The sequence below is a fragment of the Orussus abietinus genome, unplaced genomic scaffold, assembly GCF_000612105.2.
Source record: "Orussus abietinus isolate OABI.00-Male unplaced genomic scaffold, Oabi_2.0 scaffold109, whole genome shotgun sequence".
NCBI lineage: Eukaryota > Metazoa > Arthropoda > Insecta > Hymenoptera > Orussidae > Orussus > Orussus abietinus.
The window spans coordinates 1-69,994 of NW_019395023.1; the positions used below are offsets into that span (position 1 = coordinate 1).

General features: G+C 41.9%; 7 protein-coding genes across 10 annotated transcripts; 5 read left to right on the top strand and 2 right to left on the bottom strand.

The window, feature by feature from the left end:
* Positions 1–1,454: 1,454 nt before the first annotated feature.
* Positions 1,455–3,950, top strand: LOC105694889 (acylglycerol kinase, mitochondrial). Its single transcript, XM_012416017.2, has 8 exons — positions 1,455–1,589; positions 1,731–1,850; positions 2,025–2,415; positions 2,765–2,880; positions 2,952–3,133; positions 3,260–3,406; positions 3,521–3,654; positions 3,728–3,950. The coding sequence occupies exons 1-8, from the start codon at positions 1,480–1,482 to the stop codon at positions 3,824–3,826; spliced, it is 1,299 nt and encodes a 432-aa protein (XP_012271440.1). The 5' UTR covers positions 1,455–1,479; the 3' UTR covers positions 3,827–3,950.
* Positions 3,842–7,307, bottom strand: LOC105694888 (protein lethal(2)denticleless). 3 transcript variants are annotated; one of them, XM_012416014.2, is made up of 8 exons: positions 7,258–7,307; positions 7,023–7,098; positions 6,421–6,665; positions 5,816–6,225; positions 5,488–5,693; positions 5,195–5,397; positions 4,808–5,021; positions 3,842–4,707 (listed from the first exon to the last, which is right to left on the bottom strand). In XM_012416014.2, exons 2-8 carry the CDS (start codon positions 7,063–7,065, stop codon positions 4,064–4,066), a joined length of 1,965 nt encoding a protein of 654 aa, XP_012271437.1. In that variant the 5' UTR covers positions 7,066–7,098; positions 7,258–7,307; the 3' UTR covers positions 3,842–4,063. The 3 variants fall into 3 exon arrangements, with proteins under 3 accessions (XP_012271437.1, XP_012271436.1, XP_012271438.1); XM_012416013.2 differs by lacking the exon at positions 7,258–7,307 and having other exon boundaries at positions 7,023–7,244; XM_012416015.2 differs by lacking the exons at positions 7,023–7,098; positions 7,258–7,307 and adding an exon at positions 6,843–6,919.
* A 265-nt stretch (positions 7,308–7,572) lies between these two features.
* Positions 7,573–8,994, top strand: LOC105694771 (splicing factor U2af 38 kDa subunit). Its single transcript, XM_012415722.2, has 5 exons — positions 7,573–7,798; positions 7,871–7,958; positions 8,026–8,092; positions 8,177–8,465; positions 8,544–8,994. Exons 1-5 carry the CDS (start codon positions 7,755–7,757, stop codon positions 8,779–8,781), a joined length of 726 nt encoding a protein of 241 aa, XP_012271145.1. The 5' UTR covers positions 7,573–7,754; the 3' UTR covers positions 8,782–8,994.
* Positions 8,995–11,925: 2,931 nt separating this feature from the next.
* Positions 11,926–13,131, top strand: LOC105694308 (protein aveugle). Of its 2 annotated transcripts, XM_012414841.2 has the most exons (4): positions 11,926–12,134; positions 12,353–12,428; positions 12,541–12,654; positions 12,734–13,131. In XM_012414841.2, exons 2-4 carry the CDS (start codon positions 12,390–12,392, stop codon positions 12,908–12,910), a joined length of 330 nt encoding a protein of 109 aa, XP_012270264.1. In that variant the 5' UTR covers positions 11,926–12,134; positions 12,353–12,389; the 3' UTR covers positions 12,911–13,131. The 2 variants fall into 2 exon arrangements, with proteins under 2 accessions (XP_012270264.1, XP_012270273.1); XM_012414850.1 differs by lacking the exon at positions 12,353–12,428.
* Positions 13,132–14,108: 977 nt separating this feature from the next.
* Positions 14,109–41,660, bottom strand: LOC105703504 (RYamide receptor). Its single transcript, XM_023433603.1, has 10 exons — positions 41,572–41,660; positions 28,530–28,653; positions 26,109–26,311; positions 25,241–25,389; positions 22,629–22,750; positions 18,154–18,368; positions 17,167–17,267; positions 16,625–16,715; positions 16,004–16,122; positions 14,109–15,107 (listed from the first exon to the last, which is right to left on the bottom strand). Exons 2-10 carry the CDS (start codon positions 28,636–28,638, stop codon positions 14,837–14,839), a joined length of 1,380 nt encoding a protein of 459 aa, XP_023289371.1. The 5' UTR covers positions 28,639–28,653; positions 41,572–41,660; the 3' UTR covers positions 14,109–14,836.
* Positions 41,661–56,234: 14,574 nt separating this feature from the next.
* Positions 56,235–62,303, top strand: LOC105694500 (keratin-associated protein 6-2). The gene is made up of 4 exons (XM_012415229.1): positions 56,235–56,356; positions 57,113–57,245; positions 60,449–60,629; positions 60,946–62,303. Exons 1-4 carry the CDS (start codon positions 56,339–56,341, stop codon positions 61,397–61,399), a joined length of 786 nt encoding a protein of 261 aa, XP_012270652.1. The 5' UTR covers positions 56,235–56,338; the 3' UTR covers positions 61,400–62,303.
* A 5,066-nt stretch (positions 62,304–67,369) lies between these two features.
* LOC111674191 (collagen alpha-2(IV) chain-like) lies at positions 67,370–67,837 on the top strand. The gene has a single exon (XM_023433601.1). It carries the CDS (start codon positions 67,459–67,461, stop codon positions 67,783–67,785), a length of 327 nt encoding a protein of 108 aa, XP_023289369.1. The 5' UTR covers positions 67,370–67,458; the 3' UTR covers positions 67,786–67,837.
* Positions 67,838–69,994: the final 2,157 nt, after the last annotated feature.

Sequence of the window (69,994 nt, forward strand, 5' to 3'; positions counted from 1 at the left end):
AGATAAATATATTAGATTTTTGTCACGCCAAGTAATGTATAATTGAATACATTTTTTCTGGGTCAATTATACGAGATCGATGCACCGCGAAATATTCTTGACTTTGGTTAGGTTAGCAAGTCATTAGCTCTTGTATCACCGTCTCTTTCTCGCTTTCCCAATGGTTTCGTTTGTGCCTTCGTGTTCCCTTTCGGCTTTAGGTGGGCCACTTCGGAGAATCTGGAGACTTCCTGGTGATTCTTCAATGTTCCGTTTTACCTGTACTTTTGTGCCCCTTTGCAGGTTTAGGTGGATCACCTGGAAGCAGCCATTTTTGGTAAAATCATCATGAGCAGTTAATCGAAATCGAGCTTGCTGCAATTGTCGGTAGAAGGTGGTAAAATATGTAAAACGATGTTTATTAATTTTTTCGCGATGCGAACTGCGTCCACGGTAGCTTCATGGGGAAGATTGTTCCGTTTAAATTGACAGGTGGCAAGTGCATTAGCCATCTGCATCCTCGACCGGAGGTCACCCTACCCGTGAACAATCTCCCAACTCATCTCTCGTTTCGCCGCGGCATCCGGTCCCTTATCCATCGCGCCGGTCGCGAACGCCCCCTACCTGAACCGAGCCTGTCCGTGCGGGTACCGGAAGTCGGGACCCGAGGGGATCGACGGCGGACGTCATTTGGAAGCGAAACTTCCTTTTCCGTTTTCTCCTACGCCGCGTAGTTTTCGAGTTACGCCCCTCCAAAGAACCGACCAATCAAAGCGCAGCATTCTTATTTCCGCTGTATCGCCGGAATCACTGGTCGTAGAAAAAAACGGTAAAGGAAGTTTCGCCGTGGCGAACTTCCATGCGGCAGTTAACGGTGGTGACTTACCTACGCTTATCGACACTGCTTGCCTTTGATAGTAAGGGATAAACACTCCGGGCACTCTCTTTGACCTTACCCTTCGCGTACCTTATTTATTTTATTCGCAAATGTTATTACATACAGGCAAATACATGGCATAAGTTCAACGTGGGTGCTCGAGAGTTGAGTTATGCTTTATGTACAATTTTTTTAAGCCACGGAAATTAATGAAAAAATAATGAATGTTTTCTAGGGAACACGTAAAACCTACATAGAAGGAGATACCCAACGCATAGCTCCCGTAGTCGGTATAACGTCAGGTGTAACGTACGTGTCGCGAATTCAAATTCTGAAGGAAGGGCAGGGAGGTACGGTTTTTTACGCAAATTTCTTTCCTCGCGTTTTACGGTTCATAGCAATCGCACAAAATACATTTCAGGTATGTAATATTTCATTACGGGTAATCCACGAATAATCCACTCGTGATTGGACGACATCACCGGCCCGATAATGGATCGACCAATCACCGTCCTTTATCGGGCCGGTAACGTCGTCCAATCACGGAGTCGGTCACGGCCGGGGATTGCGGCCCGGCCGGCGGATCGTCAGTTGCCCAGCAATAACCTACCAACGAGTGAACGATGGGGAAGATTATTCAATTCTTAAAAGTTATAAGAAATAATTGGAAGAAGTCTGTAATTGGTACGGTTGCTTTCAGTTACGGGGTATCTTATGGGAATGGACGTTATGAGTAAGCGAATACAATTTTCTAAACGAAATTTATTTATCATATGGTACTCTATAAATTACCAACGTATTCATTACAACATGTTACGCATTAAATATTACTGTGTGAAATGATTTTTTTTTTTACACGGTGTTCTTGTCATAGAATCGAGCAACTACTAACCCAGTATTGCGAGGAAGCTATCCGGTTTGGAGATGATTCCTTGCCTTCGACAGCAAATCCTCGACACGTGACTGTAATTTTAAACCCGGCAGCGAATGGAAGGTTATAATAGCATGGTTTAAAGATGATTTAAGTGGCATATCAGTATAAATTTAGAATTCACTTTAGAGAAACTTCTCCATTAATTTGGATGAAAAAAAATGAATGATTACATATTTCCCAATTTATCATATCGTTTAAATTATTTCATATAATTGTTTATTTGTTATGACCCAGGAAAGCAAAGAAAGAATTTGAAAAGTATTGCGAGCCTTTATTACATCTCGCTGGAATAGCAGTAACCATACTACAAACTGAATCGGAAGGGCAAGCACGATCATTAATTGAGAATTTAAATACAAATACAGATGCAATTGTTGTAGCAGGAGGAGACGGGACGTTACTGGATGTTGTTACTGGTATATTCAGAAAGTATGAAGGTGACGTTTCATCTGTAAAACATTGTCCGATAGGAATTCTTCCTTTGGGTCGAAAGAACAGAACTGCCGATTCCCTGTTTCATGGGGACGATGATAATACCAAAGTCCAAGAAATGATAGAAGCTACTATGTCAATAATCAAAGGACACACTCAGTTAGTTGATGCTGTCGAAATTCAACCTCTTGAAGTAAGTCTTTCATTCTTTCTGTTATTTTACCTTTCTGCGTTAAGAGAAATTACAAAAAAATGTAAGGTGAGGATATTGCATTGCAGTCTGTCATTTGACACCAGAATACCATAATAGGTTTTTTTTTTATTTTAACCACCCCAGAAATGTAACGTTCTTTATTAGATAAAGTGCATTGATAATAATGAAAGTAACATTATCAGATTATTATTAGGAAGTAAAGCTTTTATAAGACCGTTGAAACACTGGTCATTAAACTTGATCAAATCTAATTACATGGGTTCTCTCATAGAAAATATAATTTTTGGATGATAATTGTCAAATTTAAATCGGTTACTATATATCACAGAAAGATCTTGATAATCCCATGAAGCCAATTTATGCTGTTGGAGCTGTAGAATGGGGAGTGTGGCAAGATGCTACGGCTCGTATCGATAAATATTGGTACTGGGGAATGCTGAGAAGGTGACTGAAAGGTGGTCTTCAAATTAAGCATTATAATAAATTAAGTGATCTTCAACCATTTCTATTTTCAGTTATGTAACGTACGTGTTCAGTGGATTTAAAGAAAACTTAAATTGGGACTGCTCTGGTACGCTGTGTTACACGGAGCCATGCAAAGGATGCTCGCGTTGTTACCCCGATCAATTCTCTCAAACAGGACGGTTAGGGAGAAGGTGGTGGCATGCGTTTTTAAAAAAACCGGAAACAAATACTGGTACATCTTTTATGTCAACGAACTCGATTGACAGTAGCAAATGTTATGACCAGTATTTTCTTTGCTTCGAGTAATGTCCGTGATTGTTGACTTTAAAGGTTCCCGATTGATTAATCTTTGTTCCAGATCCTGTGATAGACTACAGTAAGATAACGAATGAAAAATGCGGCATACTCCACGACTTACAGATATCTGCTTCAGAAGTGCATTTTTTTACAAGGACAACTACCCGTTCAAAGCAAACGGATACTCCGGCGATAAAAGTGGAAATTGGTAGACATTTATGCTTAATTACATATTTAATACAGTTGATCATATAATCCTTCAAAATCGTAGTGAACGATCATTTAAAGCTAATGCGTGCATTTTTATTTTAAACAAAAAAAGGGCCCAAAGACGTGAGTTATCTGTCTTTCGTTGTCGAAGGATGGAGAAGAATCAAGGGAAACAAAACCCTGATTAGTGATACCTTTATGGCAAAAGACATTGAACTTCATCCTAAGAAAGATCCAAAGTACCCCGTAAGTGTGAATTCTCGTGGAACTGGGTTTTTTCTTAAGCAATTTTTCGCATTAACCAGACTTTTTTGTACAGGATAAGGAACAGTCTTTCTACATTGATAACGAAGAATTCGATTTAAAACCGATTAAAATCCGACTGCTACCACAGTCTGTGAAACTGTTTTCTAATTAACCCATGAACCAATATAATAAGCAATCTAGATTTTAGTCGTGCATAAAACAAAAGTTTTATATCTACGTCTTATTTTGTATTCGTAGTTTAACGAAAAAGAAAAAATAATTTAACTTAAACGTTACCAATTCCCGTTATATCTCAAAGTTAACTATTTACTGGATCGCGTCTGAATTGGTAAGCCAGGTACGTAGGTTCCCAAATTTCACTTATTATATATAATACATTGACCGTCTTCTAGGATGAGATTGCACTGGTGTTTCCTGGACACAGATTTTTTTCGTTGTCCTTTTCAGAGATCCTGAAAAAATTAAGCAACGAAACGGATGGGCTCTTCGCAATTTTACGTGGTTCACTGGACCTGGATCTTGACCTCGTCATCCTTCGTACTGGGGTTACGTGTACTTTGGGACTCGTAGATTTTTCTACTATCGACCTGACGGATTTCTGCTCATACCTTTCCATCCTCATTTTTGTCAACCAGTCAATGTTCTCTTTACTCTTTCGAGGTGAAATTTCAAGTAAATGAGGTGCCGTGCCGTCTATGACGAAATTGGGCAAATTCGACGTGGGTGAATAAGACGTCTGCTCGGAAGTTAATACTCTTGATGAACTTGGAGTTTGACTGTCGGACTCGTAACTTCCAAATGACCCAACTTTGCCATCAGTGACTGCACTGAATAATCGTCGGGCTCCCCGGTTCTCCAAGGTAGGACGTTTAGTTTTCTGTTCTTGATTTTCTTTAATAGGAGACAAAACGGACTTGACTTTCCTACAATCATCTAACATCATCTGGGAGTAATTCCTTTTCGAGGAGCTACTTGTGTTATCGGACTTGGAGTTAAATGCCATCACTGAGCTGGACGTATTAGGTGTGCCACCTAAGATAAAAAATCGATTGTTAAACGAACAAAGAGTAGATATTTTACAGTGTATACAGTTACATAATTAAAAACAGCAATTGTTTTGATATTCTGTTACCAGGAGTTGTGTCGGTGTCTGGTGTATGCTCTTGATAAATCCTGCGATGAGACACCGTTGGGGTTGTTTCTAGACCTAGCTGTTGTGCAACTGCATCGTGCATCCATACAGCCTTTGCTGCACCTTGTATTTGGTCTTCTGAGTCATCGTCGGTTTTATATTCGGGCCCGATTCTCCAGATTATGTGACATGAATCGTCTGAACAAGTTACGATCTACAATAAAAAATTCCTGTTATAAAAATTCATTTTCGAGATATAATAATAATGCATTTTATGTTGTAATTGATTTCAATTCAACTTCTGTTTATCCAAATATGATCTTTATTGATCCGATTGCAAAAGAAAATGCGTTTCGGTACTACCGCTGATTGGAAATGTCACCTCACCTTGACATCTCCGACACTACACCAAGCGATACAAGTTACTTCTTCCGTGTGTCCATATAGTTTGACCATTGGTCCACCGGGTCGATCGGTACGCCAGATGTAGGCATGTTCATCGCTCGACCCACTCGCAAGGTAGCGACCGTCAGGACTTAGACACGTTTTTACATAAAATGTAGAATTTTTATGTCCATAGAACTCTGCCACTGCTCACGATAAAGCAGAAAACATCATGCCATATAACCGTATAGATATGCGTCTTTGTGTACGACTCTTTATTACTTATTCGTTCTTACCTGGTATCGAACTATACGATGCTATATTATATGCATACACAATGTTATCCATACAATTAGCATATAGAATAAGTCTTGCTGGACAAATCAGTAGCGATGTGAAACCATTCCTTGTACTTCCACCACAATAGCTTATAGTGTGTTTTGCTACAGGTTCTCTCTTATATGCTGTGTAATTCTTTCTGATATCCCATACTTTTATCAAACTATGAAAATGGAAAAAAACGATAAAGTCAGTCGCAACCATGCTAATTCAGGCCTACTAATCGGAACATAACTTTATATATACTGTTTCCAGCTAATTGATTGTAACAAAAGAGTATCTTACCCATCTCCAGCAGCACAAGATACAAGCGTAAAATCATCTTGAAATGCAAGGCCTGTAATACTTTGTGCTCGAGAAGATTGAGTTAGACCTCTGCGCTGCTTCAATCCTCTGGCTGATCTCACACTGTGTGCATTTGCGATAGTATTATCTGGTTTAGGTTGATTGTTATGATTAGCCCTGATGTCCCATATCATAATTGCACCGTCTCTAGCACCTGTCGCGAAGACGGCTTTATCTTCATAACGAAACACGGCTGTTTTCACGCTTCGTGTGTGGCCATGAAAATGACCTATCTCTGTTATCGCAGAACCGGTAACGTCCCATAACCTTGCCGTGTGATCTCCTGAAGCTGTGACTAGTTTTGATTCCCCTGGCATCCAAGTGATATCAAATATGGCGTTACAGTGTGCCTAAGGAGTTCGATTCAATTTTAGACATTACATCCCACTTTTTCACCCTATGAGCGCATTAGGAATTTATATAAATTTCAATGATAAGCTCAAAGTGACATACTTAAAATAATCACTTTTGTCAAACCATCGAAAAGAAATCAACAAAGTAAACAAGAGAATAAAATATGGATGAGAATAAAATCAATCTTGTACTTGAGTTCCTTTCAAAGGGCAATGCATCTGTCTGTTAACAGCGGTGTTTTGAAGTGCAACTTTTCCATCTTCATTGGCTAACGCAAGTATGTGTTCCTGACCAGGAACACTGGAAAATCTACACACGAAGATGGGTGGCTCAGGATTGTAATCAGGAGCATTAGTATTTGGTGAAATTCCACAGTAAATATCATCTCGGTAACACTTCAGTCGATATAGAGCAAAGTCGTAATCACCAAATGATTCTGAAACATATGGCAAATACCTAAAAAAACTGTAATATATCGTGATGTTTCTTTCAAAAAAGAAGCATATGCTATTTCTAGCATTCTTCATCATGACATACAATGTACTACAGCATACCGCAGAAACGTAAAACTCTCTATAGTGCTAAACTATGTTATGATAAAAAAAGGCCATACCTAATTCCTTTTTATACATAGCCCCGAATAATGATCTTTTATAAAAGAACTCATGTTAGAATCAATAACATTCATAAATAATCGAATATCGCTCGGTGAAATACACAGCATGGACAACAATTCGGGACAAAGGACTGTTTTGCCAACAGAAAATTTTGAGAAATAAGTACTCTTACTCACTCAAGCCTTCTTGACGCCTTAGAAGAGAACGTACGACGCTCATAGTGTACTGACACAAAACAGAGTCAACTTGTACCTTCAATAATATCACAATGTTAAACAATATTTATATTCATAGCATGGCATTACGCGGGAAATCGTTCATTCCTGTCATTTTTCCCGCAAACGACTATTGTTGCAGGCAGATTTTCATTAGGATTCGAAAGCATTGGAAAGCATAGATGTACACACATACACAAATCAGACAATATAGGCACCCCGAACCTTTGACCTATGGTGAACCTATGGACTGCTAGCAACCAACTGCACATCAGTTGCGATGATCCGTCATGCATTGCGGGGTAAGCCCCATGTGGAATCATTTGAAAGGGATTCTCAGAGTTGGGAGCAGAGATGAGTTGAATCCAACTCATCTCTGGTTGAATTCCTGAGTTAGACCGCCATTGGGTAAGTGCATCAGCCGCCCGCATTCTCCACCGAGGGCAACACAGAACTATCACAAGACCCTGCCCGTGAACAATCTCCCAACTCATCTCTGCTGTCCACTAGGTCTAGTATGTACCAGTCTAGTACGGCACACCATGCCGGGCGACCATTTTGTAATTAGCTCTTCGGCGTTTGATCGCGTCGCGTACTTGTTTTTGTGGTGCGAATAGTTCAAAAAGGAGTATTAGTTTCGAATATAGTTTTCGAAATCACAAAGCGTCACAGAGCAAGGTTTTGTCGACGATCATGGCTGAATATTTAGCCTCGATCTTCGGCACAGAAAAAGACAAGTAAGATGGTTTTCACGTAAACCATGACCTAACCTGTGGCAGTGCCGTTTTAACTACTTTTATCGCTTTTAGGGTGAATTGTTCCTTTTACTTCAAAATTGGAGCGTGTCGCCACGGGGATCGATGCTCACGTATTCACAATAAACCCACCTTCAGCCAGGTAAATATTTTTCAGTTTCACCTTTGGAGAAAGGAAAAACAGTGAGCAATGAGTATTTAATTTTCAGACTTGTTTGTTACAAAATCTCTACGTGAACCCCCAGAACTCAGCCAAGAGTGCAGATGGTTCTCATCGTAAGTAGACACAATTACTAGTTAACGTTGCATCGAGGTTTCTTAAAACAAATTCTTTATAAAACGTTAATACCTATCTTTCAGTTGTTGCTAATGTTTCCGACGAGGAGATGCAGGAGCATTACGACAACTTCTTTGAAGATGTATTTGTCGAATGTGAAGATAAATATGGGGAAATTGAGGAAATGAACGTATGCGACAATCTGGGTGACCATTTGGTAGGGAATGTTTACATCAAATTTCGCAGAGAAGAGGATGCTGAAAAAGCTGTCAAGGATTTAAATAATCGGTGGTTCGGAGGAAGGCCCGTGTATGCAGAATTATCACCAGTCACTGATTTTAGAGAAGCTTGTTGTCGGCAATATGAAATGGGGTATGCACTTGATTTTATATAAAAAGAAATGTAAAGTCTTAAACTGCTTTAACTTAAATCAGTGGTTTTAATTTTCAGAGAATGTACTCGCTCTGGGTTCTGCAATTTTATGCACTTGAAGCCTATTTCACGAGAGCTCCGTCGATATCTGTACAGCCGCAAAAAGGGTGGTAAAGGACGATCTAGGTCTCGATCCAGGTCACGTGGTCGAGACCGCAAGCGCAGATCTCGATCCAGGGAAAGAAGATCTCGCTCCAAGGATCGTCGCAAGGGCAGAGAAGATAAAGGCAGGGATGGTCGTTCTGGGAGATATTGAAACATGACTACGAGGATGATAATCCTTCAAATATTTTCATTACAACTCTTATTTCATGGTCTAGTAAATTACCGAATTGGATCGAGTGTGTAAGTTTTGAATAACATAAATGTAAAATTAATAAACATAGTATATATTGGATATTAAAGTTCATATTCGATAGGTATATCTGTATTCAAATACCGTAATAGTAAACAAAAAGCATAACGTTCACCATGAAAATCTACCACATATTCCATCGTGACGTTTTTCCATACATTGTAAAATCGTTTAGTTTTATTAGGAATCTTTGTTTTGAAGTTTTTGCATCTAAGTTGTAGTTTTGTAAGGACAGGATAATAAAATAATAAATACTTTCCACGATCGACATTAAAAGTAAGTGAAGCGACGATGGTATTTCGACTGAAGGAAAAATTAACACGACAGCAATGATGCTGACAGGTTAGGTTAGATTCATGCAAGTTAGTTGAATCTAACTGAACGTTGCAATGAACAATCCTTAACATTTCAACATCTCACGTTCTCGCGATTCGTGTAGTCGCTGTCTATCAGAGATGAGTTGGGAGATTGCTCACGGGCAGGATCGTGCGACCGCATTCTGTGCTGCCCTCTGCTTTCGTACGTTAGCTTTCACCGTGTTTTGCCCCCAAGGGCAGCGCAACGAATTTCTCATAGGAGCTCGCGCACTCGCGATGGCGGTACCATTTGCCAGTCGCCCCGTTGGCGGCTCACGTACTCGTGATGGTAATACCATACGACAGTTGACGGTGGTGGCTTACCTACACTTATCGACATTGCTCGCTCTTGATGGTAAGGGAAGAACACTCGTGACGCTCCATTTGACTTTATCTAGTTATCTACTACTATTAAGTACATTGTTGCCACGAAGTCGACGTTATGCGNAGTGCCGCAGAGTGCTGGAGAGTGCTGTAGAGTCCCGTAGTGTCCCGCAGAGTCCCGTAGAGTCCCAAAGAGTGCACATAGAGTGCCCGTAGTGTTCTGTAGAGTGCCGTGGAGTGCCGTAGAGTCACGTTCACGTGACTCCCGTGACTCCCGTGATGTCGCGTGACTCCCGTGTTGCGTTGAAGTCGCGTGAAGTCGCGTGAAGTCGTGTGAAGTCGCGTGAAGTCGTCGCATGTAGTCGTGTGAAGTAGCGTGAAGTCGCATGAAGTCGCGTTGAAGTCGCGTGAAGTCGTGTTGAAGTCACGTGAAGTTGCGTTGAAGTCGCGCGAAGTCGCGTTAAAGTCGCGCGAAGTCGCGTTGAAGTCGCGTGGTCGCGTGAAGTCGCGTGAAATCGTGTGAAGTCGTCGCGTGAAGTCGTGTGAAGTAGCGTGAAGTCGCGTGAAGTCGCGTGAAGTCGTGTGAAGTCGTCGTGTGAAGTCGCGTGAAGTCGTGTTGAAGTCACGCGAAGTTGCGTTGAAGTCGCGCGAAGTCGCGTTAAAGTCGCGTTGAAGTCGCGTTGAAGTCGCGTGAAGTCGCGTGAAGTCGCGTGAAATCGCGTGAAGTCGCGTGAAGTCGTGTGAAATCGCGTGAAGTCGCGTGAAGTCGTCGCGTGAAGTCGTGTGAAATCGCGTGAAGTTGCGTGAAGTCGTCGCGTGAAGTCGTGTGAAGTAGCGTGAAGTCGCGTGAAGTCGTCGCATGAAGTCGTGTGAAGTAGCGTGAAGTCGCGTGAAGTCGTGTTGAAGTCACGTGAAGTTGCGAGGAAGTCGCGCGAAGTCGCGCGAAGTCGCGTGAAGTCGCGTTGAAGTCGCGTTGAAGTCGCGTTGAAGTCGCGTGGTCGCGTGAAGTAGTGTGAAATCGTGTGAAGTCGCGTGAAGTCGTCGCGTGAAGTCGTATGAAGTCGTGTGAAGTCGTGTGAAGTAGCGTGAAGTCGCGTGGTCGTCGCGTGAAGTCGCGTTGAAGTCGCGTTGAAGGCGCGTGAAGTCGCGTGACTTCAACAGGCACTCTACGGGTCTCTACGGGAATCTACGGGACTCTACAGGACTCTACGGGACGCTAGAGCACTCTACGAGACTCTACGGGACGCTACAGCACTCTACGAGACTCTACGGGACTCTACGGGACTCTACGGGACTCTACGGGACTCTACGGGACTCTACGGGACTCTACGGGACACTACGGGACTCTACGGGACTCTACGGGACGCTACGGAACTCTACGGAACTCTACGGGACTCTACGGGACTCTACGGGACTCTACGGGACTCTACGGGACGCTACGGAACTCTACGGGACTCTACGGGACTATGCGGGACTATACGGGACTATACGGGACTCTACGGGACACTACGGGACACTACGGGACACTACGGGACTCTACGGGACTCTACGGGACTATACGGGACTCTACGGGACACTACGGGACACTACGGGACTCTACGGGACTCTACGGCACTCGATAACGCTCAAAAACACTCGAAAAATGGTCGATAACGGTCGAAAACGCTCCGAAACGGTCGAAGAACGCTCGATAACGCTAGTAGGTAAATGTAAAAATCATACGCGAAATAGCTCGGCTTATATCCGCGGCTAGGGAGGATTTTTCGCTGCATTCGGCTCTCACGCATACTCGTTATGAGTGTAGCGCCGAACGCACTCATGTTCAACGCCATGCCCCGTTGCTTGACGCTTGGCTGGTTGGGACGCGCGAAGATTTCTAGGAACGATCGCACTCGTACAGATTCGCTGCATGCGAGTTCCGTACGTGACATCCACGCGTGCCCCAAAGCTCCGTGTCACGTCGACTTCGGAGCAACAATGTATTTAGAGTAAAGAGGGCGCCACGAGTTTTCTTCCCTTACCATCAAAAGCGTGCAGTTCGGTAAGCGTAGGTAAGCCACCACCGTCAACTGCCGCATGGTTTTACCGTCACGGGTACGTGAGCCGCCAACTATGACTGTTAGATGGCACCGCCATCGCGAGTGCGCGATCCCCTACCAGTAATTCTTTGCGCCGCCCTTGGGGGGCAAAAAACAGTGAAAGCTGACGTACGAAACCAGAGGGCAGCACAGGATGCGATCGCACGATCCTGCCCGTGAGCAATCTCCCAACTCATCTCTGCTGCTAGGCGTCTAATAGTCTTAGTATATGGACGCTAGGTGGTAGCTGCTTGGCAATATGAAAACAAACCCGCGAAATGGGCACTCTTTATTATTTCCTGGTATATGGATCAGTACTCAAGCTGTTTGTGCTGTTTTGTGCTGTTTTGCGCACTCTTGCAATTTGACCGTTTTTGCAACTTCAACTTTTAAAAGCCGTTAAGTTTCAAATTATTTAAACATCGATTCCCAATTAAACACTTCGAACTCATGCAACAAAAAATAATTCTAATAATTATGACAAATGAATAATCCGGTAAGTTGCGATATCAACTAGATACATATTCTTCGTGTTTGTTTGTACATAATGTTTATAAAATCCTATATGTCAGAAGAATGTGTGTACGTATATGCAAATTAGTGTAATGTGTCATGTTTATATTGTAAAATACGTTTATATTGACTACCTAATGTCTTCGTTGGATGAATGTTTTAATTTTTTATGTGATCTTACCTTAATTTTTATTACAACAGTGATCCTTGTAAACTCGCATGCGTCTCTATCAGCACGATGGTAGAAGAGGTCATTAGTCCCTTTAATAAACCAAAGGTATGGAATTAATCCATCAAGTATTTGTTTATAATCTTGTAATCATTCATTGAAGTTGTCCCATTAACTAATGAGTCAAAAAATTGTTATTATCTGTAATGTTCTTTTTTAGAGTAAAACAGCGAGGCCTAGACCAGTTTATTTGTGGAATGTACTCGATGTTCAGAAATGGCTGCGCCGACATTGCAGTGACTATTATCAATTATATCATGAGAAATTTTTATATGCAAGTATCTGCTTTTAAATTAATGTAAGGTATTTCATTAAAAGAATGATTGGAAATTTATGTAAGAATTACGTTTCAGCACGATATTACTGGAAGAGCACTTCTAAGAATAAATGAGAACATCCTTTTAAGACTCGGAATTGATAACGAAGAGCATCGAATGGATATATGGAGAGAAATTATGAAGTTACACTTGAAAACTGATATTTTAGAAATTAGAGATATCGAACGACGTAACAATACCAACTACGAATGATACAATATGGAATATCTCATTTTTGTATATTACCAAGTCATGGTTTAATTGCTTTTCCAAGCATTTTCAATTCATAACATGATACTACTACTAAGATAACAGATAATGCAATAATTTTATAAATTAATTTTTTAGACAGTAGTATAACGGTTAGATTACCCAAATGAATCACTTGTACAATAAAATGAAATAAATAAGCTTTTAATGTAAATACCACAGTATTAAATGAATTTGAATCACATGTTTTGTTTATTAAGTCAGTGTATTACATGGATCACAGAATTGTCGTATAGTAAATAAATTACTAAGGACATGGTTCAAAAGTGTGTAGGTCGCTACTTCACTGGTAATCAAATTCATTTCTTAATTCGTTTGTCCTTCAACTTATAGTTTATTACATTGTGTTTATCAGCCATTGCAGGTTTATAAATGCAAATGCTGAATATACTTGAATCTTACTTTAAAATTCAGAATTTCCTGTAAGTCAATTTATGTAATTTCGTACAGAATATTTTTGTTTCTAAATTTCAGTTTCTTTTATTACCATCATTTTTCGTAACTTCCCCATTCAGGTATTTATATTCATAGCGTTAGAGTATTTCTCTTTTTAATGTACTTAAAGCTTAAACAATGGACACTGTAGACCTCGACACTTGTACAGATATTGCACGCGTGTATTTATAAATTCGATAAAAGATTATCGATGCGATCATTTTTTCTAAGATACTTCATTTTTTTATTCAATCCTAATTTACATGTGCGCAGGATGTATTTAAGGATTGCATGCTCACATCTTTATCGAAAGTAATTTATCTTATATGTAAAATCCCATGCAACGAGGAAAGTATCATGTGTGCAATGTCGAAACATATTCTTTTGTCGTTTGGGCATTTCTATCGTGTTTTCACTAAACTAAAATGAAACTGTGAAACGATAGAACCAGTCTTTGTCTTGCAGTTCGTCAACCTATGGCATACATCGATTGAAGTGCTAAAAACACTTTTAACAAATATCTTCGGTTAAATAGCAATGGTCAGCTTCAAAAGCAAAATCCTGCATATTTGTTCATCTTTGGGCAACTCGAGTAGAGTTCGATTAAATACGTACAGTCGTATTAATAATTACAATCAACAAACGCGGCTTTGAGACACCCAAAGATGCCAAGAGTAAGGTCACTCCATAACGTTGACCACTTTTCGAGATTTCACTAATTTAATTTAAATTAATAACAAATTACAGAAATACATCCAGCTGAGAAACGTGTCAGCGTGATCGGACATGGACCTCAGCTACAATTTCTCATACAGCTATTATATACAACAATAAACGCCTCTCTTTTCCCAATAATGACTAGAACGAAAAACGTATCAATAAAGTTCACTTAACGTTAATCCTAGCGAACGTGCGATATACGAGCAGAATACGCGATTGTTTAAACTCCTCCAACTAAAAACAACATATTCGATCACTTTAGTGGAAGACAATGAGTAATCCACCGTGTACTACGAGCTTGTTACAGTTCCGATATTTTGCCAATGCAAATCATTGTCTTTTGTTAACACATCATAGTCATAATCCTTAAGCACAGAAACCACACAACCTCCGAAAAATTCCGAACGTAATGATCCACATACACTGTAAAAATGTTATGCATTGCGTTTCACCGACTACCGTAAACATAATCATACATTAATATTCTTACAGTGTGCAGGAACTTTATATGCTTTTATGCATGGGAGTGACACCATTCGCTCGGTCGACCATCTGATGCATATCCATATAAATGGGTTTTTCGAGGACCCAAAAGGAAGGCACAGGCGCCGAGGAGGATGTACATTTCCCAGGATCCTCATCTGAATAAATCAAGGATTTTCAGTTCAATTTGAATATCAGGATTTCGGATGTACACAATAAACGTTGGACGTACTAAAGACACAGTTCCTGTTCGGGTAGATCTCTCGTATGTTTATGTCTACCCGTGGAAAATACGTATAATTCGGCAGCTCTTTTCGAGACTTTAGTCGTGGAGCACTGTTTACTGTGTCCATTTCGTATACAACAGCCTGTTGTATTTACAGGGCGAAGTGCAACGTCGTTGTCGTTCAAAGGTGCCCTCGAAGTACCCCTTACGGACAAGCCTCTGTAGAAGGAAGCCGTTGCAGGCCAACCACCGGATGCAGGTCTTCGCCAATCGTATCTGAAAGGGTAAAATAGTCAATTTTCCTCAGTGCACATTCTTTTTTGAGTAGTGCTAACATAAAGAATTCAAAAGCCTCCATAGAAGCCCAGAAGGATACGGACGTTTGATGCTCGATAAATAGTACGTTAGGCAATGGATGGCGGCGCTGTAATCATCTCTCCGTCTCTCATAACCTTACGGCGATATATAGCGGATTGCATTCTTTCTTTATCTTACACAGTACTCGCCTTTCTATATGCATCTCTCTTCCTCCCGTATATCAAATACCGTTGGCTAACACATGCGATCTCTTTTCTACCCCCACTCCTGGTTTGTTATCCAACTTTTAGAGCATCAAGCGTTGACAGAATCCGGGCTTCTATGGAACTTCTGAATTCTTTGTCTAACGGCTACTTTTAACAATTAACATAACCATGCCTTATGAAAAATGATTATAGCAAGTGTTGTTCCAGGTAGCACAGCGACGTCTACATAAAGTGAAAATCTCGTTATATCCACTTATTATAACGTCCAGATGACGTAAAACTGATGACATTATGCCACAGACCAAAGATGTCAAAATTAATCATCAAGAGCGACTGAAGATATTCAATTATTATCGGCTGCGCCTGAAAACTTCACCCATGTCCTGAAAATCCTTTTTTTTTTTTCGTTGATGTAGAGTATACTATTTCTTAGCTTAATTTCGAGTACACGAAAATTGAATAGTCAAATATAGAGTTAAAAAGAGGCTTGAAATTGATATCATGTTTCAGACGTTTCATTGGCCTCATATGTAACGTCATTACGGTGTTATAACGTGGTCATATGACGTTACAGGCTGGTAATGACCAAAAGATGACGTCATTACGACACTGGGCTACCTGGGGTGTAAGAAGAACTCGAAGATGTACCTGATGGATGCTCTGGTGCTCATGGTCCTGTCCAAATCCAGACTGTCCGTTGGTGGACTTGCCGACCATTTCCGCGACCTGAATGGACATCTCTGCTGGAATTCCCTTTTGAACTTTTCCTGCAATCCGGGGAAGCATTCAAAGATCCTCCATAAAGCGTCCGGGTGTATCGGAGTGTCTCATGTTTAAATTACAGGAGTGAAGAGATCAAAGCGCAGTAAAATGGCGTTATCACTTTAACATTGTAGATACAGATGGAAAATTTATGGGGTCGCGATGGAGTTGTCGGGAGATCAATGGGTGTAGACAGAGGTGGGTGTAAAACCCAGAAGAAATGAGCCCTGTAACCTCTGCACCTCGTTAAACAAACTCGAAGTGACGGAGATAAAGTGCCCATAATGTTCCTGACTTCTTTTTTTTATCAACAGTACCTGCAACCTCTCGGAAGGAGTACTTCTACGAAGTTATCGGTGCCATTATCGGTATTTTATAAAGCCCTCACCCAGATTCCTGGGGACATGCTCGAAGCTGTACTCCTTCGTTCTTGTCGTTTTTTTCGACCCATATATAATCCTACTCTAGGTGAATCTCGTCGATAATTAACCACAGTTTGTCACTTACGTTGTAAATGCCGTATATAAAAGGATTGTAGCAGCTGTTAGACATGGCTAGCCAATCGCAGCAGAACCAGATAATGTTGATGTAACGATACCTAAAAGTAGAATTGCGTTACAGATGCACACCAAAAAACATATGCACGAAATGATAAGAATTCGAATTTGTATGAATAATTAGGGACAACTTAACCACCGTTACAAATGTTGTACTGGTCCCATTGTTCAAATCGAGTTTGCAAACAGCGCAATGCTTTATACTCTATATACATTGGTTCAACATTTATCCGTCCGTGTCTAATGTAAATTCGTTCTCAAAGTGAACACTAGTTCCCGGTGCCTTTTCGACATCCCCGTTTCATCTGGCATTAAAGTCACCCTAAGTACGCATCCTAATTACATTAATTAGTCCCCGAGGCTTCCAAAGGAATCCCTATCACTCGAGGCTTCATAAAAACGATGCCAGATGAAAGGGATTCCGAAAATGCGCAACGACCTTGTAATCAGTAACGTAAAACAAGTAGCTCGGAATTAATCCGCAGTACTTACTCGTTAATTTCAGGATACGTGTACTGGAGGACGTTGTACGTCTGAAGGGGCAACCAGCAAATGGCGAATAATGCCACTACGATGACGAGCATTTTTATAACCTGCACAGAAAAAGGTTTTCAAATGGACGAGTCAGGGACGACGCCATCGACGTTCCCTCAATTCAAGGAGCCCTTCCGCGTGCATTCTACCTTCCTGAAAGGGCGACATACTTTTATTCGGTTCCCGAGCAGTGGTTTCCTCTAGTGGGAGGGAATCCGATATCCGATTTTCACGGTAAAAATTAAAGGAGAAATAGGAACGGCCATTGAGCCGCCATCAGTGCCCATGGGGAATCCCAAGTACGCCTCGAGCGATCTTTCCACCCATAAATATTAGAATTTTAAATCTCCCAAGGGCTACATTCATTTAAAACTTGCACGTAGGGTGTAAGATACCCTAGTAGAATTACTATATATGTCTTGCCAGATTGTAAAATTCTGCGATTTGTAAAACGATCTAGATGATACTATTAGACTCAAGATTTCATTCTTCAAGACTTTTAAACTTCAATTTTTAATAAAAATTTGACGATTAGAACATTATAAGATGGTCATAGGGAAGGACGCTTTTTCTAAAATTACCGAAATTATTTAGCCGTAATGTAAAATTAAAGTAAAAAATGTAATTTCATGAATTTAACGAGGCGACGGTATGTTGGCAGTCGTTTTATAAAACTCCTAGTCGCTTTATAACATGACCAGTCGGATTGTTAAATAATGCTGAGTGAACGAAGACTTAACAACCTGACCGCATTTTCTTTTTCTTTTGTAAATGCCGTTTTGCAAAAAGTCAGATTTCACAATCTGGCTACGACACACACAAGTCACCCGTAAGCGTGTTTTTTTAGAATTCTCATGAGTCGTGAAAGTGGCGGATTATCCGACAGATTTTACGCAGGGTGCATGCCGAAAGTTGGGGTGAGCTTTTCCGCCCTAGGGTGTCTACCTTCTTTTTATTCTTCATCAGATTGGCATCCCTGGAGTCCTGGGCGTTTCCGGGTGCTCGACTACCCCAAAGTCTCAGGGCCATCCGTGCGTACACGCAGGATATGACCGAAAGGGGTGTGAGATACTGGAGGAATCCCAGAAGGGCGCGGTACGTCAGCATCGACCTTTCCGACATGTTCTCGTTGCGGCAGAAAGGTTTCATGTGCAGGCGGCCTGTAAATAAATAATGGTCTAAAACATGAGACCCACGATAGTTAAACTTATTAACACATTCGCGACCGGGAAATTTTTTCCGTTTCAAATACTGAGTACCGGCGAAAATAATGAAATTCTGAAACTGGTTGCCACAAACTTGCATCGTGTATCGTTATGGACGTGATTCACGTCAGCGGCAATTAGGAATAGAATTTAAAAAGACGTGAAATCACGTCAGCGAATGTTTTAAGAAACTTGGTAGAGTTTCGCGCCAAATATATATAGGCGCAAAACCATGACCTAGTCATTAACTGCGATGTTTAGCCTGGCGCGTCAAACTGGACAATGAATGTCATTTTCTAAACCTCTTCAATGAGTAATGTCAACGTTAACCAGGTCATCGGGATTGGACTATTCTTTTGCGTTTTTTAACCTACGAACGAAACCGATTGATACATTTGATACCGAGATATGCAATTTTTAATATTTCACTTCGCTTGGGTTGTTTGACATTTTTCCCTCGATACGTGTATAGATCCCTTATGTCTCCAATTTGTGGATATTGTTTTTTTCGAGCTTAACGTGTGATACACACTACCTGATTATTTGGTAGAATTCGGTGCCTCATAAATGCATGAAAGTGAGACTGGGCAAAAAGTGGAAACCACCGCTAGAAATCGCTGTCGTGATTTATTCACGTTCCTCTTCCAACGTTCAGTTATATGTTCCCCGGGTCGTTAACAAGACAGTTATAACGCCACTGATACCAGTATTGTGAAGTGGCAATAAAACGAGCCGTTGAATGTCGAGACTCGTAAGTGAATAAAGTGCGGTTACGGATGTACGCACATATATGGTCATACGTGATATAGTATTTGTTTCATGCCATTCGGTTCGACCGGTATGAGACGGCAGGCATTTGCAATCATGGATTTAAAAATGATTTTCCCGCCAAGACGGTTCACGGGTTATTACGACAATTTTTAAGAAAAATAGCGTATCTTAATCTGTACTCTATTAATTTAACAAGAGGCGGCAAAATGTACTTGTCGCGAAACTCCACCGATTTTATAAACACATTGTCGTTGTTTTAAGGTGACGTTAAAGTGGCCTCAAAGAGGTCTCCTTGGTGAGACTTTTCTCCGACATGATTAATAAACTTAACAACGTGAATATGGAGGTCGTAAGGAAGGTACATAATCCACGAATTCCAATTATTATTAAATTGTTTATAGATGCTTTTAAAATTCTTATAAGAAATTAAATTTCATTACGGTCAGGACCTTTCTTATAGTTTCTATATTCACGATGTAAAGTTTGAAAGGATTGAGCATATCCTGTTTGGAGAAAAGTTTCATGAACGATTGACCCCTCATATGCTAATTTCCACTTCGCCTTAAGACTAGATTCAATTTCAACGCAAAGGATTTTGAATTTCTGTTCGATGAGTCGCGTTTTGGGTAAACGGGGGACAAGAGTAATTACTAACCCTCACTTGCGTCCTGAGTATATAATTTTCCGAAAAGATGTGGGCTTAGGGATAATTTTCCGCCTGAGGAGAGGAATTCCGCTTTGAAGATCGGAATAATGCATTGAAATGAGTCAATCGAGGCGAAAGGCTCTTAATCGTGATTGCATCCGATGGAGCGAATGACCCGTGGATTAATGAAACGTCGGCCTTGGACTACGAGAATACTCTAAGTTTCGGGTATTGTTTAAAATAGCGCAGGTCTTTGACTCCAAGATGGCCGCCCTTCTGGCGTGCCCGAGGGAAGCGTTCCCGACTTGCCGATAATTATCCACCGACTGACAAACACCCTTCATCGTGGTCCTTGGGTCTGTTTTCGCAATTTCGGGGAGTCGTTAGGCGTCTTCGTGACAACAATGGAGCCGGTGACACTGGACAAACAACGCTGGAGAGCCAGGGAAGGGATATTAACAAAATAGAAAGAAATGGCCGGCTAATGGAAAAGACTGCACAAATATTTTCAACCCGTATTCGAGGTTTGTGAATTATTCAGAGGGGAATTTCGGGACTTCTTCCAGGGAAATCACACGTACCAAATTCAAGGGGAAAAGTGTGGAAGAGCGGGTTGATCTGATTTTCAAATTTTCTGGAAGAGGATGAAACGGTTTAAGACTCGAGGGTTGCTTTAATGTCCTGAAAGGATCAAAGGACTCGAAGAATGGCTTGAATCCGTTACGTTCCGACGGCAACTTGGGGAAACGAAACGGAATAACAATGCCTTTTGGGATATTTGTTAAAGCGGAATCTTCGAGGGATTGGTGGGGAATTTTGGAGGATCTTCCGAGGGGAGAAATGATATAGAGGGAACCACGCGAATGCACGTCATCTGTGAAAACATTCCCCAATATCCGGGGATGAGAGAGGATCTTGAATCCAATGTGCGCAGGATTTGCATACTGGTTCCTAGGCAAGGATTACGCAGGAGAGATGTAAATGAAGTCAAAGTCTAGCGAATTGACGCACTGTGCCGGAGATTTACATCATTGAGGTGTACCACTTGTAGGAACTTATAGAAACGCCGCCATTGATAATACAAATATGCACGAATTTTTAGTATCACGATATAGCTATTTTATAAGAAATTTTCAAAGTAACTTCATTAATATATATTTGCCAAATGTAAATTGAATCCGACTGGATCTCTTTCCGTGCATTTCCTTGGAGCAATTATTTGACACCCCTCTAATGGGAGTGGAAAGTACAATTGTTTCTCTAATGACTAACTATACTCAACTTACTCCTAACAAAAAGAAGCGCACGACCATTTACGCAATGTCGAGGTGAAGTTTCTTTCGCTTTCAATCCCGACTAGAGAAGTAAATAATTATGTACTATCTGAAATATGATTTAAAGGGACCTATGACAATTTACCCTCGGTGACAGCGTCCCTTGATATCAGAGATCCAGGAGCAGGGGAACCCAAACTGAAAGTCAACACGCAGAATTTGCATCTAGGAGTCCAGAGAAGGATCAAGTTGAGACAATGCAAATGGCGTTGGAGTTTGTCGAGGTAAACTGTTTGTTGAGTCTCGGCACACTCCAACTGTCGCGGGACTTTGTCAAGAGTTCCAAATGCGCGCTTGCAAAGACAAACTACAGGTGATATAAAATCATTCCTTTTCACGCCCAAGTACTATCTCATTAGTTTACCAAATAAGATGTCTTCCCGTTGAAAAGGGATTTATTTAACAACCCTGATCTTTTCTTCACTGTCCAGGACGAGAAATTTCAAACTACAGGTAAAATGTAATCATTCGTTTCCACATCCAAGTATTATCTCATGAGTTTACCAAACAGGATGTCCTCCCGTTGAAAAGGGATTTATTTAACATTCCTGATCCTTTCTTCGCTGTCTAGCTCGAGAAATTCTAAACTACAAGTGAAACGTAATCAATCGTTTCCACATCCAAGTTTTATCTCATGAGTTTACCAAACAGGATGTCCTCCCGTTGAAAAGGGATTTATTTAACATTCTTAATCCTTTCTTCGCTGTCCAGCTCGAGAAATTCCAGATTACAGGTAAAATGTAATCATTCGTTTCCACATCCAAGTATTATGTCATGAGTTTACCAAACAGGATGTCCTCCCGTTGAAAAGGGATTTATTTAACAACCCTGATCTTTTCTTCACTGTCCAGGACGAGAAATTTCAAACTACAGGTAACATGTAATCATTCGTTTCCACATCCAAGTATTATCTCATGAGTTTACCAAACAGGATGTCCTCCCGTTGAAAAGGGATTTATTTAGCATTCTTGATCCTTTCTTCGCTGTCCAGCTCGAAAAATTCCAAACTACAGGTGAAACGTAATCATTCGTCTCCACCTCCAAGTATTATCTCATGAGTTTACCAAACAGGATGTCCTCCCGTTGAAAAGGGATTTATTTAACATTCCTGATCCTTTCTTCGCTGTCTAGCTCGAGAAATTCTAAACTACAAGTGAAACGTAATCAATCGTTTCCACATCCAAGTTTTATCTCATGAGTTTACCAAACAGGATGTCCTCCCGTTGAAAAGGGATTTATTTAACATTCCTGAACCTTTCTTCACTGTCCAGGTCGAGAAATACGACGTAAAGGAAGGAATAGGTCGTCCTCGAGTCGGGGGCCATTAAAAAGCTTTCTGGTCAAGGGGCATCGATCAGGAAGGAACGCTTCCAGATTGTGAAGGATTCAAAGGAGCTTTTAGATCCACATTGCCGGAACTTCGAGAGGTTTGTTTATGTTTACATGCTTATGTAGATGACTCACCGCCTGCGCTTTCTGGAACCATGACGACCCTAAGAGCGGCTGCCATTGGAGTTGCCAAAGCTCCACCAAGAATCCAAATCCCAGCGATGACGATCTTCGCTCGCAGCTTGCTTGGCCGAGCACTGCGAACCGGGAAAGCTTATTGTTTTGCGACACAACAGTGAGATCCGCTTAGGGCTCTAAGTATATGAGATACGTTTAATTCTGACGACGAAGACAAGTTCCTTCAGTTCAAGCTGTTGTTCGCTAGAACCCGATAAACAGAAGTGCGATACATTTAGCGCGAATAGTGTACCTATTTAGGGAAGCCGTCAGAATTTATTCCTGTGTTTAGAACAGAATATCAGCTAAGAAATGTAATTAATATGACAATAAATCATTTTCTTTTCTGTGAGGAAATATCACTTCGCCGTTGGGTGATGGTATTTCCGAGGACGAAAATTGTAAATTGAATGTGTGGAGCGACTTTGATCAGCATCGGAAATGGAAATCGAAGTTTACTTGATATCAGCTAAGAAATGTAATTAATATGACAATAAATCATTTTCTTTTCCATGAGGAAATATCACTTCGCCGTTGGGTGATGGTATTTCCGAGGACGAAAATTGTAAATTGAATGTGTGGAGCGACTTTGATCAGCATCGGAAATGGAAATCGAAGTTTACTCGAGGAAGGAAAAGAGGATTTTAGGTCGAGAGACTTTACGATTCCTGCATCCTGTGTACTTTTTCGCTTCCAAAACCCGGGATGTGTTAACGCGAGATAAATCAAGATCCAGCCTAATTTCGTTCGATCTCTGGCGTGGTAAAAATGCTGACGAGGTTCGCTTGACACGCGATGGCGGATGGTAAAAAATCGCCCAGAGGCAATTCGTGTCTCCTTGACAGGGTATTGGCAGGGGGACATGGAAATAATTAACTTGAAGGTGACGGTGATCCTATCGCCCAGTGAGGATTCCGGCCAGTAAAAAATGGAAATCGGTTTTACGTCGATTGGAAACGTCAAGTGGCGGGAACGGCGACCTGCGGGGTCAGTGCACAGCTTTGCTGCAAGTCTATCCGAACATTGTATGTCGAGGACTGTAATAAGCTCATTGTAGTGGTTGGGGTCAAATTGGGTTGCATGTGCATTGCAGCCTTTAACATGCCTATATCCAGATTTCTAATTAGGGCCGCGAAATGGCGCCTGACTTTGTCATCCCGATTCAAAGGACCGCGTCAAAAAGGCATAATTGCGATAGGCTTGTACTCCTCCTGTTTGCTCGTAATTAGCACACGACCGACTGTTAGCCGGGGAATAATTGAAGAAACAAAACTTCGCCTGCTACGAGCAGGCTAGCCCTTTTTTTTTATTCGCTTTCCTGCTTTACGATCAAGGCTTGGCCTCTGGCATGGAGCCTCGATGGCTTTATTTGAAGAGTAGTAAATGTCTCGCTGCTGGTCAGCGGAGGTATTTCAGGAGAACCAGCACAAACAAACACAATCTACGAGCATATCGAGGACAAAGTATCCATCTCGGCTCGTTCGGAAAGACTCGCTCGATCGAGTGTTCTCTCTTTCGTCTTCGCTCTCACATTTCCAGGGTTTTATTTTTCTACAAATTAAGCATGTCTCAATGGACGATCCGCTTTATTGCAAACAAGACGTTTCTATGCCTGACCGCAATTCATCATCCACGACTGAAAACCACCCTGGAAATTTATACAGAGAAGATTCGAACGACGCAAGACAAATATGGCGGCATCCCTCTTCTAGCCCTTTATCAATGTGCCTTATGGCTTTTTCAGCTAGTCACCCTCAGCACCACTAGCATAGAGTATTACCACTATATATGTTCCACTGATCAATGCAGAACACATGTCATTATATCGCGTTCTGCGTGACAATATTAGGTCGATGGTGTGTTAGTATACCCCAGATTCGATACACTTTTATCACCATCGCAGAGAGCAAGTACGACAAAAATCCAATATGGCGGCGCCCGTGAACGAGCAATGCGATTATTCGCTGGCAATCTTTAATTTTTCACCCTTCAACTGACGATCAAAACACCGAGTTAAAGATGCGATAAATAACGAAAAACAGTCACGTCACTGTTTCCAAATTTCAAGGCGTCGATTTTCTTAATTTTGGCAAATGTTTTTAAAAGTTTGCATGTGGACGCGTACGGTAGAACAGAGTAACGATATACATGAAAAGCGTGTCCACTTGTACTGTATTCCTGTAACCCTGGTGCAAGTAAGCGCAGATCAGCTAAAAAACGTGTTAGAGATACCCAACTCTAAGCGCTCGTTAGAAATGATAATGATATCTTCAGATCTTCTGCAATGAGATACAGTAAACCGCCGTGGGATGAATATCCCGGTGTGTTCGCTTGAAACTGTTGTCACTTGTCGGCTGTCATCTTACTTCGGAATTCCAATTTCACTCGTTAGACTTTTCTTAGCTCCGAGGCCGAGATCGCTGTCTTTCTTCGCGAAACGGCAATATCTCATCTCCGGCTTCCCTTTCTGTGCTCTAATATCGCTCGACGCTTTGTGTGTGACGGCTGTGTGGTAGGGTGTAAATTCGCTTTCCAGTCGGATATCGGTTCGTATACCCGGACCTACTGACCTCAGGGGCTTAAGTATTGCTCGGTGCCTGTCGACTGCAATTGCCGTCAACGTGAATACTGACACGTTGACACAGAGCACCTGCACAAACGGACAGAATGCGCACATGAAGTGCGGTAAGTTCCATCGCTGGAGCAGTGCGGCTTGGAACTGTAACAAGAGAGGTGCCAATTTTTTTACGTTCTCCACTCTGCAACCAAGTGGATTAGTAGTACCGCTTATCGACCCTCTGTAACCCAATTTTGGTTGGTGATATGAGCAAATATTGACATCCTGATATTAAAGCGGCGTGAAAGCGGCATCTGATAGGCCAATCGTTTATGAAACTTTCTTTTCCTAACTAGATGTATCTTGATATTTAATTTCTTAGAAATTTATCCAGGTGAATATGGAGGCCCTAAGGAAGGAAGATTGATACCCATAACATTTTATTCTTTTAATTTCAAAGATATTATGCAATTTTTTATATATAAAGGATTTGAAGAAATGAAATTTCATGAGTACCAGCACCTTCTTTAGGGCTTCCACATTCATGAGGTAAAATTGCAAATGATTCGATACACCCGACTCGGAGAAAAGTTTCATAAACGAGACTCCTAGGACGCCTGTTTAACCCCGCCTTAACTATTCCATTAGAACTGTATAATTTAGATAAATTTCTATCGATCAAAATTTGTATGAACTCACAATTCATGAACCAAATTCTTGGCAACAGAGAAGTGGTACAATAAGGTGGTATTTTATGTATTCCTTGAAAAATCGAATAGGACTTAAAAAACCTCAATATATGGATATGTGACATAAATCGCGTTATAGAGGGTTAATATGTAAATATATACGTATGCCACTTTTTGCACATTTAGACTCACCTGAAACGGAATGGCGAAAAGACCTATGACAATGTCGGTCAATGCAAGGTTCGCGATGAAGCAGTTGGTGACACTTTGCATCCGTCTTGATGTCGCGACTATCCACATCACTAAAGAATTTCCCACGACTGCCAGTACTGATATGCTGCCATAACATACACTGAGAAGTGCTATCAGCCCGGCCGGTACGTCGTAAAGATCGTCTATGAAATGAAAGGACACCTCGTTACCGATTCATAATTAATAGCTAATTAGAAAATCGAAATTTGTTCGATGTAGGGTTGGAGTCCCGTCTAATTTTATATTTCTACAGGATACGGATTTTCTCGAGGAACTTCTTCGGAGGACTTTTCAGGAATACGTTTGCTTCTATTTCCATTCGGCGTCTCCTTATCATACGTGATTATGCAAGCCCGACGATGGACGCAGTATTAATATCGAGCGTTGCAATTGCATGAGATTATCTATTAATATGCATCGATACATGTATATTCATTTGATGTTGTTTACATTTTAAGCGTTGCTGTGTCTATAGAATTTTTATTGACAATTAATTTGCAAAACAGATTTCCTTTAGGTTTCAACTGTTTTGTTGGTAAACAATGTTTACTGGCGGATAAAAAAATCAATTTTTTCGATGTTTAAAATAAAACCATCCTTCTGAGTCATTGGAATTGATCGAAATGGTTGGGTTAGTGAAAATCGAAATCGAGGGAAAACAAGGGAACTGAGAGCAGAACTGAGCAAATAAAATCACATGAGTTCACCTACAGTTTATGGAATTGCTGCACTTTTTCGTTGGTAAACCCCCGGGGGAGGAAATGGTTTTTGTTTCCGATCAATTGCGTTTCGATACGAGAAAAATTGGACGATGAGTTTTATCTCGTTTAGTTGCAAAAGTCGCAATTTTAGCGAATAAGCGTCTGCTTCGCGTCGACACGTGATTATTTCGTAGAATTTCCATGAGTCGTTCACCTTTATTTCATGGAGATTACTTTTGAGAAGGTAATTTGAGGATAAATCATCGGAAGTTTGTGCAAGTGCTTAATTGGCAGTGACAAACTGCAATTAGTTAAGGATCTCCTGTGGAGCTTATTCATCACTGGCTTTAATGGACTTTTCTGAACAGGAAAAAAGTTATCTCCCCTCTAAAAGTTGGAAATCGGAAAAGAGAAAAAAGGACCGCGGAACTAAACCAATAAAATCAATTGCATTTATCTAGAATCCACGGACTTCCCGTCTGCTCTTCATCAGTGGTGGATTTCCGGGCAAATAATGGATATTGCACACCCGATTGTGTTGTGGAGTGAGGCGTACCGAAATGGCAAATATTTTTCTTCCGTTCTTTTCCAATGTCACAATAATACTCGTGAAAAATACCCTTTCTACGTTAACATGTTCTTTACTTCACTTTAAAAAATGGCGGTACTGCCGAAGAATCTGCAACCATTTTTGGCCCTCGATCGAAACAAATGACTTTTGAGATGATCTGGCACTAAATTCTCAGCTCTTCGCGAGAATTTCTAATTGGCAATGACAAATTGCATATCGTTTCGAGTTCCCCGTGAAACTCATTCATCACAGATTAATGGATTTTTTCCGAATGAGAGGAAAGTTATCTCCCCATTGAAAACTTGATACGAATTTCCCCCTGGAGCGCGATAACGTCAGCACCTTTTCCTCACGGGCAGCGAAGTTTATCGATTATCGCAACCTTGAAATACAGAAAGGCGATAAATCCTTCGGTTCCATCGACTTTTACGGAAATCGAGATGAATGTAGATTAGCGAGCCGCGAATACACCGCCTCGAATGGCTCGAGTGGCTAATAAATAAATGTTAATCGCAATCAATGATCAATTCGTTATACGAAATCTCCTCAGATCCTCGAATTCTTCAAGTGGAATAAAAACATCCATCACAACTTTATAGATACATCCATCCAATTAAGAACTGAATAAACGTGAAGATTCTCATGTTCGAAGCTCCCCGCTTCTTGCAAAATAAAATTAAAAAAGAAGAAGCGCTCCTTCTCGAGTTTGCTGACATCAATTTTTTTTTCTCCAATTAAATCACTGTACACCGATTTCCATGATAATTGAGGTATAAATCTTCGCTCCGGAAAAAATTGATCAACTTGTCAACGACGACCGCTAAAGAGACAAGTTTTTATCCGTACGTACAAGGACACCCGAGATATTTATTTTTTGTTTTTTTTTTTCGTAAAAAAGAATCGACAGCCGACTCGTTACTAGAGTTCTCGATATTATCCACTGGCAGGGAGTACTTGCAGATTACATCGACTATTTTTGTTTCAACGAAGTGACAGGAGAAAAAATTATTTCGCTTATTCCACGCGAGGACTTACTTGGAGAGTAGTCATTTGGTCATCATTTCTTGCTTTTTACTGACAATCACTTACCATACTCGTCGTACAGAGAAATATTGTCTGTTATCCAGTACGTCGTGTTCAGCATGGACGGCCAAGACGTGTCGGGTCCACCATCTTCCGCAGACCACGTGGTGTTCATCCTGAGCTCGATGATCTGAAATAATATAAAAATTCAGGTGACCCTTTAGTTTGTCTTTATTAAAAAAAGAAATGTCTTATGAGACGATAGGGGGTAAATTCTCATGTTGCGAAAGGGACCTATTTCAAGAAGTGAAACGTCCTTGTTTTATTGCAGTTAATTATTGTTTACATTCTTCTTACTTAATATTCAGGCAACTTACGGTTCCTGAGGTAAATCTTTTCGTTAATGTTAATATGATACTCTTTCAGTTAATTATTAACATTTAAAGAGAAGTAAAATTAACAGGAATAAAAAGAAGAATAATCATACCCAGTATAACCAGCATCGAAGGCATTATTTTGTAAAAGAATAATTAAGACAAATTAATAGTATCTAATAGTTCTCTTTCTTAACTTGGAATTTCCACTTCCAACACTTGTAGCGACAAAGAACCAATTTTTTTTTTTTACAGAATTACGCAGAAATTAATCAAGAGAGAGCGAGAATGAGGAATGCACCTTCACGGTTTGCCAAATTCATTCGCAATGAACATACGCACGGGACAATAAAAAGGGCCCAAAAAAATTAAGTAAAAATATTTCGCATTTTATGATATAGTTTGAAGACCTTGTAAGCTGTCCTGGCATTTATATTGCGCTTACCCTTTCCCTGATGTCGAGGACGAAATGCATACATTCTTTTGCGGATTTTTTATAGCCCCTCGGAATTTAATCCGAGTAAGGAGCCATTAAAAAAGTGTGTATCACAGGAAACAAAGCGACCCAGGTCCCACTTTCACACGGTGCTTTGTACGCCTTCAAATTTACCTAACAATGATTAATTTCCAATCCGCGGTTTGCAATTTGCAGTAGTTACAAGTAGACTTAGTGGATGTTGCGATCGCGAAACGAGTAAACTTAAATCCTTGTCTGTCTCTCTCGACTTTGTTCAACTTGAGAGCCAAAGTCGCTGGTTGAGGATAGTTCAAAAGTTTATCAAACGTAGATATCGCGTTTATGGTCCTTGCGGCGTCTAATTGAAATTTTCTGACCTCTGGCGTTATTGATCAATTTCGTCCTTTATGCAGGATTTATCTCGCGGTTTGGAAAAGGGCCGTCGATGAATCAGATCGCGCGATGTTGATTTTATAGATCCCCCCTCTTTTACTTTATTTACGCCTCATGGTGTTCTCCCTGAAGGCACTCATTAAACATGCACTCGGCCTCTCGGGCGAAAAATCGTTTTCCTTCCCACTTCATGTTCACGTTCAATTAACCCCTTGTCATACTTTGACGAGTCTAACTCGTGATAACAATTCTGGGCCAAACGCGAACATCACGAGTCAGACTGGTGATCTCAATTTCGGATGAAACCAATATTCGGTTTTGCGAGCATCCTTCCTCACAATTCTGGCTCGTTTTCTGATAATTCTCGCGGATCACTTTGGCCTGGATATTGCCGAGTTCATTTTTAAAAAAATTAGCAAAGGGTTAATCCACATCTATTGACTGGACATGACTTCTGTTTGGCAATCTGGAAGAGCCGCACGTGTCTTCCCTTTTCATTAAATTCTGAGATCTTCCTCAGGTCTGGAAATCCGTATTCAGCTCCAAAGCCTTCTTTAGATATTCGAACGCGCCTTAAAATCCGTGATCTTCCTTAGGTCTTCAGATCCGTGTCATAGAATTCGTGTCGTCAGATCTCCGAACGAGCCTTGAACTCCGTGAACTTTCTTAGGTCTTCAGATCCGAGTCACATTGTTCCAATGTACAGGGGGTCTATTACGTAAAGCAAATTGAGCGAAAAGGTGAAAAATGAGTACCCCACGGTATTACGGAACGTCTTTCGTGGTGAAAGTGCGAGATTATTCACATGAACTGACTCGGCACAAATTTTTAAGCGAAATGGGGGAGCATACAAGAAAAGATATAAAAAGCACCGTGAACGCCATCTTCCGCGGATTATGAAACCGAAATTCAAAAGAGAAAACCTGGGTGTCTTGACTTTTGGCAACAATCGTATTCAGGGACGTAATAATAACCTTATTAGAAGAAGAAGGGAATTACGTGATGCCTCAGACCGATTCTCATTATAAGAAAGAGAATGTACTAGGAAGTACAGGTTAGTTTTTGCGTTATTGCGAGGTTATATTACATTATTAAACATTGATAACCGTTAAATAATTCATGCTTACATGACATGATAAGAAAATTATATTGTTCAACTTCTACTTATAGTACATTTAAATATGAATGTAATACATATTTAAAAAATATTGATAGACTCGAGTCCTCTTCTTTACTTTTAACGACTTTCCACCTTCCCGCCTTTCCTGTCTATAACCTACTCCTCTCAACAATTTTCGATTTACAAGGTACGCAAATTTATTTGGGCAATATTACTAGACCGGAAGTGTTAGTGATCTCGTTCTTTCATATAGCGAAAACGTAATTTGGAGAATAAACCCACGTCAGATGAAAGTACGAGAAGTGAGCGCTCTCGTCAAAAATACGTAATAACCGCCCAGATCACCGATACCTCAGAAATGACATCAACTCTAACTGCACCGACCCAAACCTAGACTAAATCTAAATATTTTGACTTTGAACCAGAACAAAAATGAATTAAACTTCACTAATCGTTGAACTAATTTCTGTATTTAAATGCGCGCAGGAATAACCTTGGATGACGCGGAAGAAAATTCAGTCTACAAGGCCGAAAATGATAAGGAACTCATGCGAGTGCAACGTCGTTGTCCTTGACCATGACTGCTCCACGGGATGGTAACCTGGAATTATTACCCCACGGCTCATTACCCACCCAGCAGATAATGCCTCGTTATTAGTGCACAAATTCAGTGTTCTAGAAACTCAATATTGCACTCTAACACCTCGATCTAATCCGACGGAGTGCTTTCCAATTGAAACACGACAAGTGTTCTTCTATTCAATTCAAATTTCCTTTTCGTGGAAATGTTTAATGACGGGCTACGTGCTCATGAATTTCTGAAACCGGAAAATTCCCGTGGATCATCTCGGTGAACGCGTTCGGCAGCTAAACGTGCCAATAGGTTATCGGCCTTCGGCGATCGAAGGTATTTCCAATTCAGGGTGAAACAACCTCACCTTCCAACTCCCACTATGAAATTTCAATACGCGATATGCTCGAAATAACGCATTAAACGCAATAACGCAAAATTCCGGATCACCTTCCAGTTCTACCCACGTGGCGTTTGAATTTCTCCGGATGCGTAATCCAGATTCATGCGAGAATGTATTATAACGCTAGTAAAAGTCCTGAATTTGTATAGGATTATTAAAACAAATATGGTGGTCCGCGTATTAGGAGAATAATATATTAATTCGGGTAAATAAAATTTCGGTTCTCCGGATGCGTAATCCAGATTCACGTGAGAATGTATTATATCGTTAATAAAAGTCCTGAATTTATATAGGATTGTTGAAACAAATATGGTGGTCCGCGTATTAGGAGAATAATATATTAAATCGGGTAAATAAAAATTCGGTTCTCCGGATGCGTAATCCAGATTCACGTGAGAATGTATTATATCGTTAATAAAAGTCCTGAATTTATATAGGATTGTTAAAAGAAATAAGGTGGTCCGCATATTAGGAGAATAATATATTAATTCGAGTATAGCGTCTATGGATACCAAGGTGGAGATAAATGGAATCGTGATCGCATAATAATTACCGCGGAATGTTCTCTATGTCAATTCCACGGTAGAGCAATTGGCATCGTCGATACATTATTTAAGAAATACAGTAATCCTCGTATTAAAACATTGTTCGAAGCACACGGCACGTAACAGTGCGATAAAAAAGTCTAAGAATGCCGAGGTGACAACTGGATAACAATTAACGCGGAATGTTCGCGAGCTTATTGATACATTATTTAAACAAAATTACAGTAATCCACGTGTTAAAAAACAAATCATTAAAAGCAAACGGGATGTACTGGTGCGATAGAAATGTGCAATCATGCCGAGGTGTAGCAACTAGGAAACAACAATTACCATGGAATGTTCGCGCTTCAAGTTCGATAATAGAACCATTCGGCATCATCGACACATTGTTAAAAAAAATATAACAATCCACGTATTGAAAAGTCGTTGAAAGTAAACGATACGTATTAATATAATGAAAGAGTTTGAGGATGTCGAGGTGACGACCGGATAATGACGATTACTGTAGAATGTTCTTGATCCGAGTTCTACGGGGAAACCATCGGATTCGTTCGTTGGTAAACCACGATGGGGGGAGATAAGCTCGTTTATCGCCGCTTTGAATTTCATTTGTCAGATGGATTTACTCAAGTGCGCGTTTTATTTATTTTTTTCGTTTCACGGTCTTGCCCTATAGCGATCGACGCAATTTTGCCGCGCTATTAACAAGCACGCCAAGCGTGGCGTGTAGTTGGCTATCTCATAAATGACACGCTGATTATCGACGACCACACATGTCGGCAGCCATGAATGTTAGCTATCGCTTCCTAATCCTGAAAAAAGGAAAATGTATATCTAGGAAAAGAAAAAAAAAGAAATGATACAAATGGAAAACATGAAGAAGGAAAATGTTTCAGTATTTCCCTGTTTTGGCCTCGAGGTGGTGATAAATAAAGGAAGGTTGGAGAATTCTAGGGAAAAATAGAGAGAAATCGAGGACATTGAAACGGTCCTAGTATTTCAGGATCAAGTTAAAGCCCGAACTGATCGATTTCGATCTATCGCTGCCGCTGTGATTGTTGGTTATTGCTTCGTTTCGGGCTCGCATCCGGTTCTTTGTGTGTTCAAAAAAAGGAAAGAATAGAACGAAAATGGGGAATGTAAAAAAAGAAGAAGGTTGCAAATGTTCTCCCGTTTCGGCCTCGCTGTAGCAATCCGCGTACCAAAAGAGCGTTTGGGGAATCCCAGGGGAACTCTAGGGGGAAATAAAGGGAGGTCGACATTCTTCTCGTAGTGGTTTCGTTTAATCAGAAATACGGTAGAATGCGATCTGACTGTTGCGAGTTTTGACTTCTATGTGGAATTCACCGCCTCGATCAATCGGGATCAATCGCCGCCGTCATGATTGTTGGGTATCGGTTCCTTGTTATGGATCTGCGGCCGCCTCCTGCGTTTCTGATAAAAGAGACCCATAAAATGGAGAAAAAAAAAAGAAAATAGAATGATTGCCAATGTTTCTCGATTTCGAACCCGTCGACGTGATCCGCATACCGAAAGCGTGTTCGGGGAATCCCGAGGGAATCCCGGGAAAAAAAGTATAGAAAAGTCGAGGACATTCTTAGCGACTTGGCCGCGAATAGTCAAGACTGAGACAGAATGAAAGTCGATCGATGCGAGCTTTGAAATTTGCAGCTGCGATCGGTAACGATCAATTGCCACCGCCATGATTGTTAGGTATCGTTTCCTAATTCTGGCGGAGCGGTCGCTCTTTGCCTTTACGAGAAAAAGAACCATAAAATGGTGAGAAATGGAAGATTGCCAATGTTTCTTGATTTCGGACTCGTCGCGATCCGCATACTCAAAGAGAGAGGCCGGGAATCCCAGGAGAACCCTAGAGGAATATAAAGGAAAGTCGGGAACATTTCTCACGAATTGGTCCCGATTAATCAGGATAAAATGCTGTCTGATTGATGCGAATTTAGAACTTCTCTCAAGTTTCTATTTTTGACAATTCACGATCAGTTGCCATCGCCAGGATTGCTGGTTGTTACTTCCTAATTCTGAATCTCTCCTTGTCTTTACAAAAAGATAGAGTCCATAAAATGGAGGGAAATGGAAAATTACAAATGCATTTTTCGACTTCGAGCTCGTTGTCGCTATCCGCATACCAAGAAAGGGTCTAGGGAATCCCCGCGAGATCCTGGGGGAAAATATAGAAATGTCGGGGACATCCCTGAAGAAGTGATTCCAATGAAGGTAGAATGCGGTTTGATTGGTTGAAATTTTGGAATCCTCCGCAGAACTCGCAGCTCCGGTTAATCAGGATCAATTGTTGCTACTATGATTGCTGATTATCGCATCCTAATTCTGGATCCACCGATTGGGCTTTCGATAAAAGAATGATCTATGAAATTGAAAATATGTAAATCATGAATAAGGGAAAGATTACTAATGTTTCTGGATTTCGGTCTCGTTCTCGCGATTGGCGTGCCAAGAGAGAGTCTGGGGAATCTTAGTAATATCCTCGAGAAAATATAGGAAAGTCGAGGATAATCCTCGCGAAAAGGGTCTGATTAAGATAAAATGCGGCCTGACTGGTTAGATATGAAATTCTGCGCAAAATTCGCCGCTCCGATCAATCACGATAAATTGACACCGTCACCATTGTTGGATATCGCTTCGTTGTTATAAATCTTGCGCTCTCAAAAAAATAAATGATCCGCACAATTGAAAATATGGAAACGTGAAAAATTGACAGATTGCCAATGTTTATAGATTTCGAACTCGTTGCGATCGGCATATCGGAAAAGAGTCGGAGGAATCCCAGGAAAAGAAAAGACAGAAAAGTCGGGGACATTCCTCACACAGTGGTCGCGATTAATCAGGATCAAGGCAAAACGCGAGCCGATCGGTGCGAGCTTTGAAATTCTCTGCGGAGCTCTCGACCTCGATCAATCACGATCTATCTTTTCCCCCGAGCTGTCATGCTTTTGCAAAGAACTGAGCAAAAGATTAATAAACTCGCGGGAAATCCCGCCGCGATATAAGACACCGAAATGTGTACGGTAAGCAATCGACACATTGACTAATTAATTATCCACGTTCGGTTCTGAGGTAGTCGAACTTCCTGGTAAATATCCGTTTCTCATTACACCGGAAAAGGTCCATTACTGTCCAACGCACTTTTACCGTGCTCGATAAAAAAAAATGCAACATTTGTAAATCAGTTATGCACACCTGATAACTAGGTGTAACATTTAGCATAATGAAAAGAGACTGCGACTACGTTTTAAAAATGGCAAGTATTTTTAAAATCAAAATTGAATCACGCTCTCTTTAGATTATCTTAAACGATACATGTACCTTAGTCTCAAATTTGCATGATATTTATTTTTAGGTCTCATCATTTCTGCTTTTAACGAGTAACATATTTTATTCTGTGTTTATCATGCCAGATAATTGGTAGTCGAAGTGCCCCTCTATAGCAAAATGTGCTGTAGAGATAAACTATCATTGAGAAGGGATACTTTTTAACCAAGGTAAAGATCTTCATTGGGAAAATCATCCCTCACCTTCGAACTTGGATCAGCGGACATGTCCTCGCAAAAGAATTGTCATGTAAACGCCAAACACGGTTTGTGCAAATTTTGGAAATTAAAATTCCAGTCAGTTTGACCTGCCAATATTACAGAGGCCGTCAAGGAAAATAGTCGTTTAACTTATCCCCCGATAGCAATTACTTATTGAACTCTTGCGTCCTTCCGCAGCTTATTGTAAACAAATCGAAATTTCATCTTGTGTATCTTCCTGGTACAGAATTTTTGAACCATTTCAAAATCATCCCCCTTCTTCGAACTTGGATCAGCGGACATGTCCTCGCAAAAGAATTGTCATGTAAACGCCAAACACGATTTGTGCAAATTTTGGAAATTAAAATCCCAGTCAGTTTGACCTGCCAATATTACAGAGGCCTTCAAGAAAAATAGTAGTTTAACTTTTCCCCAGATAGGAATTACTTTTTTAATTTTTGCGTACTTCCGCAGCTTATTGTAAATAAATCGAAATTTCAGCATCTGTATCTTCCTGCTGCAGAATTTTTGAACCACTTCAAAATCATCCCTCATCCTCGAACTTGGATCAGCGGATATGTCCTCGCAAAATAATTGTCATGTAAACGCCAAACACGATTTGTGCAAATTTTGGAAATTAAAATTCCAGTCAGTTTGACCTGCCAATATTACAGAGGCTTTCAAGAAAAATAGTCCTTTAACTTATCCCCCGATAGCAATTACTTTTTGAACTTTTGCTTCCTTCCGCAGCTTATTGTAAATAAATCGAAATTTCATCTTGTGTATCTTCCTGCTGCAGAATTTTTGAACCGCTTCAAAATCATCCCTCATCCTCGAACTTGGATCAGCGGACATGTTCTCGCGAAAGGGTGTCATGTAAACGCCAAGCATGATTCATGGAGAGTGGGAACATATGTTTACCAGCAGCTTTATTATCTAGGACGAAATACACGCGTTCGCACCGAAAGGAGACCTCAGGACTATATCGTCGGGATTGAAACAGCGAATAAATAATAATGACACCGTCTGAATAATAACACCATCCGCAGGGATCTCCCAGAGGAAGCATTTAATGCCTTTCGCTTTAAGCCCTTCCGTGCGATCGAAGAAGCTCTCCAGTATTCCTAGCATTCCCTCTGGGACACCGAGAAATCCTTTTTTCCTCTTCCTCGACTGTTACGCGTATGCGAGCGAAAAAAGAGAGAAGGTCGTTGAGGAAATATTTGCACAAGAGAACTTCTGCGCGTTTCTTCCGTGACCTTTTTCTCGGGATGATCTTGACTCTTTTTTCTGATCCCACAACTTCTTGAATTTCTCGGATTCGTTGACTCGTCGACGAGCTTACGAATCAGGCTTTCCAGGAAAAAAAAAATCAGGTTAAATCCTCTGTTTTTCATTTCCCAGGGGGTTCGTTAAAATAAGGGAAATCGAAGAGGAATTATGTTTCAGCTTTTTCGGTAACAAGGCCCTTGGGTGATGATTGATTGCAGTGGTTTGAATTTTGCGGAAATTCTTCGGGCGGATATTAAGCTGCTTTTTACGTGCGAGATGCACTCGGATGCTGCAACGGCAGAAGCGATGAAAATGATTGATGGATCCATGGCATCGTGTTGAATATTAACCAAATGACCTTATCGTTTATTTTCTTTCCGTCGCTGCATATCTGCCATACTCGATAACAAATTCTGGATTAATTCTGGCTTTGGAGTCGAGCTAAATTTTTTCATGAATATTATAATTTACGTCCTAATATAGTGAATCATCGCTGTTACCGGTTATTACTATGGAATTCCGTCCTTTGAGTGATTATTCCACGCTGATCCTCTTTATTTGTCGTATCGGAGACGGATCTCGGGAGTAATTGAAAAGAATATTAACAATAACACACGATCGGAAATACCTAAACTCTTTATTCCTGTATCCTTACTTTTAAGTTAATGAAGCCGTCGCAAAGGGATTTATCGCAATGCATAAACTATCGAGAAACTTAATTTCCTTTTCTCGCTTTAAAAGTTCTTGGTATTTTCTTTCGCCTTAAATCCTGTGCAGACTTAAGTGGTAATTGCATTTAAACCTTACTGTCCATTCGCAATCTTAGACAATGACGTTTATACTGCACTCGAAAGCTAACAAAATGGCTTCTGTCGAGAAGTCCTTTTCCTCGAGCTTTAAAAATAATTAATCCAGTCGAGTGGAAAATTTCGAAAGCTCCGCGGTATTAAGGTAGGCTAGTGCCGAGGAAATTCCCTTCTCATAAAAGAATTGAAAATTTCTCCCTTCGGCCTGTCCTAAAGAATTTAATCGCTTCTTCCGCAAGCCGAGAACTTCTTACCGACTTAACCCCACTTCAAATATTACGATTTCCTTTTTCTTCCTCTTGCACTATCGGAATTACCTGAGTACTCTGTTCAACGGTAATTAACAGACCAACTTCTGGATTCTTTTTTCGTTCTGTTTTTGCCCATCGTGAACTTCACCTCTTCGCTGAATAGGTCTGATCTCGAATATTCAAAATCGCCTATTACGATTTAGTAAATATTCATTTGATCAGTGGAATATCTCTGCCATTATTGTAGGGGCCATTTAGAACCTCCATTAAGAGGTCATACATTTACCCACACTACCCAACTGGAATCACTTTCATTGGCTTTAAATCCAAGTTCACGGTAATTCTTTGAATTTTCTCAGAATAATAGACTGGCACTGTTTCGTTGCATTCACTTCCTACTTAAATATTTGTGCCAATGTACGCTCTTCTCTTTCCTCTTGATTTTTCAAGTCGACAATTGGTCCGCATTTTTTTTTTCATGTCCCCTTCCACTCCATTTCCAGACTTCTTCCGAGTTTTCATGTGGCATGTTTCTAAGTTCACGATTTCAAATTACCTCGATTGCTCGACTTCTTTAAGAAATCATAAGAGGAGAATCTTCGTTCTAGTTTCCGGATTTTTTTTTTCTTTTCTTTGTCTTAAGTGAATTGAAATTTCAAGAATATTCTCTCGAAAATGTCAATACTTATCCGTCTTTAAGGCGATGTAAAAGTGGCGTCAAAGAGTTCTCGCTTATGTTTCAAACTTTATAATGTGAAAATGAAACCTACAAGGAAGGTCCTGACCCCCACGAAGCATCAATTTTTATTAAATTTGATTTTAGACATTTTTTAAATTTTTCGATAAAAATTGAAATTTCTTAGATATCAGGACCTTCCACGTTGCAAAGTTTGAATCGATTAGGTAGACCCAGTTCGAAGAAAATTTTCATGAACGATTCACGTCTCATATGTCGTTTTTACATCCCCTTAAGTTTTTTATGCTCCTTGCGAATTACCTTCATGCCTTCTCCGGATCCATTTAGATCTAAATCGATTCTCTTCTTTTTATATTTCTTTCCTGTGCTTCATTACCCAAATATTCACTATATAAAAAAATATGGTACTATTATCTTTACATTTTATTACCATGGGTCGATTTGAACTCGATGGTGGTAAACGACATGAACATTGAGAAAAGTATGAACGATAAAGTGACATGTTAACATAGCCAACTCTATAGGGTACCATAACCATATATATAATAATACCCATTTCTTCTGATGGGGTTTGGAGGCCCTAGGGATTTGGAAGCAGAGAGGTCATCCTCCATGGCATGAGAGATCCCTAGGGAAGTAAAACCCAGGACATGGAAAAACGGGCCTACATGTCACAAATAAAATGGCCCCGCGTTTTCTCCGACTAGACCTGGTCATTATATTTCATCCTAACGACTCTTCTTTGTTCCCCTTAAACTGCAAATCCCGTCGAGATTTATGCTCAGAAGCATTTTGGGAAAGGATAGGATTAAATTCCGAAAATTATGCCGCGACCGGCATACGCACTGAAATCGATTTTGTGGCCATTCCACATACCGAAATTGCAATTTGGAAATTTCAGGATATGATGCACATTATCCCTGACCTGATAATGGTAATACCTGGAATTGAAAGCCATATGAGACGAAATCTCTCAGAAATATACATTTCTTAACTGGTGAGCATTAATTTATTCGCGGTCCTCGTAGAAATTTGCGTCTCATATTTAAGCATTCGTTAAGGTAAGACCTTTTTCAAGTGACGTCCCAATTTCGAAAATTCTACGTGATCCCGCCTTAACGGTGCCCGCCGAAAATAACATCCCGCGAAAGTAAGTCAAGTTGCGTATCGCGTTAACAGGTGCTCCTCGGCTGCAAATGCATGCAGCCAACACCGGTCAAGTTTTTTGTCCAAAATCCAATTTGCATTAATTATCACCCGTTCTTAAGGTTTCGGCTGTGTAAATCTAGTCCGCCAGCAAAATCCGATCTTTTCGCAGCAACATTCGAAAGACCCATTTTATCTGAAATCGCGTCACCATATCGGGCAGAAATGGAACGATAAATAGCGAATCCTCCTTTACTAGGCATAACCCTTTAGAAAGTGCATTTGAGCATAAAAAGCTTTTTAAGTAACCTCGCTCGATAATAGCACCCTAATATCCCTGCGAGATGAGGTGACGTTTTATTCGACATCCGATAGACATTTCACATTTTCCCATCTCAAGGCCCTCTTTCACGATGGCAGCCGCGAGTAATATTCTCACGGCTAGATCCGAGTTTACGGCATTTTTAAGAAATACATATACCCTCCAGAATCAACCCTGGACAATATTGTGGAATTTTTTTTATGGGCTAAAGACCCATTTTACGCGCTTTTTAACGACAGGTTGGGCGTTATAGGTGCATCTCATGCTTGGCTCCCTCTTCAGAGCTGGACACCATCCATCTTTCTCCGAGTCCAGGACAATCGTCGTCTAAGTACCATTGTCCCTTTACGGTCTCATGACTTCCCCCGCCGATGATACATCACTCCCATTAATAATCGGCATTGTTTTCAACAACAATTACGCGCCATTCGCGGCGTCGGATGATGCGTTCATAGTCGCGGATTTCCCTCAAAGGACTCCCAGTTAATCGTCCTTAAAACGAGGAGGGGAGCATTAATCATTTAGGGTCAGAGAATCCAGAACTGCAGGGGGTCCCTGGGGAGGCGCGAAAATTGTTCCCGGCGGCGCAATTCCCCGGACGAGGAAAGACAAAAACGAGTACTCGGGGAGAAAGAAGACTTCGTAATACTTCTTTACTGCCTCAATTTATACGACTGACTTCGCTTTTTATCCCGATAGGAGGCGGATACATGCATCGGCTTTTTGCCGACAGTCGAGATTGTTAATATACGCGTTGACCTTCTCCTCCAATACGGATGTCCATCGATCGACATAAGTGAGATAAGTTGAACGCGATCGGGCTCGGAATTTGCTCCGATCTTTGCACGAGTCGGAAGCACGTATTTGCCGGCTGAATATCAATTGTCAAATTTTCGCTGATAGGTCCTTTCATGTATGGTCCGGCTCACGGTCAAGTGGTTCAACTTCATTGGAAAATTGCTTAGTGATAATACCAATGGTAGACTTAGTCTTAAATAATGAACAACGCGTTCAAAATCATATAAAAGCTCTGATAGAAAATGCCAATCGCTTCTGTGATTCGTACCATACCCTGGTCTTAAGATCTATCTCTAGGAGAGATTAGAAGTAGCTAGGATTAATTAAAAGATATTAACTGTTTATTAAGAACAATACCTGTCGACGATGTTAATGAATCATTGTCAAGCCGGAAGTGAGTCTTACCAATTGCAAAATCAGTCATGCAGCCAACAGCTCCAGGATCAGCGCCAAGGGCCGCATTCTCATCCGGTTGGGGCGTTCGTGATCTCCGAAATCATCTCTAGACCTCCTTATCGTCACTTTTATGTCCTATTGTTTATTAGTTTATTCGAGTGCCTCTTCAACTCTTCAGGCATTCTTCCTCCACGTGGTTTTGCCCGATGACCTCTGCATCGGTGCAAATGAATGTAATCCTTTACTATCGCTGCAGCTTTGTTCGCGTGATCACAATGAAACACGTGAACGTAGACAATGTGCTGCAACAGGTGCATGTAGTCTCTAGCACTCAAAGTAGCTTCGGATCTAGAAATAGACGGACAGACAGCTGGATAGCTTCATTTCCGAGACCCCTGCACCATCCGACTTCTTAATGGCTAGTAATGGCGCGCAGCAGCAGCACAATGGGTTCATTTTAAGTTCGCTTGGTGTTTGGTCTCAATGCACCTGCTTCGTACACTTAACCATCTGCACAGAATTGCTTGGGACTCCATATCTAGGATCATATCTAGGATACTTAGGCGCAATCTGAGTTCCCTTGCTTCTGGTAAAATCACGTTGCCTGCTACTTCGGCGAATAACAACGTGGCCTTTGTTCCTGCATATCTATGCATCCTCGCTCCGCTTGAAGATGCATGCAATTGTCCTCCAGATTGCTTGCCGTTGCTTAAGTTTGATGAAACACCGGTTTATGTTGTAGCTGGTGAATAGACGTCGGTTAACTCGGTCGAACGTGTTACGGAACAACTTGCGGTCCACTCTTGGCGCCTTTGTACCCTGATGATCCAACCGACCGGTTGGTCATTGGCAGTTCATTAAGATTAAGTTGATAAATTTAGCATACTTTACATCGATGGAGTAGAATCAAGTGCAGTTATCAATCTGAAGTCTCACCAATCCACTCCACTTCCCCTCCGAGCGTTCGCACCGATCGATCATCGATAACCTCTTGCAGTCCGTTACCTGCAATTAATGGATTTTCTCCGGATCATCCAGCCCTTTTCATCGCCTCTTCACCGACAGTCACTTTTACCTTTATCTCCTTACTCTTTTCACTTCACCTCTCGGTACACTCTCACTCTCACCAATCCATCCTACTTTTCATCTCTGTACACTATCCGCTGGAAATTCAAACCAATCCGTCAACTTCACTTATCATGTGTGTATCAATAGCGGCCAACTTCACGTCACCTCTTTTTCCATTTCAACTTTCACTCTTACCATCCCATTTCATCCCTAACTTCAGTCATCGTCCGTTTCTGATTTTCACCTATTCGCGCAAACTTCACCGGGAGGTCGCTCCACTTTTCTTTATTCTTCTTCACCTGTCTCTTGCCTCACCATTCGGTTACTGATAACCGTCGCAGACCTGTTCGACTTGGGTTCAACTTCGCGTCTATCCGCCACGCTTCAGTTTTGTTGCATCATCCGCCGGGCGATCACAGCGCACTCTGGGACGAGCCGCCGCAACTAACGGTAACTTAACCTCTTCCGCAGCTCGCTAGCGATCGAAGTTCGATCGCCGGTTCGGGAGGTCCGCACGTTCCGGGAACCCGCGAGGAAGTGCGCCCGGTTTTCACGGTGAAGCGCGAACGACCGCGCTTTTCCGCTGCGCGGAGAACCTGCGTGTTGTGCGCTTCGAGAAGCGAGCCTATAGCGAGCTCCGAGACTTAACACTTTGGGACAATCCTCGACCCAACTTCGATTACACGTGTATATATATGTATACATGTATCCTATGTATACATTATATACATTTATATATGTACATATGCATATATATGTGGCTTAAACGAATAGTTTTAACAGAGTAGAAAAAGGAAAATGGTTGTGGTGCAAGTGAGCATTTTGGTTAGACTTCGAAGACTTCAATTTTTAAACACTAGATTGAGTTTCGCTTCATTCTCCAGATCACCCCATTCACCTTTGACCCTAGAAAGAGTTTTGTATAAAATATTAACAAATTGGAGTATTAAATGATATTTAAGATTCTATTTTTTATGGATATGATGCTGTATTTCTAACATATCTCCCAATTAACTTTATTTCATTTCTCTTTTGTGGCTAGTCTGAAGATTTAATCCTGGGATTTTTGGAGCTTTAGTTTAATTGAAATGTTACGAGGACTTGGAGGCTGTACCGAGAGAAAGGAACTCTTTAGTGAAACTAATAAAGCGGAAATTTTTCTTGGCGAACTGGATGTATATTAAAAAAATGGAGGGTTAACCGAGATCGATAATTTCGACTCGGGACCGCAGGTGGTATTCCATGGGGAGTGGATGGAAAATCGCATGATAGATTCCTTGGGGAAATGTAAACCTTTTCATGAAAATCGAGGGAATAGGGCTTGTCCTGATAATGTTTTATTCTGAGATTCTGAGACCTGGCATCCTCAAGAGGAATAAACAAATTATCGGGACATTGGAAAATATGGCTTGAGTGCGATCATGGTGAAATTTGAAATGATCGAGCTTGAGGAAACTTCGTAACGGAAAGTACTTCCGCTTTTAATGGACTTAATTTTAAGGCGATCGCACAAAAAAGGCACTCTTTGATAAAAAATGTTTGGGATGTTAATGGTTTAATTTTAAGGTCAGATCTGAATTTCTGGGGAAAGGAATAAAATCTCAGGTGTCGGAAAACCGATATTGTTGCTTAGATTCAATTTAAGGTTCATTTCAAGGAAATGATAAACTTTGCGATTAATTCAGACGATATAATTCGTTATGATAAAAGAATTGAAAGAAAAAAAGGCACTCTGATAAAAAATGTTTGGGATGTTAATGGTTTAATTTTAAGGTGAGATCTGAATTTCTGGGAAAAGGAATAAAATCTCAAGTGTCGGAAAACCGATGTTGTTGCTTAGGTTCAATTCAAGGTTTAGTTCAAAGAAGTGTTTATGCCAATTAATTTCACAGGTGCCTCAAAATAGATAGAATTCGCGATTGCATTCGTAGTAAAGGAAAAGTGACATTGCGTTGGTAGAAATTATGTAGTTGACACATCTTTCAAGGTCGGCCTTTGCATAATAACTTTATCAACTTCCTTGAAATCGGCGGACTACAACTTTGCCTGCAGTAATACACACGGTGCAACGCGTTTATGGTGACTTTTTAACGAAGCCCCTTTACAATAATGAGTTTGGACAGAAAAATCACGATAGAAGAATTTTTGTCTCGTGACAGTAAACGAGCCAAGATTTCTCTCGTCTCCTAGTTACAGAACAAAACTTTCTTTCCCAGTTTATTTTCCTTACAGCTTACAGTTGAATAGCTCTGTTGAAAAACAAAGAAAAAACTGGCACCGGCACAATGGCTCTTACGACATTCATTATTACAGAAATGAAATTATCGCGTGAATAAATAACGAAGCTCCGGGAATTTCGCGGCGAGAAGAGAGAATTGTGTAAATGGAAATTCAACGTCCTCGTATTATATAATTTTATATCGTTAAAATGGTCCTTAACTTTGATTTTAGTGTTTACAACAGTCCTGTTTACTCGTCGAAGACAATGTCGTACTATTTTGAGAGCGGTTCTGCGTCTGTCGCACGCTCTTAATTGAGTTTCATGTTATTTCGGAAAATGGGATGGTTACATCCAGTGAGTCTTTCCTGGCAAAGAAACGCGGAAATTAGGAACGCCGGAAGCTCAAGTGACAAAGGATTCTGATTTTGAAGGGTTTCTGACAGATTATTCCTAAAAATAGGAGCGGGGATCTTCCCCTTCAGGATGCTAACGAACTCTTATCGAGACGAATGCAGAACGCGAGGCTAATGAAAGAAAAAGGTTTCGGGAGAAATAAATGCTTTCAAAGTAGATTGCATTAAAATTACCAGACTCATGTTAATCTCCATTCCCTTAAATAAAGGCTGTACCGAAACATTTGACGATACATCGTCGTAAAAGGGAATACTTTTATTTCCCCGTGCCGTGCAGTTGAAAGTTTCCTCTTCTCGTTAGGCAGCATCGAGTCGAGCCGATAAATTAAAAGCTTTAAAAAAAATTTACAGGTCAGGCATTCCGGCTGGATGGAGTACAATTATCGACCCTCGGAAAGCAAGACGGATTGCCTGACATCGGTTGTTTTCCACCACTCAGCAAATTGCTTCATTTAGAAAATACCTCACTATCTTTTGCAGTGATTGATCCGCGAAATCAAATTCTCATGTCCGTTTGATCTCTCTTCGCCGTGTAAAAACTTGTGTTAAACGAAGGATTGAAATCTCTGATCTAGCCAATTTGTTTGAAAATTTTTGAGAGGCTGAAAAGTTCAGAGGATATCATATTAAGAGAAATTCCTTTGACCATTTTTTACGAGCCCTGGGATGATCTGCCAGGATACGTTTCCTTTTATTTTAATTTTGCTTTAACATCCAGGCAGGAAATGGAACGGCGAATAATAGAATGAACAAAAAGAGATCAGCAAAAATCACGAACAAAGGAAAAGAGGCTTGATGCAAGAGCTTGAAACAAGAAGTACCATGTCATATAGAAAACACGTGATATCTATATGCAACATATACGAGAGATATGTCAAGAATATAAGGGATTTCCGACTGTCTTTTAAATAAGTTGGTAAGGAAATCCGATGGTCCAATTTCCAAGAATCAACCTTTGACTTGCTTCTTCGTCGGAAACGTCAAAGCAAGACGTAACTCAGGATTCAATAACTTCCCCTCTCTCGATCAAATTTTTTGCTAATTTGTAATGAAATCAATATGGTTTTGCAATATCAAAGCGAGATCCTGCGTTAATCCGCGGTTGCAAAGAGATTAGTAATTACACGTTCCTGAATGCACAATTACATCTCATTCGTTGACAACGCACTTTTTGTGTGTGTCAAGTGACATGTAAGAAATGCAAAATAGTAAAGACTACCATTGCGATTTCCTAAGTGCACACGAGGTTAATAAGTCGGTTTGAAAATACCTCTCTTCTGGCTGTTGCGTAGCTCCTAGAAGAAATCGGTAATGAGCTAAAATTAATTGACGAATCAAATTCTTGATGAGGGATCGCTGACGATGTAACTTCTATTTTGGAGATCTTGATTCATGAATATTTTGGAATACTTTGAAAATTAGACTCTAGAGGGAGGATTTTTAATTCTTATTTTGGGCGGGTCGGTGGTAATGTTGCATATTTAAATACCGGACGCTATAAATAAATAAACAAATGCGTATATGTTAAAAGTGATTTTAAGTTTCTGAAAGTATTTTTTAGTGTTTTTTTTTTTCCGCGACAGTCGATGTCTGTTGAGAAAATCGATAAAGCTTCAATGGATTACCGCTTTCCGACCAGAAACGTTTGCCGAGAGCTTTCGACTGGCTCGCCGAAATACAATTCAATTATCGAACCAAGAATTAGGTTTTCGCAAGTTCCTCTTCAGGGCTGAACACGACTTCCTCCAAAGTCAACAGATTTTCGTTTTCACGAAGTTGCCATCCGAAGATCGAGTCACCAATTTCTGACCTCTCGAATGTGCTTCGAGTTTTCTGGTGGCAATGTCGGAAAATGAATTTCCTTAGACGTCGAATATAGCCATATATAAATTGAAAATTGCTCTTTTCGTACTGCTAATCATGCAGTTATATATAATAACTAGCATGCACTTATAAACTCACAATTATCTACTAAAATCACATAAAAATCTAGCAATGATACCACGAACAATGAAATAACCTGATTCATTCTATCTCGCGGAAAATGTGAGTCTTTTAATTACTGGAAAATATGAATTCCGTTTTTGCGTGAAAAACCCAGTTAATACGTATCGGATTCAATTTGCCTGAAAGGTAATCATCCTGCTCGAGTTGCGATATGGAGATCATTTTAACAGACTTTATGAAAGGTATAAAAAACGGTATCAACGGTACCACAAAATGCATCCTATATCCATCTATATAAAAATAAGGACAAAACACATAATTATATACATAATTATATATGTAGAACTGTATTCCTCACGACCCGAAGAAATTAATTTGTTCATAAAACTAAGTACCGTGCAAATTCAATTTTAAACATACACGCAGAAAATCAATTGCCAAACAAACTCAGAGTTTACTACCAAGAGTTGAAAAAAATTCCTGCCTTCCGTTTTTAGGGAATTGTGCATCAAAGCTCGTTTTCACCCGGATGACAGTGTATTTTGAAGAAAATAATTTTTCTATCTTGCGTGGGTAAAGAATGATAAAAATGACAAAAAACATTGACTTATTCGTTTTATAAAAATAATCGTTAAAAATGTTATTCGTTTAACATTTTGCAATTAGATGGGGATTTGTTCAATCTCTTGCGGGATTAAACAAACTGGAATTAGTATTAAATAGATATCGTATGTGGTATGTTTTTGTTCATATTTGCTGATTTACCTCATTTATACATTATTATTTTGCTTATCCAGTTCACTGATAAGAAGAACATTCTGGTCTTGGGTTATCCCAAGAGAGTTATAACCTAAATTATCCCTTGCTTAATTTTATTTCCCTCTAATTCAGGTTCGTTTACGAAGTCCTTCTCCATTATCAATATTTGTAAGACCGAAGTTCTTCCAAAAATCAACGTATAATTCTATCAGACCTCCTATAAATAATATGTTTACTGGAAAAATTCGGCACTTTAATTTCCCTCTAACAATAGTACATATCACGGAATTATATTTTATGTTTGCAAATTAACAATTAAATAATCAGATTTTCGGAATATCGGGATGTCCATCAATCATATTTGTTATATACATGCAGCGTTAATTTCGTTCGTCGGTTTTTCCCACGAAACTGTGATCAGTGATTGCAAATAGTCTATTAACGTCCATTAATTATGTACATTTCGCTCGAAGAGGGAGAGTAATTATTACATTTCAATATTGTTATATACATTTGGACACCCGTTTGCGCATGATGTAATACTTTTTAGTCTACAACATTACTCTAACAATATAACATTGATACCTAGAATATAGATATTTTAATAAAACCGATGAATGAAAGAGGATCGTTCTTTAACAATATTCAATATAACCAAATCATACCACATACATTACAATGATTTACAAGACGTTGCCAGTACATTAATGCGATCAATGTACGACAACAATCCTGCAATCAGGTGTTTCTATTTGCCGACGAATCAATTATGCCAATGAGGAGTGATGTCACAAAATCAAATCAAGCCTTCATATATGCATTAATGACGAACACATCGCGAACGTCTATCTCTAAGACCTAATTATAAATCTGTTAATTACCTCACACCAACCGAATTATTTCCATTAATGAGATAAATGAAACGTCGGGTACCGCGCCTCGCAATAATTAATATCTGCAGTAATGTATGATTCACATTGATAAAAAAAATTCTTTTAAAACATTTAAAAATCGCTTCGCGACGTAGAATTTATCTAGCACTTCCTTAAGATAAGTACAAGGCTACTTTATTAGTAGGGTGGAAACAGACATGTAGTCCGAAGTGCTCATATTTCAAAGGCGCTCCAAATTTAGAAGCGATAATGAGATTAAGACTTAGTTTCCACCGGCACGCTTCGCTCGAGAGCGAAGTGAAATATACTGTACCGAGTCTGGCAACCCATTAGAATTTTAAATAGGTCCAACAGATACACCAATCACTGTGGTGTATTTCACTTCGCCCCTTGATCAAATCGAGCCAGTTGTAAACCAAGTCTATGTAAATCAACTCGAGGTGTAGTCCCATAAATTACGACTTCATTACGCCGTCCGATCAAGTAAGGAGAGATTTCAGCAAGCTGGCAAATATAACGAGCGAAATGAGAAGTACACGAGAAATAAAAATTTTCTAATCGATAAACTACGTCGTAGCGTTTTTTCCTATTTTTAAATTCCAATAACGAAACAATTACGACGCAACACGTTGACGATTAACGAATTGATTACGATATTATTGATACTAGTCGAGGAGGCCGAAATTGGTACGGGTTTTTTTTCCAGGAATTTGTTGCACTTCCAATTGATGCCAGTTAACGAATTTATTGGCAAAATATGATTTGCAGGAAAAGTGCTTTTGACTCGGAGATGAAATCAATTAGACGTACAGACACTTGCTGAATTAATTTCGAAAAAGTTTGTCGACACAGTTGTGCTTTACGTGGCGAAGGAAAATCTAATATTCTCATAAGTGGGCCTATCGCAGCTGTTTTGCGCAGTAGTACCGAAAATATGTAATAAGCTGACGATGCGAGAATCTTAATTGGGATGACTTTTTAGTCCCATTGGTCTACTACGGAGAGTTTGAAATTGGCCTGCGACGTGCGCCTTTCGCCATGAAATTGATTTTTTTTCTGGATGGTCCGTAGAGAATTAACACGCTATTACTGGCAGACATGTGAAAACCAAAGAATGCAACCAGATTTCGAAAGATTTTTAAATATTTACACTATGGCCCACAGCACGTGGTCCGTTTCGCAATTCGGTCTGACAGAGAACTCGGAGAGTCTGGCCAAACAGCGAATCGCGGGCTAAATCAACACCGTCAATCCGCCATGAGATATCGCTCGCAGATGGAACGACAGTCGATTTTCGGAAGACTTTTTTTCCGATCGCTACGACCATCGGTATATCTAATCCAGGAATTGAGAGGAAAAAATTTTTCTCCAGCAAGGATTGCGAGGAAACTATTTATTTCGAGCAAAAATTGGGAGGAAACAATTTCTATCAAAAAGACGTTCGCTCATAATGGACGTCGATTTCGAATTGAGAAGTATACATTTTTTTTTCGACTAAGGATTGGAAAGAAACAATTTTTGACTGGGAATAAAATGTCGCTCACAGATGGAATGAAAATCGATTTTCAAAAGAACTTTTTCTGATCGCAACAACCATCCGTGTATTTAATCTCAAAATTGAAAAGAAAATTTTCTCGAGCAAGAATTGGAAAGACTTTCTGCCTCGCAAGAACATATCGTTTGCAGATAGAACGACAGTCGATTTTCGAAAGACTTTTTTTCCGATCGCTACGATCATCGGTAGATCTAATCCTCCTGGATTAGATATTCCGATTGAGAGGAAAAAATTTTTCAATTTCTATTGAGAGGAAACAATTTTTCTCAATTGCAAGGAAACAATTTATTTCGAGCAAAAATTTGGAGAAAACTATTTCTGTCGAAAAGACGTTCGCTTGTGAATGGACGTCGATTTCGAATCGACAGTTGATTTTCAAAAGACCCTTTTCCGATCGCAACGAGTATTTGTCTATTTAATTTAAAACTGAGAAGTATACATTTTTTTCCGACCAAGGATGGGAAAAAAACAGTTTTTGACTGGCAGTAAAATGTCGCTCACAGATGAAACGAAAGTCGATTTTCAAAAGAAATTTTTTGATCGCAATAATCATCGGTATATCTAATCCAGGAATTGAGAGGAAACAATTTTTCTCCAGCAAGGATCGCGAGGAAACAATTTATTTCGAGCAAAAATTGGGAGGAAACTATTTCTGTCAAAAAGACGTTCGCTCGTAAATGGACGTCGATTTCGAATCGACAGTTGATTTTCAAAAAACCCTTTTCCGATCGCAACGACTTTGTGTATTTCATTTTAAACTGAGAAGTATACATTTTTTCCGACCAAGGATTGGAAAGAAACAATTTTTGTCTCGCAATCAGATATCGGAGTTACAATTAGATCGAATCATAACCGATTTTCAAGACTTTTTCCAGCGGTCAGTTTTCTAGATCCAAGAATTAAAAAAAAAAGTTTTCTGTCGAGTGAAATTTAAAATATATATGGTTTTTCATTCAGGATCCAAATATCTTGTAAAATTAAAAATGCATTTAATAAAACATAATTGTCTAACGATAACGTAAAATTGTCAAATAGGAAAAATATTTTAAATGGATTAATGATCACCGAAATAAAACCTCCAGGCCTTGGAACCATCTCGCCTAGACTTAATGATGTTTTATTCGTCTCAATCGATTCCAAAGGCGTTCTCTCCAAGACTCTAAATCAACACCATCAATCCTCGGTCTGATGTCGGGTGAAGATGAAGCTGTAGTCGATTAAAGAGAAGAAAAAAAAATCATCCAATAGTTCAGTTCAGGAGCGATCATCAATTTCTTCAGAATTTTCATTCCGCACCTTAAAACGTTATTTTCGGTAAAAACCGAGGAAAATGCAAAAGTGAACTTTGCATCCATGATTTCTTACTTGAGAAATGGAAACGAGAAATTTTCCGACTGAATTAATTCAAAATGTTGAGCACATGAAATTGCAACCACGTACTGCTTGAACAAAATAAGCTTTCATGTACCCCTTTTACATGCAATACGAAAACTCAAATGTAAACAAAATCGCAAACATAGAGGTAAACAAAGTAGGAGCGCATTCTTTCAAAATGCTCTGACGCACATTATGAATAACAACACTCTTGAATCTTTGGAAGTGCACTTTAGTGGATAGCATAAACTTCAGCCCCTTTTTTAAACAATTGGGGCGGTATCATACGCGAACTCTTGAAAAGTAAATCATGAGTCATATGTATATATATATGTACCTGTACTCGATTTTCGTTACCGAGCGAATTGGAAGAACAAATACTCTGTAAGATCAGTCTCACATTCAGCCCGAAAACATTTGCAAGATGACACAATTCGTAACTAAACTTTAAATCTGATTTCGTAAGGATATACATCTAAACCACTTACCAACATCAACATCATATGTGCATAACTTACATACATCATTTGCTCAAAAGTTATTTCATATTACATAAATGTTAATCCCATTCACGAAACTATTAAAAATAAATTTCTATACGTAGTATACAGATCGTCCAATGACGTAGACAGGTAGAAACACCTCTGATGAAAATATTGCAAATAACTTTTTGTAAACCGGAGAAACATTGCATTTTTGCAAATCAATCCGTTAAATTCATTTTCAGATGGATTTTGGGAATTCGCTCCATTGGTTTCGATTTCATCCATTGAAAAGCTCAGTCAGCATCCCTTTCAGTCTGGCGCGTACAAATACGCGGTATGATCAGTTCAATTAGATTTTTTTCTCCCTGCATATCGTGCTTTGATGTTTCCATCATGTGAGAATCCCTTTGTAAACATTCCAAACCCCTATGGCCTATGACACAATTACGGGGACAATTGCGTTGCATGAAATAAACATGATTCTATTGCACTAATTAAATCACGCGCCAACTCAAGTCACTTTAGCATCGGAATGTGGACGCATATTGAAGTCGCCATAATCGCGAACTCTTTGATTACTTGCCATGAAAGTTGAGGAATTATTCACGAGGGATTGGTTCATTACGGATCTCGTAATTAGGCGAAACTCATTGGATTGCCCCGAGAATTCGTGAGCCGACTTTCTGATCCTGAAGGCTTCTCCTTTAAGTCAGTAGTTACTTCATTGTCCGGTCAGACGTTTATGAGAGTTCGCCTCGACTCGAAAATCACTACTTAACTTTGTAGACATAAATTCCCCCTTCCAAAACCAATGTTTCTCTTCCAATTACGAAGCCTAAAATATCACCTCCAAAGAAACTGCAGATAAGGTAAACTGAAAGCACAGCAGAGAAAAAAACTTTTCTAACGCATAATTTACAATTGTAAAACACCCTTGAGTAAATTCGGTAATATAGGCAACCCGATGTATGTAGATATACGGAGTTTAAAAGTGGTGTATATAAATACATTTTAAAGACATTAAGAGAGAAAAAACTTTCGCAACTTAAGCAGGATTTCATTAGCATACCCTGTAATGTAGGCAACCCGAAATACACGGAAGCAGAAATGGTAGAGTACCAACAGGCGACTCGTCCGATACACGTAACAGCAGTTTAGCAAGTTTCCTGGATAATTGAATCTTAATCACTTTACTATATTTACCGTTTTAATTTCAACCATATCTATGGAAATGATATACCAAGGAGAAATGAACCACTTCTCGGCCACGAATAGGCATGTGTCATTGCGACTATTAGAAGTCAGCCATTACGTGACTCAAGATGGCCAAGTTAAAGAAAAAAAAAAGGCTTCCAATCCAGTCACGGCATTACGAAACACATTTTATAGATATCATTATGTTTTCCTTAACCTCGTTTTCCATGTGTTTGATTAATACCCAGGAGAATCTGGCCTGACGTACCTTGTTATCAGTCCCCTGTATTATGTCAGTAAAAGAAAGAGAGAGTCTCACTTTCTCTAAGGCAAGTAGAGATAACTAAAAGCGATAACTCGAAATAAGATTAACTTGGAGTACTTGCGCCATTTTATTCGGAATATTTACTACAACTCACCGGCAACCGAACATTTATTCCAGACAGAGTTATCGATTTATTATAATTAAATTCATAATTTCCATTTAAATGTAAAAATACTTGGTAATATGAAATTCTTTGAAATCGTTCTCTCAAATCCTGAGTTTGGAAATCGTACTCGAAATAAAATCGCCTCTTCGGCTCAAAACAAAAGCCAGCTTAAATAAAATAATTACTCCAAATTCCAAGAATCATTACAAATTATTTGTCGTACTTCTACTAGATAATGCATTTATGTTTGCAATGTTATTTTCATCGAATCCTTAAAATTGTATATCATTTTAATTTTACCGTTTCATTCCTTCTTCTGAAACACAGAATTCCTTCATCGGTCTGTATGTCGAATCGAAAATAATCGATTGTGACGGGAGGTGCATTCATAGGCGTAAAAACGACCCCTTCGGCTGTCATCCGGAAACCGAGGAGTCGATAAAAAGTGACACTTAGGAGTGCTGCTCAGTACTTGATAAAGTAATCCATCTTAGACAGCTGTGCACCAGGGTGGTACGAGCGAGGGCGTTGTCGCAGCCCCATGAATCACTTACCTTAATGTCCCACCCTTAAATTATACCGGAAGTGAGTGGTTGTCTCGAGTTTCGAATTCATGGCCGGGATTTTCCTGGAATTGGAGTCGAAGAAACATGTCACCTGCGGTCGAAAATAATTAAATAAATAAATAGTATTAATTTATGAAATATAATCATAATTCTGCCCTCAGGAATAAAATTGATGCTCTCCCGATATCAATCTTCACGTACCTGCCCATTCACCTGATAAGTCGAGAGCAACACCCCCATTGTTTTTAAAACTACTGTGAAATAAAAACACCTTGCAATTAACCGCAACTTATAATTACTTTCACCCCAATTTCTACGGTGAATCAATTTTCGGAAAATACAGGAAAAGAGAAATGAAAGTGAAATTAAACTTTCGAAAGAGAACGACTTAATTGAGGGATGTGGAAACTTAACGCTGATGTAACAAGGGATATGCTTTTGCAGTGGCTGTTTAATAATCGATTGGATTACATTGAATTTTCGGATGCATTGTTGATCGTTAATTAGGTCATTTACTACGGTCGTAAAGTATCGAGTAGAGACCCGATGTACCTTGTAATATAATTAAAGGACAGACTACCCAACAAAATTTCCCTCATTTCACGTATCCTCGTTGCGGCCGTAAAAACCAAAATGGCGCCCCGGAGACTTCCGCCAGGCATCGTCGCAGCAATAAAGACACGCAACCCTCTCGAAGGTAAATCATGAAAATTCATGGCATCGAAATTCGCCGAATTTTTTTCCCGCCGCTTGTAAGCTCCCACGCTGGAGGATATTTGAATGCAAATAGCGAGCTTGGTCACTCGGAAGCTTTGTCGCTTTTTTTCTTTGACCTTTACATAACCGCCCTGGGGCAGTTCCATCCAAATATGCCTTGGATTCAGCCCGCCATGTTGAAATTTCTCTCCAACTGTCAATACCTACAATTATCTTTCCTATTACAAACTTCATTGTACATTCGCACAATTGAAAACGAATTTAAAACCAGGATTTGTGTTCCGATTCGGAAGCGTCCTCGTCCCCTCGCGTCCGCCATCTTGGAATCCTCCATAAAGTCCCAAGAGGCGGTATGGAAACTGAAATTGACTTTGCTCTTCCCATCTGAAGAAGATCAATTGTCGACATTAATAATTTCACCTACCACTCCGAAATGTAATCGAAGAGTAGGTTCGCCTTTTTCATAATTGTATCCACGTGGAATTCAGCCCGCCATGTTGAAATTCCTCGCCAACCGTCAATACCTACAATTATCTTTCCTATTACAAACTTCATTGTACCATCGCAGAATTGAAAACGAATTTAAAACCAGGATTTGTGTTCCGATTCGGAAGCGTCCTCACCCCCTCGCGTCCGCCATTTTGGAATCCTCTATAAAGTCCCAAGAGGCGGTACGGAAACTGAAATTGACTTTGCTCTTCCCGTCCAATGAAGAGCAATTATGGACATTAATAATTTCACCTACCACTCCGAAATGTAATTGAAGAGTAGATATCGCCTTTTTCATAGCCGTGCCCAGGAGGAATTCAATTGCGCGTAATTGAGTACTCGAGACGTCGTGGCCTAAATTGAAGGCCATATTATCCGTCGTTGGTCGACCGGGGGAATACAGGAATATCGCAATTTCCCATGGACGCGTTTTCAGGCGGCCGCCATGCTTGGCTGCGGGCGTGCCGGGCAGAAAGCCTTCTTCTTGGCGGCGACCTTGTCATCCTCGACAGCACCGAAGGAGGCTAAACTCACGCGTTATGCCCCGTGGAGGTGGCAAATGCATATATAGGAGTTATCTGTCGGAGATTTACGCAGAACACCATCCTCCCGCCCAAGAAGTTGCGCCTTCGAAGTCGCCGTCTTGGAAACCGCCATTGACGACATGAAGGGGTACATCCTCGTAAGTACTGTTCTCGATCGATTTTTCCCCTCGTTTCGGGACGCAACTCGCGTTTGCCAAGCGTTCGCCTTTAAAGGGGATTCCAGTTAGGGTGGAACACGAGGAAAGTGTCCATTTTATGGATCGGGTGACCCGATAACCGATATTCAACAGGAGGGCAAGCGCTCTTCGGCTGCTCTTCGTATCCGTATTCTTCGAATTTTATTTCCCATCGTACTAACTCCGTACTTTAAAGAGATCGCTTGCTCGAGACGTTTGATGCTAGATATTTTCAAGTTGATATTGCAAATTTACGAATTATATATTGAATCAACTATCGGTGAAGAGTTTTTATTCTTGAAATTCCTTAAAGGGGACATGGGAGGGGTATACCTGAAGTTGATGGGATTTTAATTATCTGGATTTCTATTCAATTCGAGGAAAGTACCTGACAAAATTACAGGAAAATTCCGGGTAATAAGGAATTGCGTATCCTTCATGGTGTGGCAGAGTAAGTGCTTTCGGGAAGTCCCGAAGTGTGACTTCCGTTGCGTGCCGGAAGTTACCCAACGCCAAGAATGTCTTCTCCTGCGTTTGCGATATTCTTTTTCTTACCAATTGACCGTTCCAGTCGACATCGATGTAGTTCGGATAAGAACATAATTTATAAACGATATTGTTTAGCCTTGTTTAGTCTTTATATGCTATAAAAATGGCGCAATTAGTGTTCTATTATTTAAATTTCTAGATAGCTTCTGTTTTTTCCAATCCTTTCAGGTTTCGATTTTGGCTTGCCTAGTGGCATTATGCAGCAGTGCAGTGGAAATTCAAGAGCCGTCGAAATTAACATCTACCATAAATAAACCTAATGGAGACGTGAAGGACCTCGACGCAGAGGCCAGTGACCGGAGTAAGTAACAATGGCCATTCATGCGCCGCCATTTTCCTCCACTTTCTTTCCAGTGAAAAATGCACTCCGTTAGCACATCCTCTGAATATTTCGACATTTTTTTCCCGGAAAGTATTTGGAATTTCCACGATATTAAAATACTTACGAACTTCGTGCTTGAAAGTTAAGGGAATATCTGAAAATAAAGAACCGGAAGGACGTCTTTTAATCAGCCTTCTTCAGGAAGTAATCGATTAGAAGAAATAATGAAACGACGCCTTCGCAATCTGATGCACTGAATTCGGGGGGTAAAATTACGAATTGATGAAAGTAACGCTCGTATTAAAAATATCAATTAACTTTACATTGGAAATGTGAATCTATATCCACAATCAAGAACTCCGTCATTATACAATCAAGCACCCTTGTAATGAAATTAATTGAAGTATGGAAGTAATCGTCCAACGACATGTCATTGATTTAATGGATTTAATTCACTTTTATGTGAAAGTACGTATCGATAGAGTTATTATCTTCGTTCCTGCTGCGAGATGAAGAGATCGATTAAGTCGTCATCCATCATCGTTAGCAATCTGGCTTTTCAATCTCGATGCGCAATTCGATTTGGACCCATTCGAAGAAACAATCGTAGAACCGCAACATTTAGGTTAATTAACCTTCTCCTTGGCGCATTTACCTCGATGGTTAATTCAAGGTGTGGCTTTTTAGAGTGACTTCATGCGCGAAGTCTGTTTACGAATGTACGTGGAGAAGTTCACGCCCATAACGCATCGAAGGCTCTAATAATATCAACAAGTTCAATCCTTCAAGTTAATTAACTGATCTACACTCGTGTAACTAATAAAAAAGATAAAGGAGCGACCTTCGAGGACGCATTGCGTTTGCATAATAGGATGAATGTCATCGTACAATAAAAACGGTTCAGTTCCCAGAGCGTGGGAATAGCAGTGACACACTTAGTGAATGCACATCGTGTAAACCGGATAACAATCGCTAATTTTTCATAATAGTTGCAATCCTGCCTTTAATTCCTGGCTTGGTGCCCGCTAACGACGATGCATAATTATGCGGTACGTTTATACTGCGTACAAACTAATTAAATGTATTACTTTGAAGGGCAACTTTTCATCAGGATGGATCGAGTTTAACTCTCTAAGCGTATATTTCAAGATTATCAAATAATTTTATTTAATCAGTACTAGGTGATTATTGTTTATTAATGTGTATTTAACTACATGCCGAGGGCGGCAATATCCCTAATTTGAAAATCGTAAAAAAGTGAACTTTAGTCTGGTTAATGAACGTACGCCGCGTAAACTGAATAACAATCGGTAATATAATTATTATTCCAATATTGCATTATAATTTCAATATTGACTTTAGTTCCTAGATAGGTGAGTGGTAACAACCATGCATAATTATGCAGTACATTTATACTGCGTACAAATTAATTAAATATCTTACTTTAACCGGCAGTTTTTCGCGTAGGTGGTTTGAGTTTAACTCTTCAAACAATATACTTAAAAATTATAGAATTATTTTTATTAATAGATTATTTTGAAGTAACACTTGCAGAGGGATGCAACGGAGTATGCAAATATTCATAATTTGAAAATCGTAAAAAAAAGAACGTTAGTCCGGTAAGTCCAGATTGCATCTAAAGAAGTTATAGGTATTCCTTTGAAAGAAAAATTTCATAAAAATAAGTTCGCCTCATTATCCATACATTTTCTCTTAACATGTGTAAACTAAATAAGTGAAATCATGACATTATTTTTATTAAAATAATATAGTATGTGTATTTGCTAGTAACGCTTTTTTAACTATTTTCCGAGTTAAGCAATGGAGTTAGCAAATATTTCCAGTTGGGTTGCGCGAGTTATGTGGATACCTTGTATCTCCGTTGAAACCTGCTATATGATTTATAAAACAAGCAGACCTGCTTGACGTCATTTCCTCTTCCTGAGAAAATTGTCTCGCTTCGGGGCAAATGGGTATAGTGAGCAACCGATACGCCATGAACCATATCCTGTCAAGGTTTGACAGATTATCGCGCAATCTATTCAACCAATCTGTCCATGAACAAGATAATATGTAACATAGACTACAATAATCGGTAGAGATGGAAAAGAAACTTTCGCGCCTGACATCCGAAACTCTGGTACAGGAAACAATCATAAAAGGAATATCATGAACTGAAATTTCTCGTTTTTCCATATAAAAGCTGAAGTGCATAAAATATCGGAAATCCATTTCCCTCGTTTATTCCGGAAAATTGTATGCAACCAAGGATCTCGTTGCCCGAATGACGATTAAACATAATAAATAGCAATTTACATACGTTACAGTTTTTAATAAATGTATGATCCACCTTCCAGGATTAAATAAACTTCAGTATCGATGCCTATTAACCAACATGCATCAACGATTTATTTTGTGTACATTTATCCGGTGTTTTTCATCGAAAAATATTTTCCTCACTCCATGTATTCCCTACAAAGAGGATTACGTGGAAATTATTTCACCGAGTGTTGGCAACATATTTTATTTGAAATGCGCGTATGCACCTTTTTGTGTTGGAAACGTTCGTCGTGAAACGTGTAATAAATTTAATTATTTTGGGTACATTTATCCGGTATTTTTGACCGAAAAATATTTACCTTACTCCATGTATTCCCTACAAAGAGGATTAAGTGGAAATTAGTTCACCGGGTGTGGCGACATATTTTATTCGAAATGCGCGTATACACCTTTTTGTGTTGGAAACGTTCGTCGTGAAACGTGTAATAAATTTATTTATTTTGGGTACATTTATCCGGTGTTTTTGACCGAAAAATATTTACCTTACTCCATGTATTCCCTACAAAGAGAATTAGGGTGTGGCGACATATTTTATTCGAAATGCGCGTATACACCTTTTTGTGTTGGAAACGTTCGTCGTGAAACGTGTAATAAATTTATTTATTTTGGGTACATTTATCCGGTGTTTTTGACCGAAAAATATTTACCTTACTCCATGTATTCCCTACAAAGAGAATTACGTGGAAATTATTTCACCGAGTGTTGGCGACATATTTTATTTGAAATGCGCGTATACACCTTTTTGCGTTAGAAACGTTTGTCGTGAAACGTGTAATAACTCGGTTCATACCAATCTCGGCGTGGAAATTTATAGGTTTTCCTGTAAGCTTCCCTTGTTCCAGCATTCCTAGTCAACAGGGACTATGGTGCCTACGGAGGAAGTTATGGGAGTGGCGGCGGCCTATACGGGAGTTACCCAGGAATAGGAACTTCCCTTTATGGACAGAGTGCCACATATCGTGGCTTGGGTCTTAATAATGGGTACAGAGGGTACGGAGGAATTCTCGGAGGTGGTCATACCGGGTAAGATGCACTTCGTGATTAAATTGTAAACTTGCAAATGAAGGAGTTCTGGAAGGCATCATTTTCTGTGGGAATACGGAATACACCGTGACTGTTTAAAATTTAACATTTAAGGGAAATTAAACGCGCTAATTAAGGTGTACTGGCAGAGAATAATTTTCGTTAAATTATAGTGTAACTACTTTAAGCCAAATATAGGTAAGATGAAGGAATGAAGGAAAATCCATTCATTCCGTGGCGAAAAATATATTTTGTGGAAAATCTGGTAGACGTGTTATGGCGTTTAATTGTATAAAATTATTGAAATTCTTTTCAGGTATGGCTATTACGGTGCTACTGGGCTAGGACCTAGTTATGGATATGGATATGGAACGGGATATGGAACCGGATATGGAACGGGATATGGAACCGGATATGGAACGGGATATGGAACAGGATATGGAACGGGATATGGAACCGGATATGGAACCGGATATGGAACCGGATATGGAGGTTATGCAGGATTAGGATATGGAGGATACGGTTCCGACTACGGAAGCTATGGTTCTGGATACAATGGATATGGTTATAATTATAATGGATATGGTAATGGCTACGATAGTGGATACTTGGGATACGGTCGAGGTGGTTATGGTGGTTATGGTGCTTATGGAAAGGGATATGGAGGTTACAAGGGTGGTTACGATCCATACGATACCCGTGGAACTGTTTATAGTAGTTACGCTGGTATTGCTGGTGGTTATCCAACAGGCTACAGAGGCTACTCGTAACGAGATAACTCAACGTCTCGTTTATTATAATTTTTTTTAACTTTTGTATACGTTTTAATGTTTAAAACCCAAAAAGGTTCGAGAGAGAAATTACTAAGTATCTTTAATAATTCTTATCGCCTGTAAATTAGTCCCATTATAGTTGACAAAAATTAATTACGCACATGTTCGTACACATTTTTTCGGTTTCTATTTTAAATCATGAAATAATTACTTACTTACCTTCCATTGTACATCTATGTATCGAATTTCATCGGAACCAAGTCGTAGGTACTTTCATGTCATCATCAAAGTTACACTTATAACATTAAGTTGTCGTAATGTTTTTAATGTGTTGAACCATTTGAGAGTCTAACATGTAGTCCTCTACCAATTTCATTGAATAGGATGAAAAAGGTGAGAAATGAAATATGATAAGTCGAAGTAAATAAAAATAATAATTAGTACGAAGTCAGTGAAGGGGGAATAAATAGCTTCTTGATATATGAAATTGTATAATTTATTTGTCAATACGTCTAGTTGCATTCACTATTGCGAAGCATATATTACATGGCTTAATTCGAATTAATTCTAGATAATCTCGTAGTATAGCACCGATTAACATTTTCGTCAAGTCTGGCGCTCGATAATGGCATCGAGGGATTGGAACGCTCGAAAAAAAAAAAAATTATGAAACTTCCCTTCCCTTTCTGCACCTAAATCGTCACGAAGGGGGAAGATGAACAAGCCGAAGGAGACCTACCCTAAAATGTCTTCTTAAAATGGATGATTAGGTTAAGGGACCTAAGAGTGACCGCGATATCTAAATTAAGTACTGAGTCTGTATGGAACCTAATATGAGGTACTGTACAATTGCAGACAGTATGGAACATGATCTTCGAGTAATAAAACGCAAGGACCACCAGACCTACAACTAAATCCCAGGCTAAGAAATGCAGAGGGCCTGTTCAATGGTTATTCTTAACCACAAGACACGTTATCAACGCGTAAATACTCAATTTGATCCTAATCACCGATCATGATTCCCGAATTTCCAGACATGACCATTGAACAGGCCCTCACTTATACCTACGTTAAATCGCGAACGAAGTTCCCCTCGTACAAAGCTATCGCAGTCAGTTAGAACAAAGTGCCTCGCAAAGTTTCAAAGTCTGATTCTGGAAACACCGGCGAAAATATCTGCACCACAGATTTTCCATTTTTAGAATTTCCATCGCTCAAGCGTTTTAATTCTCGGCTCGAAGTGACACCCACAAATCTTTCCATTAAACCGACGCACAATTTCTAGCGGTTCATCCTGAACGATTTGAACGAAAACAACCGCACCAAATAATGCATCCTAATACTTCTAATTGTACCTAGGGAAATTCCTGATTCCCTAGCGAGAATCAATTGCAGATCTCGATCTATGGAGATCTGCGCGAAGGCGAGATAAGTATCCAAATGCAGTTCTTCGGTGAAAGTGCAGTCAGCTCTGTTGGGGTACCAATCCTGCCGACATCGGTTTAATGATCACCAGGACAGGACCCCAAGAGGAGACAAGAGTTTCCTTGTAGACTGGGGGATCAGGGGATGCGATAACCCTAAAAAGAGTCAAAGCACCCGCGAGTGGCACCTCTAGTGGCCATCCATCAGCTGACCAGCAGCTGGTGCACGGGCAGTTGGGGTTCGCCGATTCGCCGATTGGTTCCCTCCAAAGGTAGATACTTCTCCCCGAGTGGGGTGGAATGCAAAGACAATAAGTTAGCATTACGCTCCTCGTTCGACTTTCCTCCGGCTGACTTTGCGCCTCTGTACTCGGGCCTTGACTGGAACATTCAAAAATCCAAGGTTGGCCCGACTCAGAGCGGCCCTTAGTTGTTCTAGGTTCCCAAGCTGACCAAGATCGAAGGGTTCCTTCGTAAGCTCGCCGTGTTGCGAGCCGCACGCGTTGCACGGGTATGGAATGGGCGTAGCGGATGGGAACATGAGAGCCGCCTTGTCGGTGTCCGACTTTTCGCCAGGGCAGTAGGGCACGAAAATCACCGGGATGAATCCAAGCTGACCGGTTAGGGAAGTGGGGGTCGTGGTGGTGGCAACGGTCTCGGCGCTGGTTGCGTTTTGGGACTCGACTACATAGCAAGGACAAGCTTCGGCATCAGGACCGAACGGTAGCGAGATAGGCTTGATGTTGATGGGGCCAGGTGGCTGGACACCTATCGCGCGGAAGCCCAAATCGGACTTTGGAGGTGAAGGATTTACCTGTTCGCCCAGGGAAACGAGCTCTCCACCGCCCTCCGACCTGCTGGAGGAGTCGACCTTAGTCTGGGATCTTTCGGTATACCGTTGCTGGTGGAACCCGCGTTCTTGGTCGAAGCTGGATGTCCTCTGATACTGTCCGCGTCGTTGATGGTCCTCGTGCTTCTGGACTTGTTCTAATCCTCCCGACCGTTCATTCTCTCTCTGGAATTCATTGTTCCTTGATGATTGGGCCAGGTCGGACTGTTCGAACTTGTGCTGCTTTCGCAGGTCAAAACCGTCTTTCGTGTCCTTTTGGCTAGTACGTTGGTTGTCCCGTTGCCGTTGGCCGTCGTTAGAAAAGGTTCGACCGTGCTTCGTCAAACGATCCTGAGACAGGTGCGAGACTTTCTGCAGGTCGTAGTTGTCGTAGTTCCGCTCGTAGTCGGTAGTTCGTTCGCGTTGGTCCTGCTGCGGAGATTCGAACCGTGATCGATCCACTTTCGTCAGTCCGTCGTAGTTGACAAGTCGTTCGGAGTATTTCGTTACTTCAGTGCGGGTTTGCGCTCCGCTAGGGTTCTCTATGTCCTGTCTGTGTTTGTCTTCGGCTCTACTCAGTTTGGTCACTGGGAATTGGAAGTTATCGTTAAAGTTTGATATATCATTACTTGTGAATCCGAATTGCGACAAGGGGCTGGCAGTTTTCGTCGTCAAGGGTGCACTGGATTTAACGACCGACGGCCGGGATGTTGGTTTTACCCCCGGGACGTAGTCGGGATCTCCAGGCCAGGGACCATCGGGACCCGGAGGTCCAGTCGGCCAAGGTCCGTCCGGCCCATCAGGGCCAACACCCCCGACACCGCCGACACCACCGACGCCTCCGACGCCACCAATTGGACCGGTTGGACCAGTTGGCCCGGTCCCACCAATGGGACCTTCAGGTGCGCCAGGGTAGCCAGGATAACCAGGGTAGCCAGGATCAGTTGGTTCTGCGCTCCCAGGATGTCCTGGATAACCAGGGTAACCTAAAATTGGATACGAGAATGGATTACAAACCGATCGACTATATGATGCAGACCTGTAATGTTATACTTGTATAAGGTTCCATTGTTAATAAAAAACGTAGAAAAGTAGTATGGATGCGACATTTGTTGTTATGTTGATGATCACGGAGTTTTTATAAGTGGTGGACAAACTTGCCTGGGAATCCGGGAATTCCTGGAGATCCAGGTTTGCCAGGCTTTCCGGGGTGACCGTGATGCCCAGGTTTACCAGGCCGTCCTGGTTTTCCAGGGTGCCCGGGATGACCGGGGTGACCGGGGTGTCCGGGATGTCCGGGATGTCCGGGATGTCCGGGGTGTCCAGGGTGTCCTGGGTGTCCCGGAATAGGTGGCGTTCCAGGTGTTCCAGGCGTTCCGGGATAACCAGGATATCCCGGTATAGGCGGTGATCCGGGTGTACCAGGGGTGCCAGGAGTTCCAGGGTGGCCAGGGTATCCCGGTATAGGCGGTGTTCCGGGTGTACCAGGGGTACCAGGAGTTCCAGGGTGTCCAGGATATCCCGGTATTGGCGGCGTTCCGGGCGTGCCTGGGGTTCCAGGAGTTCCAGGGTGGCCAGGATATCCCGGAATTGGTGGTCGTCCAGGTGTTCCCGGTGTTCCTGGAGTACCAGGGAAGCCTGGGTGTCCTGGTATAGGTGGCGTTCCAGGTGTTCCAGGCGTTCCGGGATGACCAGGATATCCCGGTATAGGCGGTGATCCGGGTGTACCAGGGGTACCAGGAGTTCCAGGGTGGCCAGGGTATCCCGGTATTGGTGGCGTTCCGGGCGTGCCTGGGGTTCCAGGTGTTCCAGGGTGGCCAGGATATCCCGGTTTTGGTGGCGTTCCAGGCGTTCCGGGATGGCCGGGGTATCCCGGTATAGGTGGCGTTCCAGGTATGCCAGGGGTTCCTGGAGTGCCAGGATAACCTGGGTGTCCCGGAATTGGTGGTGTTCCTGGTGTTCCTGGAGTGCCAGGATAGCCTGGGTGTCCCGGTACAGGCGGCGTTCCAGGTGTGCCAGGGGTTCCAGGAGTTCCAGGGTGGCCAGGATATCCCGGGATTGGTGGCGTTCCAGGCGTGCCTGGAGTGCCAGGATAGCCCGGATGTCCTGGGATGGGCGGAGTTCCGGGCGTACCCGGGGTTCCAGGTGTTCCTGGATGGCCAGGGTATCCCGGTTGTCCTGGTGTGGGTGGGGTGCCAGGAGTGCCAGGTGTTCCAGGATGCCCATGATGCGGCGGTTTTTCAGGCTTTCCAGGATGCCCATGATGCGGTGGTTTTTCGGGCTTTCCAGGGTGTCCGTGATGCGGCGGCTTCTCAGGTTTCTCTGGACGTCCGGGATGTCCATGACTCGGTGGTTTTCCAGGCTTGCCTGGATGACCATGGTGCGGCGGCTTTCCAGGCTTTCCCGGGTGGCCTGGCAGAGTGGGATGTCCAGGATGTCCAGGCAGGGTGGGAAGTCCAGGATGACCAGGATGACCTGGGTGTCCCGGATGACTTGGATGGCCAGGAAGTCCAGGGAAACCGGGATGTCCAGGGAGACCCGGATGTCCAGGGAAACCGGGATGGCCAGGATATCCAGGAATTGGTGGTCGTCCAGGTATTCCCGGTGTTCCCGGTGTACCTGGCTGCCCGGGAATAGGTGGTGTACCAGGGGTGCCAGGAGTTCCTGGTATTCCAGGCTGACCGGGATGACCCGGTGTTGGCGGTGTTCCGGGTGTACCAGGGTGACCAGGGAATCCCGGATGTCCAGGTGTTGGAGGAGTCCCAGGGGTTCCCGGCGTTCCTGGTGTTCCGGGGTGCCCTGGGTACCCAGGAATAGGAGGTGTTCCAGGACTGCCTGGCGTGCCCGGCGTGCCAGGATAGCCAGGGTGCCCAGGTATTGGTGGCGTACCTGGTTGACCGGGGATCCCTGGGGTTCCTGGATGACCTGGAGTTGGCGGAGTTCCAGGAGTGCCCGGTGTTCCCGGTGTACCTGGCTGCCCAGGATGACCCGGTATCGGAGGTTTTCCTGGAGTACCCGGAGTCCCAGGGGTTCCTGGATAACCAGGGTGTCCAGGAATCGGTGGGGTCCCGGGAGTTCCTGGCGTTCCCGGATGACCAGGATAACCTGGTATTGGCGGCGTTCCAGGTGTGCCAGGAGTTCCTGGAGTTCCAGGGTGACCAGGATATCCCGGTATGGGTGGCGTTCCGGGCGTGCCTGGTGTTCCAGGTGTTCCAGGGTGGCCAGGGTATCCCGGTATAGGCGGTGTTCCGGGTGTACCAGGGGTGCCAGGAGTTCCAGGAGTTCCAGGGTGACCAGGATATCCCGGAATTGGGGGTCGTCCAGGTATTGCCGGTGTTCCTGGAGTACCAGGGAAGCCTGGGTGTCCCGGTATAGGTGGCGTTCCAGGTGTACCAGGCGTTCCGGGATGACCAGGATATCCCGGTATAGGCGGTGTTCCGGGTGTACCAGGGGTGCCAGGAGTTCCAGGGTGGCCAGGATGTCCCGGGATTGGTGGCGTTCCGGGCGTGCCTGGGGTTCCAGGAGTTCCAGGGTAGCCAGGATATCCCGGAATTGGTGGTCGTCCAGGTGTTCCCGGTGTTCCTGGAGTACCAGGGAAGCCTGGATGTCCCGGTATAGGTGGCGTTCCAGGTGTTCCAGGTGTTCCGGGATGACCAGGATATCCCGGTATAGGCGGCGTTCCAGGTGTGCCAGGGGTTCCAGGAGTTCCAGGATGGCCAGGAAATCCTGGAATTGGTGGTCGTCCAGGTGTTCCTGGTATTCCTGGGTGACCTGGATGCCCAGGAATTGACGGTATTCCAGGAATGCCTGGCGTGCCCGGTGTACCCGGGGAGCCAGGATATCCAGGAGTCGGAGGCGTTCCAGGCGTGCCTGGGGTTCCAGGTGTTCCAGGATGGCCAGGATATCCCGGAATTGGTGGTCGTCCAGGTGTTCCCGGTGTTCCTGGAGTACCAGGGAAGCCTGGGTGTCCCGGTATAGGTGGCGTTCCGGGTGTTCCAGGTGTTCCGGGATGTCCAGGATATCCCGGTATTGGTGGCGTTCCGGGCGTGCCTGGGGTTCCAGGTGTTCCAGGGTGGCCAGGATATCCCGGAATTGGTGGACGTCCAGGTGTTCCTGGTGTTCCTGGGTGACCTGGATGACCAGGAATTGAAGGTATTCCAGGAATGCCTGGCGTTCCAGGAGTACCCGGATGACCAGGGTGTCCAGGTATCGGCGGCGTTCCTGGGATACCGGGAATTCCCGGTTGACCAGGATGTCCTGGAGTTGGAGGATGGCCAGGCGTGCCTGGTGTTCCTGGCGTTCCAGGATGACCAGGATGCCCCGGAATTGGAGGCTTGCCTGGTGTGCCTGGCGTTCCAGGATGTCCAGGATGTCCAGGTATCGACGGCGTTCCTGGGATTCCCGGAGTTCCTGGAGTTCCAGGATGCCCGGGGTGGCCTGGTATAGGAGGTGTACCTGGTGTGCCTGGTATTCCAGTATGTCCAGGATGTCCAGGAATAGGAGGTGATCCAGGTGTTCCTGGTGTTCCGGGATGACCTGGATGCCCTGGTATTGGAGGACGCCCTGGTGTGCCTGGCGTCCCCGGTGTTCCAGGGTGACCAGGATGTCCAGGATGTCCCGGAATTGGAGGAGTTCCAGGTGTGCCTGGTGTTCCAGGAATTCCCGGGAAACCGGGATGTCCTGGTATTGGTGGCGTTCCTGGAGTGCCAGGAATTCCTGGTGTTCCAGGATAACCGGGATGCCCAGGTATCGGTGGCGTCCCCGGGGTGCCTGGTGTGCCTGGATGCCCGGGGTGGCCTGGTATTGGAGGTGTACCTGGTGTGCCTGGTATTCCCGGAACTCCTGGAGTTCCAGGATGACCAGGATGCCCTGGAATTGGAGGCTTGCCTGGTGTGCCAGGCGTTCCAGGATGACCAGGATGCCCCGGAATTGGAGGCTTGCCTGGTGTGCCTGGTGTTCCAGGAATTCCGGGGAAACCGGGATGTCCAGGAATTGGTGGCGTTCCTGGGATTCCGGGAATTCCTGGAGTTCCAGGATGTCCAGGGTGGCCTGGTATTGGAGGTGTGCCTGGAATCCCTGGAATTCCAGGGTGTCCGGGATGACCAGGATGTCCAGGAATTGGTGGTGTTCCAGGTGTGCCTGGCGTACCAGGATGTCCGGGGTGTCCGGGATGACCAGGAATAGGCGGTATTCCTGGTGTCCCAGGCGTTCCTGGATGTCCGGGATGTCCAGGAATGGGAGGTGTTCCAGGAGTACCAGGTGTTCCTGGATGTCCAGGTGTTGGCGGCCTTCCTGGCGTTCCAGGTGTCCCAGGTGTCCCCGGAGTTCCTGGATGTCCAGGCACTGGTGGTATGCCGGGAGTTCCCGGATGGCCAGGGTGACCTGGAGTGCCTGGGTGTCCCGGTACGGGTGGTTGCCCTGGCGTTCCTGGTGTTCCTGGATGACCAGGTATCGGAGGCGTTCCCGGTGTACCAGGGTGGCCAGGATGTCCAGGATGGCCTGGAATTCCTGGGAATCCTGGGAATCCTGGTTTAGGCGGTCGCCCTGGTGTCCCCGGTGTCCCCGGGGTCCCCGGTTTTGGTGGTTTCCCTGGAATTCCTGGATGCCCGGGGAAGCCAGGATGCCCGGGAATACCTGGGAATCCTGGATGCCCAGGCCTTGGTGGCGTACCAGGAGTTCCCGGGGTCCCTGGAGTTCCTGGCGTCGGTGGCTTTCCTGGGTGTCCAGGAATCGCCGGAATTCCTGGTATACCAGGGAATCCAGGGTAACCCGGCACTGGTGGTGATCCTGGAGTTCCAGGTGTTCCTGGCTTTCCTGGAGTACCAGGATGTCCAGGTATATGAGGTTTGCCTGGAATTCCTGGGATGCTGGGGTACCCAGGATATGTCGGTGTTCCGGGTTGTCCAGGTTCTGAACACATTTAATGTTCACGGTATGAATACAAGTACTTATATCTTCCAAGCATCATTGTAACTTACCTTGTGGCTGTCCTGGAGGCGGTGAAATCGTTGGTCGAACGTTAGTCCCTTCGAACTGTGAACATACCGATGGGAAGTGCAGATTTGTCCAAGGCGTGATCACTCCGTGATGTTCGTGATGGTCACCGCTTTCGTTGCTGTGATCATGATGTTCGTGCTTGTGCAAAAATAGCTCTATGTCGTTTCCAGGACGGACGACTCGATATCCCCATCCATCACTGATGTAGAATGTTGCAACGAGCTTCCCGAAAGGATCGACGTAACCGTAACATCCGTAAGTGACGCCATCAGGACCTTTGACTTCGTGGTGGAATTGGCCATCCGGGGCCACTTCGTACCCATAATTGTAGGAGTCTGAGAA

Excerpts from the sequence above, each read along its gene's own strand:
- LOC105694889 (XM_012416017.2), top strand. The coding sequence starts at position 1,480 with ATGGGGAAGATTATTCAATTCTTAAAAGTTATAAGAAATAATTGGAAG. Across the intron at positions 1,851-2,024 it reads AACCCGGCAGCGAATGGAAG|GAAAGCAAAGAAAGAATTTG; the intron begins GTTATAATAGCA and ends GTTATGACCCAG. Across the intron at positions 3,655-3,727 it reads AGAAAGATCCAAAGTACCCC|GATAAGGAACAGTCTTTCTA; the intron begins GTAAGTGTGAAT and ends TTTTTTGTACAG.
- LOC105694888 (XM_012416014.2), bottom strand. The coding sequence starts at position 7,065 with ATGAGCGTCGTACGTTCTCTTCTAAGGCGTCAAGAAGGCTTGA. Across the intron at positions 6,226-6,420 it reads GCCCTTTGAAAGGAACTCAA|GCACACTGTAACGCCATATT; the intron begins GTACAAGATTGA and ends CGAACTCCTTAG. Across the intron at positions 5,022-5,194 it reads GTAGTGTCGGAGATGTCAAG|ATCGTAACTTGTTCAGACGA; the intron begins GTGAGGTGACAT and ends TTTTTATTGTAG.
- LOC105694771 (XM_012415722.2), top strand. The coding sequence starts at position 7,755 with ATGGCTGAATATTTAGCCTCGATCTTCGGCACAGAAAAAGACAA. Across the intron at positions 7,799-7,870 it reads TTCGGCACAGAAAAAGACAA|GGTGAATTGTTCCTTTTACT; the intron begins GTAAGATGGTTT and ends TATCGCTTTTAG. Across the intron at positions 8,093-8,176 it reads GAGTGCAGATGGTTCTCATC|TTGTTGCTAATGTTTCCGAC; the intron begins GTAAGTAGACAC and ends CCTATCTTTCAG.
- LOC105694308 (XM_012414841.2), top strand. The coding sequence starts at position 12,390 with ATGGTAGAAGAGGTCATTAGTCCCTTTAATAAACCAAAG. Across the intron at positions 12,429-12,540 it reads GTCCCTTTAATAAACCAAAG|AGTAAAACAGCGAGGCCTAG; the intron begins GTATGGAATTAA and ends GTTCTTTTTTAG. Across the intron at positions 12,655-12,733 it reads ATCATGAGAAATTTTTATAT|CACGATATTACTGGAAGAGC; the intron begins GCAAGTATCTGC and ends ATTACGTTTCAG.
- LOC105703504 (XM_023433603.1), bottom strand. The coding sequence starts at position 28,638 with ATGAACACCACGTGGTCTGCGGAAGATGGTGGACCCGACACGTCTTGG. Across the intron at positions 26,312-28,529 it reads TTCTCTGTACGACGAGTATG|ACGATCTTTACGACGTACCG; the intron begins GTAAGTGATTGT and ends TTCATTTCATAG. Across the intron at positions 16,123-16,624 it reads TTATATACGGCATTTACAAC|GAAAAGTTCAAAAGGGAATT; the intron begins GTAAGTGACAAA and ends CCCGGATTGCAG.
- LOC105694500 (XM_012415229.1), top strand. Across the intron at positions 57,246-60,448 it reads CGCAGAGGCCAGTGACCGGA|CATTCCTAGTCAACAGGGAC; the intron begins GTAAGTAACAAT and ends CCCTTGTTCCAG. Across the intron at positions 60,630-60,945 it reads CTCGGAGGTGGTCATACCGG|GTATGGCTATTACGGTGCTA; the intron begins GTAAGATGCACT and ends AATTCTTTTCAG.
- LOC111674191 (XM_023433601.1), top strand. The coding sequence starts at position 67,459 with ATGCCTGGCGTGCCCGGTGTACCCGGGGAGCCAGGATATCCAGGAGTC.